This window comes from Cervus elaphus, chromosome 33 (genome assembly GCF_910594005.1).
Source record: "Cervus elaphus chromosome 33, mCerEla1.1, whole genome shotgun sequence".
Lineage (NCBI taxonomy): Eukaryota > Metazoa > Chordata > Mammalia > Artiodactyla > Cervidae > Cervus > Cervus elaphus.
Window position 1 is genome coordinate 70053187 of NC_057847.1, and position 72089 is coordinate 70125275.

The following is a 72089-nucleotide window of genomic DNA, read 5'->3' on the forward strand; positions in this document are numbered from 1 at the left end:
AAGAAAGAAAGAAAGAAAGCTGAGCACCGAAGAATTGATGCTTTTGAACTGTGGTGTTGGAGAAGACTCTTGAGAGTCCCTTGGACTGCAAGGAGATCCAACCAGTCCATCCTAAAGGAGATCAGTCCTGGGTGTTCATTGGAAGCACTGGTGTTGAAGCTGAAACTCCAATATTTTGGCCACCTGATGCGAAGAGTTGACTCATTTGAAAAGACCCTGATGTTGGGAAAGATTGAAGGCAGGAGAAAGGGATGACAGAGGATGAGATGGTTGGATGGCATCGCCGACTCAATGGACATGAGTTTGGGTAAACTCCAGGAGTTGGTGATGGACAGGGAGGCTTGGCATGCTGTGGTTCATGGGGTCACACACATGAGTCAGACATGACTGAGAGACTGAACTGAACTGAACATCTGAATCCCCCTCCAGTCCTGTTCCAAATCCAGCTCCATTGAGTAAAACTCAGATACCCGCTCCCCACTCCCCCACCCCCCACCCCACCCCCCCGCCACACACACACACAGGACCCTGTCCGACTCTTTCATCACTTCTCTGAGACCAGCTTCCTCTTCTCTCCTAGGTCTTTCCATGCAAGCAGATATGTGAGATGAAAAATCTGGAAGAAAAGTCCTAGAAACAAATGTAGGGTTCATAACACAAGTTTGGCCAGCATCCCATGGACTCATCTACTTTGTCATCTAGTCATCAATTTTGCCACCAGGCAAGAAAGGGCTTTTCTCCAGTTACTCAAGTACAAAAAATTCCAGGAAAGTTCTCCGATTTGTCCACCTGGGTTTCATGTCCAACCCCTAGAAAAATTAGTATAGTCAGAAGGATAGTTTAATTTGGGAAACATCTCCTTCCCTGTAGGTGGGAAATAGGTGATGCTTTGATTGGCAGCTTGCTTGAGAAACAGAGGCATAAAAGGAGACAAAACCAGAAGAAGGGAAAGAGGCACTGGGCCAACAACCACGGTAGATACACATTATGAAGTCCTTGCAAATCACCTTTGCCAATACATGCCTCATTCTGGAGATTTGAAAGGATGATGACTCAATCTGCACTCAGATAATACTTGACCCCTTGAAAGTTTTAATCCCCTATTTCTTCTGAAAACTATGTGAGATGAACTGTCTGGTACTAGCAACCGGGATACAAGGAGGAATGATTAGGCCATTAGCATTTTTAGTTCTTGACAGCTCAGTGGGTTAGTCCCCTAAGGTGACACATGGCCAAGCAGACCAAGGTGTTATCAGTCTAGGCACAGGAGAGCATGGAAAGAATGAAGATCTAGTGTCTCAGGTAGCCCCTAGAAATCCAGCCCAGAAGGAAACTAGGAAGCATAGTGAGAAAATAATGCTAACGAGAGTAGTAGATAAGAATTGGCTCTCACAATGTACCAGAAACGATTCCAAAGTGTTGCTCAGTCGTGTCCGACTCTTTACAACCCCATGGACCGTAGCCCGCCAGACTCCTCTGCTCATGGGATTTTCCAAGCAAGAATACTGGAGTGGGTAGCCATTTCCTTCTCCATGGGATCTTCTCAACCCAGGGATCAATCCAAGGTCGCCTGCATTGCAACCAGATTCTTTACAATCTAAGCCACTTGTACTAATTTAATTTCCACAACAACCCTAAAAGGTAGACACTATAGTATCATTCTCAGAGTGAGTTTCAGTAACATTTCCAAAGTAAGTGATCCAAACACAAGCATCCTCACTCTAGAACTGATACCTTGAAACACTGCACTATACCCTAGAATATAATCTGAAATCACTAGAGCAAACCTGAGCTTGCCTAACCATTGGGTTACTGTTTTAATTAAGAATTTAGGAAGCAAGGGAAAAGCTCCTTCTCACCTCTCATTAGTACGTGCATGCTCAGTCACTTCAGCCCATCTGACTCTTTGTAACCCCATGGACTGTAGCCCTCCAGGCTCCTCTGTCCATGCGGTTTTCCCATAGCCAGAATACTGGAGTGGGTTGCCATGCCCTCCTCCAGGGGATCTTCCCAACCTAGGGACTGAACCTGCATTCCCTGTTTATCCTGCATTGCAGGTGGATTCTTTACCACCGAGCCACCAGGGAAGCCCCTTACCGCTCATGAGGGCTGTGCTTAGTCACTCAGTCAAGTCTGACCCTTTGCAACCCCATGAACTGTAGCCTGCCAGGCTCCTCTGTTCGTGGGGATTCTCCAGGCAAGAATACTGGAGTGGGTTGCCCTGTCCTCCTCCTAACCTCTCATGTATGCTCACAAATGTCATATTACCAATGAAACAACATCAATAGTGAAAGGTAGGTGAAGGATTTCTTCAACAAGACATGCAAAATATATATCATCAGGATGACAGCTGGTAAATTTGACATTAAAATTTAATATTTTTATATGATAAAAGACATAATGAAATTCAAAGTCACAAACCAGAAAAAGGGTTGTTAATATTCAAAGCTAACAGAAGATTACAATCCCACATACATATATTTTAAAAATCCTACAAATTAACAACCCAAGAGAAAAAATAGACAAATTATCAAAAAAGCATTTCACACAGATGTATGAAAAGACTGACAAGGTCATGTGCAGTCAGGAAGACATGAATACAGCACTGCTGCTGCTGCTACATCGCTTCAGCCGTGTCCGACTCTGTGCGACCCCATAGACGGCAGCCCACCAGGCTCCCCCGTCCCTGGGATTCTACAGCACTACAGGGGAGCAAAACTTGCCACCCCAAAATGTCTCTTTAGTATGCAAATTATTTCTAACTGAAAACCATCCAGGCCCAAAAGACTCAGGGAGAAACTTCATCTTCCCCTGATTGCCTAAAAAGTTTAGATAGAGGGCCTGTTCCCCCAATACAGATATCAGAAAAATCTGCAAGAAATAAGGGTGAGATGTGATGGGGTAACAGGGCCTAGAGATCACAGTCCATCCTGTGTCCCATTGTATCTGCAGGGCCAGCAAACCTTTGTTTACCAAACATTTGCTTTTCCAACTCCATGTGACTTGCCTTCCTCCCTTTGAAGCCCCAGTCACCTACCCTCAACTTTCTCTTTAGTCTTTAACTAAAGATGGTGTGTAAGTTCAGAGCTTCATCCATTTTGGCAAGTTATTCAGCTCCAATTTCCTTGGTCTCTCCCATGTTAACATATTTATTAAACTTTGTTTGATTTTTTTCCTGTTAATCTATCTCATGTTGATTTAATTCTTAGACTATCCAAAAGAACCTAAAAGGGTAGTGAAAATTTTTTTCCTCTCTGATAGCACCGGTGAGAAACCAGTGCACACCCACCCAATTGGCAATGAAGCGCAAGGCTCACAAGGTCTGCTGTTGGCAAAGATATGGAAGGTAGGAGCTTCGTATCCTTCTGGTGTAGTGTGAGGGGATGGGACAAACACATCTCTTTGGAGAATAATCTGACAATACCCATCAATCCTGCATCCAGGGATCCCTCCTAAGACCATTCACATGTGTGCACAGAGACATCCCCAAGAATGTGGGTGGAAGCAATGTTTGCAATTTTGAGAAATTCAAACAGTTGTACTTTGCAAACCACAGGACAATCATAAATTAATTAAAGCATATTTCTTTAATGGAATATTCCACAGCAGTTCAAAAGAATGAAGGGACACATATGCATCAAAATAGATAGAAATGAAAATACAGTGTTAAATGAAAAAGTAAGTTATGCCATGATATGAAGAGTTTTGCCAATTTTATAAATTTTAATTTATATAAACTATATACAGTATAAAATTTAATGTACATACAGTATTTACATATAGTAATAAATGCTAGTTTGTTTATATAGATATACAATTTAATATTTATTTAGAGTAATTATCATAATATTAAAACAAGTTTATACAGTATATAAATATAATTTTATATAATTATATGCAATATATGAAATTTATATAGAATATAAAACTTCATTCATATACATATGAGTTTATGTCTTTTAAGTTGGTAGTGTTTTATATAAATATGAATATATCATAAAAATATGAAATACTTGTAGAATATTTTTAATTATTGCCATAATGCTTGCCTCTGGGAGAATATGGAAGCCAGAAGAGATACAGAGGAGCTTTAATTATGCTTACAATGATTTATTTCTTAAAAAATAATACATCTGGGTGGAAGGTACATGGGTGTTTGTTCTATTTCTAATATTTTTTATTTTTAAAAATTTATGTAACAAAAATATATATAGATGCCTCCAAGTTTCATCCTTATGAGAGAAGTAAGGACTAGGTTGATGTACTAAGGGCAGTAAGGGGGTCATGTCTGGACCTTAGGGCCTGGCACAGGCCTGGTGAAAGGACAGGTCAGTCCATGGACCTGCCTGGTCAGGGATGGAAAGACTGCTAATGGAACAATCTCAAACACACTCCCAGAGGAGACTCAGGGCTCTGGGAAGTCAGGGAACTTCAATGGAACCAGTGCAAAGAGAATCTTTCTGAACAATAGGAGATAACCCAAAAATCCATTTCAGTTTGGCTTAGGAAAGAATATCCATGCCTTCATCTTAAGGCAGGGATATCTGATGCTCTGAAAAGTCATGAAGCAGTCAGATTCTGAAGTTGAGAAGTGACCTCTCATTGGGCAGCCTCCCAGTTCTAGGCTAAACTAGAAATTGACAACTCTATCTCTCCATCTCTCTGGCAGAAATACAGCAGGGTCCCTCTAGACTTGGTATGTGAACCCTTGCACAAGTCTCTTTCTTCTCTGAGTTTCTATTTCCGCATGCATGAAACACAACATGTTAACCTGTATGTGTGTGTACATATGCATGTATGCATGTACATATACACACACATGTATGTGTGTACATATGCATGTATGCAGGCCTCCCAGGTGGCTCAGTGGTAAAGAATACGCCTGGCAATGCAGGAGAAGCAGGAGATGCAGGTTCCGTCCCTGAGTCGGGAAGATCCCCTGGAGTAGGAAATGGTGACCCACTCCAGTATTCTTGCCTGGAAAATCCCACAGACAGACGTCTGGCGGGCTACAGTTCATGGGGTCACAAAGAGTTGAACACAGCTGAGCAACTGAGCATGCACACAGGCCTGCACGTATGTACACACGCATAAACACGTGTGTGCAAAATTTCTCCAGAGCTACTATCTCTCTGTTTCATTACTGTGTTAGGATCATTCCCATATGATTTGTGCCAATAACATTGATAAAGGGAGTAAAATGAGCTGAATAATGAAGGTTAAGGAGATGATTAAGGGGAAGTTAAGGGGATGATTATTCAAATAAATCCATCTCCCATGACTACTAAAGAGCAGTTGGTATTGATTATGCACAATCATATAGAAAGATCCTATTTCTTTGTAGCTTTGAAACCCTGGACAAATTATTTCATCAATCTCTGCTTCAATTTCCTCTGTGTAAAAATACATTAATATCATCCATGTTTTGTTGTTGAGGGGAGGAAAAAAATGAGGTGATATATGTGAAATCATATATAGGACCCCCCCAAACTGTAAGTATTCAGTAACTGATAATGTCTGCATATTTACATCTGCATTAGAGTGTTCATTTGTATGCATTCAAGTCTGAATATGGGTGTTTATCTCTGTGTATGGATATCCCTTTCTCCAAGCAGTCTTGAGTCTGCCCAAGAATATCCAGGGGAAAAAAAAATTATTAGATTTATCAGGTGAGGTTTTCCAGGCTGCCTTTCTGACTCGAGGCAAGTGAGTATCTGGCAGAGTTTTCAGTTTGCACAGCCACAGCAGTTTCAACCTCGCCACCACAACAATGCCTGGGGATACCTCTTTGTCAGAGATCCTCTGGTTGATGTTTTTAAAAGTCTAGGCCTCCCTGCTATGTGTATAAGATGTTCATGGGTGGTGTGCTTGGAACTGAAAAAGCCCAGGACACAAGATCACGTAACATTTTCCTCCTGTCCTCATTGGCAACCAGTATATTACAACCCTTCTCCACTGGGTCCTTGAAATTCCAGGAGCCATGCCCCAGGCCCTAGGTGTTCCTTATCCTGCATCTCCATGACTCCTTCATCCATTGTGGATCAATGGTATTGATTCATTTGCCCAGAGTTTTCACTTTTACTCCATAGCTTAAAGTAAATAAAAGCGTTAGTCCAGAGTTGAGCTGTTCACTAAATGTCGTCTCTAAAACATTTCCCATAACTGAACTTTTTTTCTTTTCTCTGAGTCCCTAACACACAAGAATAGCAGGACAACTTCTCTGGGCTGGGAGTTGTCCCTCTTCCATATGGTTAGCCCCTGTCTGTACGATCAGGGTGATGCTGAGGTATATCTTACTCAGCCAGTGAGCCCCTCATTTCCAGCCATTCCTAGGCCTGTTGGGTGTGAAACAAAGGTCTGTGGCCTCTAGATTGGCCTAACTGTGTGTGTGTGTGTGCTCAGTCACTCGGTCGTGTCCAACTCTTTGCAACCCCATGAATTGTAGCCCACCAGGCTCCTCTGTGCATGGAATTTTCCAGGTAAGAATACTGGAGTGGGTTGCCATTTCCTTCTCCAGGCAATCTTCCTGACCCAGGGATCGAACCCGAGTTTCTTGTGCCTCCTACATTGGCAGTTGGATTCTTTTGTCACTGCACCAGCTAGTTTCCAGGAAACACTGACTTCCTATGTAAGGCCTCTCTACTTAGACTTACCACATGCCCTCTTCTTCCCAGGGTCTTCCCTCCTAATAGAGGACCCACTAGGGAAAGACAGCATGGGCCTTCTTAGCTCTTGGATCTCATAAGTCGATCTTGAGTTCCGCCCTGACCATCACCTTCCTCAAATCCATTTCAGAGACCCACCAGCTTCCTATATCTCATCACCTCTCTCTATTCTTTTGTCTCAGCCTGGGGTATCATTTTTGCAGTCTCAAAATCTGAAAAATGCCAGGAAGAAAAACAATTGATTAATATTCTAAACATTTTATCCCACCCAAAACGTCATTTGGGCCCAGGTCCCAATATACATGAAAATCGAGGAGGAGGTGGACTTCTATAGCTCACGTGCATTATTGAGTTCACACACAGTTCCAGGAGCTCTGCTGAGCACTGAGGATATAGGGATGAACAGGACAAAGCCGCTGCTCTCCAATCATTCCCACTATGTTAAGGGAAGGAACCAGGAAAACAAATAGCTGCCATGCAATATGACGAGTGCAATTAAGAAAGAGAGTTCGGTTCTCTGGTGGACAGAGATGGTGTCTTGGTCAGTTAGGACTGCTACAACAAGGTACCACATAGACTAGGTGGCTTGTAAACAACAGAAACTAATTCCTCATAGTTATGGAGGCTGGAAGTCCAAGATCAGGGTGCCAGCATAGCCGGGTTCTGCTGAAGACTCTCTTCCGAGTTGCAGACTGCTGACTTCATATAACCTCAGTTGATGGAGAGTAGAGAGACTTCTCCAAGATCCTTTTTATAAGGTTACTAATACCATTAGTGAGGGCTCCACCTTCACGACTTCACTATCTCCCAAAATTCCCACGTCCAAATACCATCACACTGGGGATTAAGATTTTAGCATTTGAATCTGGATGGACACATACACTCAGTCCTTTGTAGATGATGAAGGTGATTCAGACAGTCTTTCTGGAATGGATGTTGAAGAACCCCTCTGACCAGAAGTATCCTTCCTTCTCCTCCCTGCAGGCATAGTCATTCATACTCCAACAATTCCATGGGCGTTGGCCCACCGGGATGCTACTTAAAGTCCTAGAAATAAATTCTCAGTGGTAAGGTATCATGTTATCATGAAAGTGTAACACATTAGCCTACAAATACACTAAGCAGATTTATTGATGATTGATTATTAACATGACCCATCGTCATCTAGTAGAGACTGGAAGTTTGAAGGAGAGCCAGGTCCTAATTGAAGAGAAAACAGCAGTGGGGCTTGAGCAGGGGCACTTTCTTGGCTTCCCCAGAAGCATAGCCTGAGATGAGAATTCTTACTCAAGTGGTTTATGACAGAATGCTTCCAGAAGAAAGAAGCAGTCTAAGACAGGGGAACAAAAGCAAGCATGTGGTCTCAACTGGAGATGAGCTTCAGTATAATTCAGGATTGGTTCCAGCTAGAGGGAAGACGGGAGCAGAGGATGGGACAGCAGGCGGCCACCTTCTATCAGGAAAGCTCCCATTGGCTGAGAGGGAGACAGGAAAGGTAGTCAACAGCCACTCCTCACAGCAGGGAATGAATGTCCATCAGGCATCTGGGAAGGCACCAACAGCATCCAGCACAGGCCAGGGACCAGTAGGGAGCCTGGGGTCAATAGCATCCCCAGGGCAATTGGTAGAAGTCTTGGAAGACAAGAAGAGAATGATGCCAGAAGAGGAAAGACCCATCAAACCAAGAGATTCTTAAGGACAGTTCCTGGTAAATTGTATGCCTTCTCTGGTAGCCCCCTGAAAGAAGGGAGTACAACCCTGTGAGGCTGTCACGGCTAACGCCATGGCAGGCAGCCTAGATTAGGAGTAGGCCTGGTTTCCCAGGGTAACATAATTATCAGGCCTCCTGGAGCCAGCCAATCAACATATGCCTAGCCAGAAAAAAGGGAACCTATCAGGGGAAAGCTGAAAGCCCCATGTTGGGCCAACAAAAATTACCTTGCAACTGTGTAACCAATCAGCTTGCGCCAACTACCCACTGTGTAACCAATCCGATTGCGCCAACTACCTGCTGCTTATTTTGACCTAATAAATACCGGAGAGAACTGGGGCTCAGGGCCTTTCGTCCTCACACACCTGGTGAGGGCGGGAGGCCCTGGCTCAAGTCAGTAATAAATTCCCCTATTGTGAGTTGCATTGTTTCCAGGAGTCTTCTTTCCCGACCGGGGACTCAGACTACAGGCAAAACAAACCCCCACCTTGTTCTGTACTTTCCCAACATTTGACTTAGGAAAGCCTTAGAACCCAGCAGTGGGAGGCACCCCCAAAGCCCTGATCTGCCTTCCCTCAACTGTGACTGCAAGATCCCATCTCCTCACTCTCCAGGTGACAAAGGGCTGTGAACAATCACTGCATCCATTACTGGTCCCCAAGATTACACTTTCCCCGGTAATCTCTAGCAGCACTAGCACTTTCTGGAGCATAACACAAACTACACTGCAAGTGTGGGCGGGAGGTGAGATACTGCCCACCTTCACCTCCAAGTGATTCTGTGTGGTTTCTCCTCAGCAGGGCCAGCCTTGGGGAGCTGCTGAGAAACAGATCAGGCAGCCCAATTCTCAGCTGGAAAGTCACTACCATGCTGGGGAATTGGCTTTGGCTTTGGCCAAGCTTCTGGGGAGAAAAAAGCAGAAGCAAATGTGATGATTGGCTCTTCAGGAATCTGAGGGACTAATGGATGTGCCAAAGAACCAAAAAAAAAAAAAAAAAAAACACCTTTGTATATGTTGTTAGGAATTATGGCTCATAAAATATGCCCCACCCAGTCATGGGGTTCCTTGAGCTAAACCAAGGTCTTTCCTCCTAAAATCAAATATTAGCCATTTTCCCAATTCAAATAAATTAACAAATAGAATTTTCTCTATTTACATCTTCTTTCTATTATTTTCTCCTACAACTCAGTCATCTGTTTGCTGGTATAAAACAAGTATCTACTAGCTATGAATTTTTTAAAAACCTGTGGGAAAACCAGTTATGTTTGGTTTATGCTTATTGAATGTGCAATCATGGTTCTGATCCTATATTCCATATAGAAAATGTTAAAACAGTAACTGCCATTTTCAGTATTCTCACATGTAATTTAGACAGCATTACCCCTGTTTTACAAATAAAAACATGAATGGATAAACCGAGGCACTAAGAGTCTCTAAGTTAATAAAACATTTACACAAAAGTTAATGAATTATTTACACACCAAAAATTTGATTGTGATAGTCATATAATAGAGACTTAAGTTAGTCTTCAAGGTGAGCTAAGGTGTCCTGAGAAAGTTATATTTTTTAAAAATTTTATGTTTTACTATTTATTTTTAAGAAGCATTCACTTTATTTTTTGGCTGCACTGGGTCTTTGATCGGGCATTCAGGCTCTTCATTATGGCACAGGCTTCTCTTGTTGCAGAGCACAGACTCTAGAGTGCCCACACTTAGAAGTTTTGTTGTTTAGTTGCCCCGAGGCCTGTGGAATCCTAGGTCTCAGACCAGGAATTGAACCCACATCCGCTACATCGCAAGGCAGATTCCCAACCACTGGACCACCAGTGAAGACCACCTAGAGGAGGAGATAATTAAGACAAGTTCTAAAAGAAGAGGCAATAGGAGAAGGGAGTCACAAGAAACTGCATTTGCAAAGCCTACATTAAACAATGCAGGTGCTTTGGGAAACATTCTGGCAGGTCCTCAAAAGGTTAAACATAGAAAGAGTCACCATAGGCAACTCTTTCCCAGAGAAAGAGCAAAAAAATCAGCTTCTGAATAAACATCTGGGAAACCACCAATTCTAAGGAAGGCTTGGCAAGTCATGGGGGGAAAATCCACAGGGACTAGACTTTGTCTTTCCTCCTCAATTTCCATCGTCCATTGGTGAGCTTAACACAGTGAATGGAAAAGACGGGCTATACCAGTGGTTCTCAAACAAGGGCAGTGTTCCCGCTGGGGGATATTTGACAACATCTGGAACCATTTCTCATTCTCACGACTGGGAGATGGGGTGGGACCTGCCCAATGGGTAGGTGGCAGAAACACACTTTCCCAAGTGGAGAATGGTGTCAACTGGGCCCCAGATTGAACCACAGGCTTTGAAGTAGGCCTCCTTCTGAAAGACAATTTTATCATTTCTAGTAAGAAATAATAGAAAGGCATGGACAGACAGAGAGTGAGGGAGAAAGACCTGAGCAAAAGTACTGGGCAGAGACAATCCCAGCCAACACCATAAAAACTTTCTACAAAATTTTCCTTTCCCCACATACATTCCACCCAGGGCTACTTTGATTCTGGGTCTTTCTCTTTTCTACATCAGAAGAAATTCACCTTTTTGATACTTTCCTCAGAATGTTAACATTTGGTGGTGTTTGGTAAACCATGAAGACTGGATTGAGGTACATCCCCAAGTAGCTTCAAGATGTTTGCATAAAAGTCATCCCATGATAGAGATGAGTACTATTACTACACACAAAAGATAAAATGGTAGCCATGGGCTCTGAGCAAGCTTGAAGAAAGGTCCAAGTGCTGACCAGCTCTATGTTTTTAATCCAAAAATTTATCACCTTCCTGAAATTTCTATCATTAGAGCCAATTTGGGGGTGACAGTTCCTTTAAACTTGATGAAGAAGAATCCATGCATTGCATTTTACTCCTCATCCTGTATGCAGAGTAGTCACTATGACTTATAGTCAAATTCCTTTCCACATTACTTTCCTTAATATTATCTGCTGCCACTTTAGCCATCACTGCTGCAGCTCCATTAGCTACATAGAGCAGTCTAAATGCAACACCTCACCCAACTCCCCCCCCATAAAATTACCATTTGCTCTGTTCACATTAAGTAATGATTTGCAATGTCCTTCTCCCTTTTCCTGTTCACAACTCTGCCAACAACATTTCTTAATGCAAATAGTAAAAACTAAATTACAAGCGTGATCCAATTTTGCTCTGCATAATTAGTGGATTAAACATCAGAGAAAATCCACTTATTTTCACAGATCATCCAACTTCCTACCTCCAACTCCCCACCACCGCCAACTCTCCACACACAGAAATAAAGTCTCCATGAGCACAAGGCGAGAAAGGTCTTCATTTCTAAAGGACAATCACAGCCTTCAGGTTGGTTCTCAGATGACTCCAAGTATAATCCTTCTGTAGTTGGATTTTTTTTCCTAAGAAAACAAAGCTGGGGATCTGAATGACAACACCCCTGTCACAAGTATTCACTGAAGCTGCACATTTTTTCAGAGATTTTGGAATGCGCTCTTGGTAACTGAAAAACACCAAGCCACTCAGCTTGTCTCATCTTGGCTTCTGAAACTGGATGGTTCAGGTTTAATTCTTGGTTTTGCCAGCTGTATAATATTTGGCAGGTTACTTAACTTTTCTCCATCCATTTCCTTAACTCTAAAATGGGCAGGGTTGTGAGACTTAATACCTACAAAGTGCTTAGAACAATGTCTGGCACATAGTAAATATTCAAATTGGTCTGCATTATTCCACTATGCCTAGAGACCAGCTGAGGAGAACAGGAACCCTCAAACCAACCCCTCACCACCCCCCATGCGGGGTGGGAATCAGGATTCACAAGTGGGACAGAGGCCTGGGCTGCATGTTATGCTCATAAACATGTGGTCCATCCACCCAGCACTGCCACAGGCTGATGCAGATGGATGCTGGAAACAACTATCCCCAATGCAACAAAGGATTTGTTAAAGAAACAAATGAAAGATACTCATGATGTAAGGGGAGAATGTGGTCAGGGAAGGCAGAGAGAGCAAAAAAAAAGAAAAAAGACTCCTCAAATTTTCTCCTGTATCTCTTCCCTCCCAAATGTCTACACTAGACACTTAAAGAGTAAATTAAAACATCAATAGCTGAGTGGACAAGCACTCCTGTCACCAAAAAGCAATCATGACTGGGTAGCTCTCCTATTACCTTAGCAGCATAAGTAAGATTGCTGTCATATTAGTGCTTTAGGTACATTTTCTCATCTAATACTCAAGACGAGTGCTAGTAAATTGGAGAAGTGCTGGTATTACTTCAATTTTACAAGTAAGGAAACTGAGAACTTAAGTACATGCCCAAGATTGCACAGCTTGTAACTGACAGAATTGGAACTGGAAACACAAATCTATTAACTCCAGAGCTCATATTCTTCACCACCATGCTGTGACTCCTTGAAGATTCCTGGAGCTTGGATGAGTGATAAGTCCAGTACTTGGAAAGTTGGCACTGACTGAGCAATGTGTAGTACCTCTATCAATTCTGGTCAAAAGGGAGAAAGCATAGTAAGAAGACCCCCCAAGATAACAGAGAGGCTTTCTTCTCAGTGAACTGAAGAATCTCTTTTTAAAATGCCATTTTGGGGAAGGAAATCAGTCTAGACAGTGGAGTAGAAGGATATGTGCTCACCCCTTCTTAGGAGAACACCAAAATCACAACTAACTGCTAAACAATCATTAAAAACAACAACAAATAAAACACTGGAACCTACCGACAAAGATACCCTACATCCAAAGACAAAGAAGAAGCCACCATAAGATGGGAGGAGCGATGCAATCACAATGACATCAAATCCCACACCCACTGGGAGGGCAACCCACAAACTGAAAAATAATTGTACTTCAAAAGTTTCCCCATTGGAGTGAAAGTCCTGAGCCTCACATCAGGCTTCCCAGCCTAAGGGAGGCAGGAGGAGCTGCTGTGAAGGATAGTGGAGTTTGGTCACAGGAGTTACACAGGACTGGGGGGGAAAACAAGCGTTACCTTTTGAGGGTGAACACAAAGTCTCAGGCCCACCCATATCCAGAGGAACAAAGCAGGGACCCATGAGAGTCTGGGACAGACTTACCTGCTGGTGTTGGAGGGTCTCATGCAGAGGGAGGGGGTGGCTGTGGATCACTGTGGGGACAAAGATGCTGGAAGCAGAAGCTCTGGGAAGTACTCACTGGCAGGAGCCCTCCTGGAGGCCACTATGAGCACCACCAAACAGCCTGTAGTCTTCTGAGCTGTGTCTCCTCAGGACAAACCACTGATGGAAGGGAACACAGCCCCACCCATCAGCAGCCATGCAGCTTAAAATCTTACAGAGCATTGCCTTGCCCACCAGAGGGAAAAGAACCAACTCTACCTACCACCAGTCCCTTTCATCAGGAAGCCTGAACAAGCCTCTTAGATAGCCTCATGCACCATAAGATAGCAGAACAGAAACTGCAATCACAGAAAATTAGACAAAATGAAATGGCAGAGTAATATGTCTCAGATGAAGGAACAAGATAAAACCCCAGAAGAACAACTAAGTGAAATGGAGATAGGCAACCTTCTGGGAAAATAATTCGGAATAATGGTAGTGATGGTGATCCAGGATCTTGGAAAAAGAATAGAGGCAAGGATTGAGAAGATGCAATAAATGTTTAACAAAGACCTAGAAGAACTGAAGAACAAGCAGAGATGAACAATATAATATCTGAAGTGAAAAATACACTAGAAAGACTCAACAGTAGAATAACTGAGGCAGAAGAACAGATAAGTGACCTGGAAGACAGAATGGTGGAAATCACTGCTAAGAAAGAGAATAAAGAAAAGAAAAGAAATGAAGACAGTCTAAAAGACTTCTGGGACAACATTAATCAGTGTTTGCATTATAGGGGTCCCATGAGGAGAAGAGAGAGAGAGAAAGACCTGAGAAAATATTTGAAGAGATAATAGCTGAAAACTTCCCTAACATGGAAAAGAAAACAGTCACCCAATCCAGGAGGTGCAAAGAGTCATAGACAGGATAAACCCAAGGAGGAATGTGCCAAGATACATAGTAATAGAACTGACAAAAATTAAAGACAAGAAAAAATATTAAAAACAACAAGGGAAATGAAACAAACAACATACAAGGGAACTCCCATAAGGTGATTAGCTGATTTCTCAGCGGAAACTCTGCAGGCCAGAAGGGAGTAGAATGAATGATATATTTAAAGTGATGAAAAGGAAGAACCTACAATCAAGAACACTCTACTCAGTAAGGCTCTCATTCAGGCTTGATGGGGAAAACAAAGATTTTCAAACAATCAGATAGAATTCAGCACCACCAGATCAGTTTTGCAACACATACTAAAGGAAATTCTCTAAGTAGAAGAGAAAAGGCCATTACCAGAAACAAGAAAAATTAAGAATGGAAAAGTTCATCAGTAAAGGCAAACACAGTAAAGATACAAAATCATCCACACAAAATTTGATATCAAAACCAGCAATTTTGAGAAGGGAAGAACACAAGCATAGAATATTGGAAATGCATTTGAAATTAAAAGACCGGCAACTTAAACCAATCTTGTTTGTATATAGACTGCTATATCAAAGCCTCATGACAATCACAAACTGAAAATCTACAATAGACAGACACACAGGAAAAAAAAAAAAAGAAATTGAAACACAATTCTAAACATAGTCATCAAATCACAAAAGAAGAGAACAAAAGAGGAAGGGAAGAAGAAAAGACCTACAGAAACAAATCCAAAAGAGTAACAAAATGGCAATTAAAAACATATGTATCAATAATTACCTTATATACAAGTGGATTAAATGCTCCAACCAAAAGACATAGAATGGCTGAATGGATATAAAAACAAAACCCATATATATGCTGTCTGCAACAGACTCAGCCATACCTAGGGACACATACAGACTGAAATTGAGGGAATGGAAAAAGGTATTCCATGCAAATAGAAATCAAAGGAAAGTTGCAGCAGCATACTCATATCAGACAAAATAGACTTTAAAATAAAGACTTATAAGAGACAAAGAAGGACACTACATAATGATCAAGGGATCAATCCAAGAAGATATAACAATTGAAAATATTTATGCATCCAATGTAGGAGCACTTCAATATATAAGGCAAATACTAATGTCCATACAGGGAAAATCAATAGTAACCCAATAATAGTGGGAGATTTTAACACCCCACTTTTATCAATGGATAGGTTCATCTAGACAGAAAATCAATATGGAAACATAAGCCTTAGCTGACAGTTAGACCAGGTGGACTTAAGTGACATTTATAAAACATTCTATCCAAAGGCAGAAGGATACATTCTTCTCAAGTGCACATAGAACATTCTCCAGACTTGAATACATGCTGGGCCACAAAGCAAGCCTTGGTAAATTTATGAAAATTGAAGTCATATCAAGCGTTTATTAAACCACAATACTATGAGATTAAAAATAAACTACAAGAAAAAACTATATAAAAATCACAAAAATGTAGATGCCAAACAATGTGCTACCAAGTAACCAATGGATCACTGAAGAAATCAAAGAGGAAATAAAAAATACCTGGAGACAAATGAAAATAGGGGTAACAATGATCTAAAACCTATGGAATGCAGCAAAAGCAGTTCTAAGAGGGAAGTTTATAGCAATACAATCTTTCCTCAAGAAAAATCACAAATAAACAACATAACCTTACACCAAAAGCAACCAGAGAAAGAAGAGCAAATAAAACCCAAACTTAGAAGAAGGAAAGAAATCATAAACATCAGAGCAGAAATAAATTAAATAGAAATGAGGAAACAATAGAAAAGAAACTAAAAGCTGGTTCTTTGAGAAGATAAACAAAATTGATAAACCTTTAGCTAGACTCATCAAGGATGAAAAGGAATGGGCTCAAATCAATAAAATTAGAAGTGAAAAAGAAGTTATAACCAACACCATAGAAATACAAAGAATCATAAGAAGCAACTACATGCCAATAAAATGGACAACCTGGAAGAAATGGACAAATTCTTATAGAGGTATAGACTCCCAAGACCAAACAAGGGAGAAATCGAAAATGTGAATAAACACAAAGAGTCTGACATGACTGAGTGGCTGAATTGAACTGAACTGAATAAACAAATCACAAGAATTTAAATCGAATGTGTTGTTTTAAAATTCCCAACAAACAAAAGTCCAAGACCAGATGGCTTCACAGGTGAATTCTATCAAACATTTAGAGAAGAGTTAACTTCTAAATAGTTCCTTTTAAAACTATTCCAAAAAAAATTGCAGAGGAATGAATACTTCCAAACTCATTTTATGAAGCCACCATCACCCTGATACCAAAACTAGATAAAGATACTACAAAAAAAAAAGAAAGGAAGAAATCCAATATCACTGATAAACATAGATGCAAAAATCCTCAACAAATACTAGCAATCTGAATCCAACAGTACATTAAAAGGATTATACACCATGATCAAGTGGGATTTATCCCAGGGATGCAGTGATTTTTCAACATACACAAGTCAATCAATGTGATACACCATATTTGCAAATAGAAAAATAAAAACCATATGGTCACCTCAATAGATGCAGAAAAGGCTTTTGAAAAAATTCAGCATCCATTTATGATTAAAAAAAAAAAAAAACTCCAGAAAATGGGCAAGGAAGGAACCTACTCCAACAGAATAAAGGCCATGTACAACAAACCCACAGCAAATGTTAATCTCAACAATGAAAAACTGTAAGAATTTCCTCTAAAATCAGGAACAAGACAAGGATCCTCACTCTCACCACTATTATTCAACATAGTTTTGGAAATCCAAGCCATGGCAATAAGAGGGGAATAAAAAGAAATAAAATGAAATAAAATGAATCTAGATTGGAAAAGAAGTAAAACTGTCACTGTTTTCAAACAACATGATCCTATACATAGAAAACCCTAAAGGAAATTGTTAGAGCTAATCAATGAATTTAGTAAAGTAGCATGATACAAAATTAATGCACAAAAGACCCTTGCACTCCTATATTCTAACAATGAAAACTCAGAGAAATTTAAAAAATAGTCCCATTCACCATTGCAACAAAAAGAATAAAATACCTAGGGATAAACCTATCTAAGGAGCCAAAAGATCTGTATGCAGAAAGCTATAAGATGCTGATGAAAGAAACCAAAGATGACACTAACAAATGGAGAGATATATCATGTTCTTGGATTGGAGGAATCAATATTGTGAAAATGACTATACTACCCAAAGCAACCTACAGATTCAATGCAATCCTTAGCAAGTTACCAGTGGAATTTTTCACATAACTGGAACAAAAAATATGTACAATTAGTATGGAAACACAAAAGATCCCCCTGCCAAAGCAATTTTTATAAAGGAAAACAGAATAGGCGGAATCAGTCTCCCTGACTTCTCAGACTATATTACAAAGCTACAGTTATCAAACTAGTATGGTACTAGCCCAAAAACAGAAATATAGATCAATGGAAAATGTTTCTAGAAAGCCCAGAAATGAATCCACTCACCTGTAGTCAATTAATCTACCACAGAGGAGGCAAGACTATACAATGGAGAAAAGACAGTTTCTCCAATAAGTGGTTCTGAAACAACTGGGCAGCTGAATGTTAAAAGAAAAAGAAAGAAAGAAATTGGAACACTCTTTAACACCACACACAAAAATAAACTCAAACTTGATTAAAGACCTAAACTTGAGACCAGATACTATAAAACTTTTAGAGGAAAACATAGGCAGAATGCTCTCTGACATAAATCACAGCAATGTTATTTTTAATCCATTCCCCCAGAGTAATAGAAATGAAAAACTAAAATAAACAAATGAGACCTAATTAAACTCAAGAACTTTTGCACAGCAAAGGAAACCATAAAGAAAATGAAAAGACAACCCAAAGAATCGGAGAAAATATTTGCAAATGATGCAATCAAAAAAGGATTAGTATCCAAAATTTACAAACAACTCATATGGCTCAATACCATAAAAACAAACAACCCAATCAAAAAATTGGCAGAAGACCTTAATAGGCATGTCTCCGAAGAAGATATACAGATGGCAAAGAGGCACATGAGAAGATTAATTAATAGAGAAATGCAAATCAAAACTACAATGAGATATCACCTCACACCAGTCAGAATGACCATCATCAAAATAAAAAAAAAAATCTACAAACAATGAAGGTTATAGAGGGTGGAGAGAAAGAGCAACTCTCCTACACTGTTAATGGGAATGTAAATTGGTACAACCACTGTGAAAGGACGGAGTTTCCTTAAAAAACTAAAATAGAGCTATCATATGAACCTGCAATCCCACTCCTGGACATATATCTGGAGAAATACTTGATTTGAAAGTATAGATACACCCCAATATTCATTGCAGCACTGTTTACAATAGCCAAGAACAGAAGCAACTTAAATGTCCATGAACAATTATTTGGATAAAGAAATGGTACATATATACAAATGGACTATTAGTTGGCCATTAAAAAGGATAGAATTATGCCATTTCCAGCAACATGGATGGACCTGGAGATTATGATACTAAATAAATTAAGTCAAACAGAGAAAGACAAAAATTTTGTGAAGTCTCTTATATGTGGAATCTATTTTAAAATGATACAAATGTACTTATTTACAAAACAGAAACAGACTCACAGACTTAGAGAATAGACTTCTTGGTTACCTGGGCAGAAGGCCAAGGGGATAGACTGGGAGATTAGGATTGACATGTACACACTGCTAGATTTAGAATTGATAACCAAGAAGGACCAACTATATAGCACAAGGAACTCTGCTCAATATTCTGTAATAATCTAAATGGGGAATAAATTTGAAAAGTGACAGATACACATATGTGTACAACTGAATCTCTTTGCTGTACACCTGCGAAAAATTTTAAGAAAATAATAATAAAAAGAGGAAGAAAAATCGCCATCCTAGGGAAAGGGAAGAAGGAAGGGGCAGTACAGGGGCAGGGAATTAAGAAGCACAACCTATTAGATATAAAATAAGCTACAATGATATATTGTACAACAGGAGGAATATAGTCAATGTTTTGCATTAGCTATCAATGGAGTATAACCTTTAAAACTTGTAAATCACAGTATTATATACCCATAACTTATATGATATTATACATCAACTAAACTTGTGGGGTCTCCTGCATTGCAGGTGGATTCTGTACCAACTGAGCTATCAGGGAAGCCCATTTTTTAAAATGTCAACCCTAAATGTCTTATCTCATCTCAAACCTACCCTTTCCTGCTAAAATAAGCATGAACAGCCTTGCATTCGTTCAGTATGTTCTTGTTGGCTTCAGCATATGGTAGGTGCTCAGAATATAGGCAACGAGGTAAACTGCCAGAATGGAAATTTTTTCCCGTGTAATTCTTTTTTTTTTTTTTTTGGTCTAATTCTTGCCACCAACGTTCATTGCCCTCACGAGGCACCACACTCAGTGCTGCAGGGACACAAAAAACCCTAGGACATCATCTCTGACCTTAAGAAGTTAAAGACCCAGCAGGGTCCATAGCAGAACGTTGAGTCTAAGAAAAGGACAGGCTAGGGTCTCAGAGGAAGATGTAATCAGGCAGTGCAGGAACATTCCTAACAAACTGGTTGCAGGAGGTAGCACTTGCTAATGGCCAGCAAGGTGTCAGGGCCCCTGACTTGCTCTGCGCCCTGGGAGTCAGCTCTTAAAGGCAGGTAGTCAACTCCTCCACTGATTCCTCAGGCTCAGCCTCTGTGGCCAGTGACGTCTCCATAGAATCCACAGCAGAGGCCACAGTCTGCCCGGTGACCCTGGAAAAGACCTCTGCAGGACTGGGCTTCAGCCTGGAAGGAGGGAAGGGCTCCCTACATGGGGACAAGCCTCTGACGGTTAACAGGATCTTCAAAGGGGTGGCCTCAGAACAGAGTAACACAGTCCAGCCGGGAGATGAAATCTTATACCTGGCCGGCACCAACATGCAGGGTCTCACGCAGTTTGAAGCCTGGAACATCATCAAGGCGTTGCCTGATGGACCTGTGACGATCGTCCTCAGGAGGAAGAGCCTGCAATCCAAGGGGACCCCAGCTGCTGGAGACCCCTAGGCCCAGCACCAGTGCGGACGCCAGAGCCTACCACACGCAGGTCCCGGAACTGCTAATTCTCAGGGTCACAGCTGACCCCACCCAAGGGGGAATGCAATGTGCTTCCCAGTGGCTGCTTGCCCAGGTCTGGACCTTCTGGGACCCCTCCCAGTAAAAGGGTGGTCCCAGAAGTTAGGATGCAGTCACAGTGGGGTGGCTGATACAAACGACAGACTGCATCTAGAGAGCTTAGTGATAATACTGTGGTGCTGTAAGTAAAATGGATCTATGATTGGATATGGGGGGAAAAAAAAAGGTAGGAGGTCAACAACAGAAGTGAGTAAGAGAAACAAACAATGTCTCATAAAGGAGATCTCTGACACTTGAAAACAGAGATTGAAAGATATGTAGAGTTTTGATATATCCATAGAGACTGACAGAGGTTCCTGGACTTGTCTATGATGTAAACACAGGTCTTGTGGATTCACTTTTGATTTCTTTGGGTAATTTCCTTACTGAGAAGAGAGATTTTGTAAATATTAAATTGACTTTGTGAGAAGATAAGCATTGAAGTCAGACAGACCCAGGCTGAAATCTTCCCTCTTCTACTAAACAGCTGTCTAAACGCTCCATGACCCAGGCCCTCTCCCCTGGGAGATGAGGTCATCAAAAAGAATAAATAAAGCTATGCATGCAAATATCTAACACTGAGGCTGGCACAAAGTAGGGGATCAATAAAGGTTACCTCCTCAGGTCTGCTAAGGGTTGGTTTCATTTGCACTTCAGCCAGTCAAGAGTTTTTCCCAGAACTCAGGTCTCTAGCAGTGTGTGGCAGCGTGTGCATGCTCAGTCGTGTCTGATTCTTTCCGACACCATGGACTGTACCTAGCAGTCTCCTTCTGTCCCTGGAATTTTCCAGACGAGAATACTGGGTTGCCATTTCCCACTCCAGGGGATCTTCCCAACTCAAGAGTTGAAACCACGTCCCCTGTATCTCCTGCATTGGCAGGGGCCACCGGTGACTTTACCACTGAGCCACTTGGGCAGCCAGAACTCAGGTTTGAGATTTTGTAACCAAGGGAGTCCTTGAAGGAGTGGACTGTTTAAAGTTCAGGTCCATACATTACATTCCCCTACCACCCCTACTCCTCTAGGAATGCAGTAAACCGCGCCCGCCCCCCCCCCCCCCCCCGGCCCCCACGTGAGGTTAAGAGAGGAAAAACTACCTAGACAAATTGGTTCATGTCAAAAAAGTTATCAGCTATGTTTGAGGAAACCTACATTTTTCCCCTTTAATAATAGAGTAAAAAATTAATAAAAACTTTATCCAAACACTATCTGTTCTATTAAGATTACTGATCAAAAAAAAAAGAGATGATCTGATTAATTCTTTTCAATGATTGAGAATCAGATAGGAGATGGAAAGCTTTTTCTGCAAAGATCAGAGAGTGAACACGTTAGACTTTGAGGACCATAGGGTCTCTGTCATGGCACTCAGCTGTGCCACTGTGGTGTGAAAACAGCCACGAACAAAGCTTCATAAATGAATGAGCTTGGCTGTGTTGCAATAAAAGTTTATAAACACTGAAATTTGAATTTTATGTAATTTCCATGTATCACAAAGCATTAATCTTGTACTGATTCCCCCCCGCCAACCATTTAAAAATGTCATTCTTACTTTGTTTTGTTTTTGTTTAGTCACTAAGCCATGTCCAGCTCATTTGCAATCCCATGGATTGTAGCCCACCATGCCCCTCTGTTCTCGGGATTTCCAGGCAAGAATACTGGAGTAGGTTACCATTCCCTTCTCCAGGGGATCTTCCTGACTCAGGGATTGAACTCGGGTCTCCTGCGTTGGCAGGCGGATTCTTTACCACTGTGTCACCAGGGAAGCCACAAAACAGTAAGGAGACAGGATTTGGTTCATGATCCTTTGCTTGCTAACCCTGACTTAAATATTTAGACTCTCAAAAAAAAAAAAAAAATCAGGAAATATTTTATCCAAGCCCCATATGTTATAGTTGAGTATCAGACCACAGCAGGTAAGTGACTTGTTCAAGACCAGATGGGTCTTTCAGATCAGTATCAGAATCTCAATACAAATATATTCAATGTCAGGTAATTGCTGGCTTAAAAACTGAAAAAGAGAACCACTCTTTCCCCAGTGCTGTTTGATTACGTTCAATGTCAGCCAATTTAACAGCTCCCTCTACCCACACCCCCAGAATATTTCAGTTTATTCTCTCATTTTACAACTTGGTTATGAGACAATTGTATTAAAGATTCTTAGAAGTGAAATAGGATGAGTGATTTGTGTCACAACAAGGACCCCAAGTGTATTTTCACCAGCTGAATCTTAATAGGAAACATTCTGAAACACTGAAACATGTCTTCAACCTCAGGAAACTATAAAAGACAACAACTGTAACTTCACCTTCACACAAACGACACAAGGAAATAAAAGCTACGAAATGTAAAATGCGATTTTCCCTTTTAAAAATTGCTTTACATATTTTAATTCTTGTATTTCCCTTAGGGGTTAGATATTTCGGTCACATAGTTATCCAATTAAAATGAAAACTTTCTGCTTTATCCTTTAGGCGAGGACAGCTGCCAGCTGTTACGTTTTATAAAGTCTTTAATCTTGTCCATAAATATTTAACAAGAATTGGTTGGTACACAAGCTGAAGTAAAGTAAGAAATCAAAGAGAGACTCTTGAAAATAACCTCTGTGTTATGTGAAAGCTGTATAAAACAAAAGCCCAGTGACCAATGTCTGTTTTTGTTGTTGTTAAAATAACCACTAAAACATTTCCCAGTATTTTGATCACTCCTTTAGCCCATTTCCCCTCACAAATGCATAGATTACAAAAAGATGAAATGTGAGTATCCATGCCCTTTTCTCAAGGATCCTGCCATTTGTTTCTGAAAGAGAATCGTGAGTTTCCATGGAAACCCACAATGAGGATCTCTAAGCACTTTGGCAGCATTTGAAAATACAGACTTCTCGTTTTCATTCTCATACACACACACACATCCATGCAGACCCACACACACACACCTCATACTCACACCTAAGCACAGACCACCACCACCACCACAATCGTATGCATCTATCACAACGTCCCAAACAGGCTAAAAACCCAGAATAAGCAGCTAATCATGAAGACACCAAGGATTCCTACCCTCTCTGATCTGCTGGAAAGAGAAGGCTGCTATTTGCCTTGACCTAGTCTTCGGACATCATCCCTTTCCCTCCCATCCTGATTCCATTTTGCGTGCCTGCAAATCTTCGAGTCATCTTGAAGTTCATCTTCTCTTCCACATCCTCCTGGGCAGAGATCCTTAATGAGTTTTCCTTGTTAATTCTCTTTCATGTAGGGTCACCAACTTTCTAAAGAATGGAGAATTTGTGCTACTGACAGAGATCTCTTAAACCAGAAGACATTCCCCACTTGACTCTGTAACTAACAGATTTCAGAATTGAGCACTCCTTGCTGGTAAGAAATTCTTCTTTCGACCTAACTGAAATCTTTCAACTGTTTATTAAACTCACTTGATTTTTTTTCCTTGCTCCATCCACAGAAAAGGGAAACGTTAGATGTTAACCACTTCCTTTAGATCAAAGTAGACTGTCAGAGGAAAGACAGAGATCCAAAAGGAGGGAAGAAAGGCAAGAGGGAGAGAGAAAGAGAAAGACATTAATTGATGCTCCTCAGCCTTCCTTACTCAAATTCAGGATTTTCTAATTCTGGATACTCCAGAGAACCAGACTCCTTGCTGTGGGAATTATCATGGCCTTTGATGTTTTCATCCTGTAACTCCTGTCCATCCTGATTCTGTTCCTTTATACCAGACCTGCATGTCCACTGTTCACTCAACACTTAAAGCATTTACTCAACAAATGCTTAGGGAGGGCCAGCTATTTGTCAGGTATTGTTCTCAGCACTGGGCTTGTAGCAATAAACAAGGTAACCCAAATCCCTGTTTACAGACCACCCCCATCTTGACCCAGACTGGCTCTGATTCCATGCCTTCTCCAGCCCACCCTTGACTCGTGGTTTGCCCACCCATTTATGATCCTGATCTTTCCCATCCCCCACTGGATGCTAATATTGATTTCCCTTGATTCTAGACTCTTCTTCAAGTTGGTTCAGAGCTTCCCAGAGACAATTTTGTTTTTATACTATCTCAAACTGAGTCCCCAGACACCCCAATAACTTGAGCAGTTAATCTTCATCACAATAGTTTTTAATTTGTTTACATGTTGCACTCCCTGTGTGCCAGGTATTATTTAAATGCCTTGTGTATGTGTTAGTCACTCAGTCATGTCCGACTCTTTGAGACCCCACGGACTGTAGCTCACCAGACTCCTCTGTGCATGGAATTTTCCAGGCAAGAATACTGGAGTGGGTTGCCATTCCCTTCTCCAGGGGTTCTTTCTGACCCAGGGATAGAATCCAGGTCTCCTGCAGGGCAGGTAGATTCTTTATCATCTGAGCTACCATCAGTTCAGTTCAGTTCAGTCGCTCAGTCGTGTCCGACTCTCTGTGACCCCATGAATCGCAGCACGCCAGGCCTCCCTGTTCATCACCAACTCCTGGAGTTCACCCAAACTCATGTCCATAGAAGCCCCATTTAAGTGCCTTACACACATTAATTTACTTAATCCTTTTAATGATACCTAAAATGAGGTACATGCCCGTTACCACCATTCTCTGACTGACAGATGAATAGTGAAGTTGTGACTTGCCCTAAGTCATCCATCCCCAAATTGGCAAACCTGAGGTTGCCATCCTGCATTTGAGAACTTGAATTTTCAATTGCTCCAGGCATTCCCATTGCTTTTTGTTGTGTTTTTACTCATATTACCTTTCCCCAAGTTCATCTGAAATGTGATCCTTACCATACAAATTATCCATCACTCAGTTTCCTCTTTCATGTCTCCAATAAAACTTGGTGTCCCTAGGCCAAGTGCAGGTACCACTTTTTTCATCCCTCAAGTTGATAAAGAGGGAACCATCACAGATCCATTTTGTCAAACTACCAAGAACCAGTGCTCAAGCATGGACCCTGCATCTTAGTTCTGCTATTATAAAAGGTGCTTGAATTTTACTATCTCCTCCCATATGGTGCTTCATTATAGTGTCCACATGACATCCGCTACCCTTGACATATCTCATCCCTCATGTAATGATCATTACCAACCTCACTCTCCTTTAACTTCTCTAGGGCAGTTTCCTACAGATCTTGGTTTTGTTTTATTTATCACGTCTCTCTGCCCTTTCTAGCCTTAATTAAACTCAGCCTCAGGACATAGGAAGCCAGAGAACTTAGTTTTTCTTTCTTTTGTTGAAAGTAATATTGTTTTCTGGAGACAGAAAGTCTCACCCCCACCACCCACTCTCCCCAAACTCATGAGCTATGTCTCAAACAGCCTTTGTCCTGTGTTTTCCTGTTTCTGCTGGAGCATTTCAAGGTTTGATTTACATTTTTGTAGTTTCTGATCCAAAGGAAGAAAATGAGTGGGAAATGGCCTTCATTTTCTGCTCTTTCACCAACAGTTTTTATCATTTTCCCAAAGCACTGCAAAGCAGCTATTTTCTCATTCAGGACAATCTTCACAACTCAAAAGAAAGGCCCTTCCTGTTATTTACATAAGCAAATGGATGGTAAAGAGTTCATCTGTGATAATAGCTCTCAGTTACCTATAGTTTGTAAGAAAGAAAGGCCAACAGGTCTCAAACTTCAGCTAATATATGCTCACCCATATGGTATGGCTAGAGTGTTCACCACAAAATATGAGCCATCTTCCATTCTCCCAATCCTCAGTGACAACAATAACAACAAAAATACTATTCTTATGGTCATATAAAGTCACTCTTATCTTGATTCAAATAAAGATACCGAATTCCTCCAAGACCCAAGTGGCCAGGGATTACATACAAGCAAATGCTCATCCTTCACCAGTCCATTCTTCTTCTGCAAGATAGTCAGATGAACATTCTGGAATATTGTGCTACTATTCCACAAAAAAACTCTTCATGGTCACATGTCGTCCTTAGGCTGAAATTTAGGCTCGGTAGCCTGACAGTAAAGCCACGCAGCACCAAACCTCTTCACCCTCTCAGGATTACCTCCTACCTGCCTAGTATTTCCCACTCTGTGGTCCTACCATCCTTGAGCCACATCCCTCTGCTGCAGTGGTCAGCCTTGCATGCCTGCTCGCTCTTGGCTTGGCTAATTCCTTTTCTCAGCAAGATTCAGTCCACGAGTCACCTCCTTTGAGAAGCCCTTTCTGACTGTCCACTGCTAGTCTACTCTGTGCTCTGGGATGATCCCGTACTTCCATCATGGCTTTAAGTTTAATGGTCATTGTCTCCCCTACTCATAATCATCCTACCAGGATAAAGGATGTTTTTTATTTGTTTCCCTGATGCCTCCTGAAAATAATGTAGTTCTCCAGTAGTTCAGTTCAGTTCAGTCACTCAGCCGTGTCCAACTCTTTGCGACCCCATGAACCACAGCACATCAGTCCATCACCAACTCCTGGAGTTTACCCAAATTCATGTCCATTGAGTCGGTAATGCCATCCAACCATCTCATCCTCTGTTGTCCCCTTCTCCTCCTGCCTTCAACCTTTCCCAGCATCAGGGTCTTTTCAAGTGAGTCAGCTTTTGGGCTTCCCTGGTAGCTCAGATGGTAAAGTGTCTGCCTGCAATGCAGGAGACCTGGGTTTGATCCCTGGGTTGGGAAGATCTCCTGGAGAAGGAAATGGCAACCCACTCCAGTACTCTTGCCTGGAAAATCCCATGGATGGAGGAGACTGGTAAGCTACAGTCCATGGGGTCGCAAAGAGTCGAACACAACTGAGCGACTTCACTTTGTTTCTTTCTTTCTTTGTTTCTTTCTTTCTTTCTTTCGCATCAGGTGGACAAAGTATTGGAGTTTCAGCTTCAACATCAGTCCTACAAATGAACACTCAGGACTGATCTCCTTTAGGATGGACTGGTTGGATCTCCTTGCAGTCCAAGGGACTCTCAAGAGTCTTCACCAACACCACAGTTCAAAAACATCAATTCTTCAGTACTCAGCTTTCTTCACAGTCCAACTCTCATATCCATACATGACTACTGGAAAAACCATAGCCTTGACGAGACGGACCTTTGTTGGCAAAGTAATGTCTCTGCTTTTTAATATGTGGTCTAGGTTGGTCATAATTTTCCTTCCAAGAAATAAGCATCTTTTAATTTCATGGCTGCAGTCACCATCTGCAGTGATTTTGGAGCCCAAAGTAAAAAAGTCTGCCACTGGTTCCATTGTTTCCCCATCTATTTGCCATGAAGTGATGAGACTGGATGCCATGATCTTAGTTTTCTGAATGTTGAGCTTTAAGCCAACTTTTTCACTCTCCTCTTTCACTTTCATCAAGAGGCTCTTTAGTTCTTCTTCACTTTCTGCCATAAGGGTAGTTCTCCAATAAGTGGATGAAAAAATGGAATAGGTTATTCAATTAATGAATAAATGAATGAAGGGCAAAAAAGATGTAGAATCACCCAAAACCATCATCCCAATGGTCACAATTTTCCTGGAAGTCTTTCCTGATTGGAGGGAACAGAAAGCCCAGCAGGTATGTGAGAGTGTTATATAAATAATGTCCCCAAAGTCGCTGAGACTCAGGAAATTCTCATTTTTGCAGCTGTTATAAAGGGAAGATCTCCAGCATTTTGCCAAGGGTACAGGCTTTTCACTGAAACTCTAATTATCCAAGACTCTAAGGCATCATCAAGGTCCTTTGGCAGAGCCAGCGTGGATCACTGATAGGAACTTCTTCAGCCCAGCTGGAGACCAAGGTGCTCCTGTTACCAGCAGCCTCCTGTTCAGCCCCTAAAAGTCTCAAATCCTCGTGGAGGACAAGGACGTGCCAAACCTTGAATCTGCTATGAAGGCTTCACTCCCCTGGAGCTAATTCAAAATTATCTATGGCAACAGTAGACAGCCCTGAGAACTCAATTTGCCTAAATAGCTGAGCACTTGATTTTAGCTAATACTTTCTGGTACACCATCATCAACATCATCACTATCATCAATATGATTTTTTAAAGTGAATATAGCACAAGTCTTAAAGAAGCATACAGATAACCACGTATGGGAAAGGATTCTTACATTCAGGAGGTTGATATCCTTAACATTTGACCTGTGAAAAGTTTATAAGGAAAGCAATAAAACTTTATTTTTGAAAAGAAGGCAGAGAGAAACTTCTACTTCTGGGGAACATGTTTCCCTGATCCCAATAAGTACAACCAAAGCCCCTGAATTTACGGATAAAACAAACAAGAAGACTGAAAGGTTGAGGGTAAGAGGCAGACCAGCTGGGACCTTGTACCTGAGGAATGATGACGGAGTGAGGAGCTTCTTGGGTTTTCCCCGTATATCTACCCCAGACTTGGAGCTGAAGAAGCTGGCGTCTTCAGCTGGAAAGGCCAATAGATGCAGACAGAAAAAAAGGCCCCCCAGAAGCCTACTCTCCCTAATGAAGTGTTAGTTACTCAGTAGTGTTCGACTCTTTGCAACCCCGTAGACTGTAACCCACCAGGATCCCTTTTCCATGGAAATCTCCAGGAAAGAATACTTGAGGGGTAGCCATTCCCTGCTCCAGGGGATCTTCTCAATGCAGGTATCGAAGCCAGGTCTCCTCCACTGCAGACAGATTCTTTACCATCTGAACCACCAGGGAAGCACCTTCCTAATGAAAGGACCATGTAAAGAGCAGCCTAGCGAAGCAGATAAATTTTAGATCCTAATGTTCTCCTCTAGTCAAACATGACAGATAAAACTCTGGCCCACTCCCCCCATGCCAGCAAAGGCCAAGTGGGGAGCTTAGATGTCCATCCTCTTTGGTCTGTGAGAAGGTGTCCGAAGTCTTCCACAGGGGTCATGGCAGAAAAGGCAGAGTAGGGAGCAGTTGTGAATCATAGTTGCCAGTAGACCCTGCATATTCACTGGAAGCTGATGCTGAAGCTAAAGCTCCAATAATTTGGCCACCTGATGTGAAGAGCTGACTCACTGGAAAAGACCCTGGTGCTGGAAAGGCTGAGGGAAGGAGGAGAAGGGGATGACAGAGGATAAGAGGGTTGGATGGCATCACCGACTCAATGGATGTGTTTGAGCAAATTCCAGGAGATAGTTAAGGACAGGAAGCCTGGTGAGCTGCAGTCCATGGGGTCACAAAAAGTCAGACACAACTCAGCAATTGAACAACAACAACAAGAGGCACGTAATGGGCAGCAGTGAGGCCCCCCACCCCCACTTTATGGAGACCGTGTGGGAAGGCTGCAATATCACAGCACCAAATAAGTAACCTACCAGCAGTAACAAGGCGCCACGCTGGGGGTCACAGGAGACCCAGCACTGAGTCAGGACTTCACCAGCATCCACTGTAATGAGGCTACCCTGCCCCCCACTCAGAGGCCATGAGAGAGCTGTGATAAGGCTCCCCTCCCAGGCAAATGTGTCGTAAAGACTTCATGGTGAGTCAATCTTTTAGCCCCGCCCAGCAGTAAGAAGGCGCCCCACCACCCTTGAGGGTCAACAGAGGGGATGAAGGACCTGGGATTGCCACCCTGCTGGGCAGTAACAAGGGTAAGCTCCCTTCCTCTGACAGAGTGATGCTACAAATGCCAGCTAAAACAGGAGGTCTAACTAAGACCCAGAGTCTGTAACATAATACCTTAAATGTTCAGGTTTCAATCAGTAATTTCTCATCTTGCAAAAAAACAAGAAGACCTCAGTGGGAATGTGGGAAAAATAGACACCTACACAGAGATGTTAAAATTATCTGACAAGAGTTTTAAATCAGCCATCATGTAATGTTTCAGGGAACAATTTAGAACATGTTTGAAACTAATGAAAACATAGAAAGACTTAGCAAGAATTAGAAAATCTCAGCAAAGAAACAGAAGATGTAAAGAAGAACCAAATAGAAATTTTAGAATGGGAAAATAGAAAACCTAAATAAAAACTCAGTGCATGGACTCAGCATCAGAATGTAGAGAACAGAAGAAAGAATTAGTGAGCATGAAGATGGGGGCAATAGAAATGATATAACCTGAAAAACAGAGGAACTGTTTGGAAAAATAAGTAAACACATACACACACACATACACAGAGCTGCTCAGGAAGCTGAGATAAGGGCTACATGGAATCTCTCTGTCTTACTTCTTATTACTACATATGAATAGACAGCTATCTCTAAATATAAAGTTTAACTAAAGAATCAAAAGAAAGCAGAAAACACAAAATGGCTTACCCGCAATTTGCAAAGAGCAAATAAATATCGCAGAGCCAGAGGTGGGAGTAGGAGTGTTTAACTTTACTAATCAATGAATTTAAAACAGAATTTTTTAAACGAGAAGTAAGTTTCAGGCAGTTTCTCCACATAATGAAGGAGAAGTCCCCTGGTAGCAAAACTTTCATTCAGATATAATAGGACGTTTTGGGGCTTCTCAGGTGGTGCTAGTGGAAAGAACCTGCCTGCCAATGCAGGAGACACAAGAGACATGGGTTTGATCCCTGGGTCAGGAAGATCCCTCGGAGAAGGGCATGGCAGCCCACTTCAGTATTCATGAGCCTGGAGTATCCCATGGACAGAGGAGCCTGGCGGGCTACAGTCCATGGGGTCACAAAGAATCAGACACAACTAAAGTGACTTAGCATAGTAATTTTGTGGCCAACTTATGTTGCATATCTTTGTGCCAGGGACTACATTATACACTTCGCATGGATTATCTCATTTAATCCTCACAGGGATCCTAAGAGGAAGGTACTTAAATAAGCCCTCTTTCACAGATGAGGAAATTGAGTCTTAAAGAGATTAAGCAAACTGCACAAGATTATGCAGCTCAGAAATGGTAAGGCCGGGATTCAAAGTCAGGCAGTCAGACCCCCAGAGGATACTGTCACACCCAGGCTTTAGGAAAAGCTCCCTGCCCTTGGTAGGCAAATCCCTCAGAAGGAATAGATCCACTTCATTAACAGCCTAAAACCCTCTGAGATCACAGGTCTTGCCCCCCAGCTCCCAGATTCTAAACTAGCACCTTGGCTAGACCAGGTGTTTCCTTAAGGTCTGCTGAGAGAAAGGATGCTCGGGTCACCAAAAGGACCTCCCCAGAAAGACTGGAGGTATCTAACAGCTCAGGCACTATAGTGTCCTTGAAACTCACAGGCTAGATTCAGGGTAGCAAGGAACAGTGTCAACAAGCATGACCCTCACCCCCAATCCAGCCAACATGACACCGTGGCTGAGCTTGAACACAGTGAGTGAACATGTGAGGGACACATAGATGAGGACCTGAACTTCACAGGACCAGCCTTCAATCAGCACCCCCTCAGCAGCCTCTGGCAGAAGGTACCAGTTAGATTCTCCAGTTACCTTATTCCTAGACACTTTGATATCAGACAGATTCCACCCTGGGGGTTCTCAGATGAGGCAGGGATGCAGGTGTTGCTGGGAGGCCTCAAGAGGGCATTATTGGACTTCCTGCTCATATTGACTATAAATGCAGAAGTCATCCTTTGGGGGCAAGTAGAGCCCCAAAAAGTAAGGCTATACAGATGACATTAATTATCAGAGACATGTATGTTGAAATAACAGTAGAATGTCGTTTCTTTTTTTAAAATAGGCAGTAAAATATGATACTTTATGGCAATGGAGGGAGTTTGGTGGAAGTGGAACTCTGAGACAAGACTGAAGGGACTACCAATGGATACATGTTCTCTGGAAAGCATTTAGCACTGTGTTTCACAACGTCTGAGAGGCCAGCAAAGATTTACCGAGAATGATCCTTGCTGCAGCACTGTCTATGACAGTGAAAAATCAGATACTGCAACAAGGGAAAGGTTAAATAAATCAGAAATACCTGTACAATGGAATAGTCTTAGCCATTAAAGTTATGAGAAATATGTTTATTGGCATAAGAAAATGCTCATAATATAATGCTATATGAAATAAGACATAACATGCAATATGTGGTATGATTTCAACTGTATACATACACAAGGTCAAACCAAGATAGAAGAACAACATAAATACCTAGTATCTCTCAGTGGTGGGGTTTCAGAATCCTGTTTTATTTTATTTATTTTCAAATTTTTTTAATAGAGAAAAATTGACATGCTCCTTTTATAATGGGAAGAAAACAGAAGAAAAAGAGATGAGCCCTGTTTGTGACCTCTTGGAGGTTACTAATGATGAAGGTAAATGTGGGGCATTAGGATAAGAGCTGAAGCAGACAAATGAGAGGAAGTGGGCTACCACCACGTACGTACATCCACACATATGCCTTTCTGGGTATTAGAGAGCTGCTGGCAGGAGAAAACGGATGGTTTGCGTTCATTATCTGTCACTGTCACTGTCTGAGAAATAATCCCCGTGGGGAGGGCCAGATGGCACCCCATCCAAGGAAGGCAGAGAACAGGAAGGGTCAGAATAATCTGTGAGCCAGAGCACACCTGGGGAGACAGTGCCCGGGCACAGATGGAGCTGAGCAGGTGGTGTGACTTGGTGTTTGTGTCCCCACTCATTCCTTCCACCTCGAATCTCCTCAAGCCATCTCTGCAATGTCTGGGCAGTCTTTATAGAAAAACCAATCCGCCCAGTCCCTTCCATACATACCACTGCCTCTGGGGATGCTCTGGACTCGCTCTGAGCCTGGGACTGAATGGCCGCAAGTTCAAAGCTGCAGACAAGAACTTCCCTGGAGGTCCAGTGGTTGAGATTTCACCTTCCAATGCAGGTGCTGCAGGTTCAAGCCCTGCCTGGGGAGTTAAAATCCCATATGCTTTCCGGCCAAGAAAACAAAACATAAAGCAGAAGCAGTATTGTAACAAAGTCAATGAAGACTTTAACAATGGTCTACAACAACAACAAAAAAATCTTTTTTCAAAAAAAGCTGCAGACAGTGTCCAATTCTGCCAAAGATGCAAACCCAAGATCTTTAGGTTCAGGAAGGAAACACAGCGGGGTGACTATTCCCAGGAATTCACAGTCTTTCCACTAGATTAGGGCTTCCCTCATAGCTCAGATGGTAAAGAATCCATCTGCAATGCAGGAGACCCGGCCAATTCCCGGGTCAGGAAGATCCGCTGGAGAAGGGCTAGGCTACCCACTCCAGTATTCTTGGGCTTCCCTTGTGGCTCAGCTGGTAAAGAATCAACCCACAATGCAGGATACCTGGGTGTGACCTCTGGGTTGGGAAGATCCCCTGGAGAAGGGAAAGGCTACCCCACTCAAGTATACTAGCCTGGAAAATTCCATGGAGAGTCCGTGGGCGGAGTAGCAAAGAGCCTGACACAACTTTCACTTTCACTTTTACCACTAGGTTAAAAAAACCCAGCCCCTCAGCAAGAAGCAATCCCCTGGCACTTTTGTATGCAAGCAAGAGAGATTTTAAAGTACACCCATATTTCTAGAACCAGAGGTCTCTACAGAGCAATCAGCTCACATTCAGGGAAGCACAGCCCAGCCCCACCTTTTTAAGGTAATTCAGATAAGGCTCCAACACCAATAACACAGTTGGAAGGAACTATTGGCAAAGCCTTTGAGAATCCTCTAATGAGAGTGAGTCAAGCAGACTACTACCGTGAAACGAGACAGAAGCAAACTGCATTGATTCTTCTAGGATGCTTGCCGTACATCAGTTTAGAAGGCATAGTCCTAAATGGGTCAAATAATTAATTCTTTCCTCAATTTTAAAAGAGAATGTCAGGTCTCTCACAGTTATAAAATAATTTGAAAGTAGAAAACTGTATATCTTTGGCCTGTGACATGCACATATTTTGTTATTAATTTTACATTGTTTTTATCACTGACTCCTTTTACAGTTATCCAATTCTCATTTCATTATTACTGTTTTATCCTTTTAGCATCATCCATTCGTCTATCATTCTAGTGAATGTCATTGTATCATCAGCCTGAAATAATTCCCTTCATTAGTCTTTAGCATGCTATTTACCTGGCATTGTATTAGTGTTTTATGTGTATTAGCACATTCAACCTTCAAAGTAAACCTCAGTAGGTCATAACCACATTATTGTAAAGAAGAAACTCGAGCCTTAAGTGAATTAAATGACCTGCCCAAAATTGCACAGTTGTCAGGTAGAGAAGAGGGGGGACTGGTTGGGGGTTGTCATCTCCAAAGCCATCTTCAAAGCCCTTCATTTACCCATTATCCAGCCCTACCCACCATGAGGCTCTACTGATGACTCAGAAGACATAACTGAGATCCTCTGAGGATTCATCCTGAAGGACACTTAACCCAGTGTGATGGCCTCAGATAATAATGCTGCCCATTGACTCCAGCCACGAAAATCTTCCAGAACCTGCAGTGTCCATAATTACCGAGCTTATCACCGCACTATTTGCTGCTTTTGCAGGGTAACAGTAGATAAGGGAAAACATTTTAGAGGAGAATAAAACGCACACTTTTAAAAAGGCAAGAAGTGCATTTGATAAAAATGTAATTACCTGTTTCTTTGTGGAACATGTTTGTAGAGTATAATCTCTAGTTTTGCTGTTTTTATTGTTGCCAAAAATAAAAGGTATTTAGGAAAACTATTGTTAAATTTTCCTCTGGGTTTTGTCAAGCAATTTTGCATTACAATTAATTGATTTTTTTTTTTAAAGACACTGAAGTGTTTTAAGACATGTACAGAAGACTCATGAAACTTTGGCTTTTGGTATCCCGTTCCATACTAGGAGATCATGTTCTATAATTAGAAGAGTGATACATTATTCACTGTCATACTCTGTGAGATCCCTCAAGAAAAGATCTCGCTCCTATCACATATTTCAGGTTACTGTTCTGTTTTGTGGCTTGGCTTCTCCAGAGGCTCAGCGGTAAAGAACCCGCCTGCCAGTGCAGGAGACGCCGAAAACGTGGGTTTGATCCCCAGGTCAGGAAGATCCCCTAGAGAAGGAAATGGCAACCCACTCCAGTATTCTTGCTGGGAAAATCCCATGAACACAGAAGCCTGGAGGGTTACAGTCTGTGGGGTCACAAAGAGACATCACTGAGCACAAACATACATTCGTTTCAGCTATTTTGCTGTTATTACAATCAGTATCATATGTGATGTTTGTGAAACCATACCTTTGAAAGAGAAAGTGGAGCAAAGCAAAAATAAAACAACATACACGTATTTTTCTCCACTCTTTCAGATCTGGTCTGTGGGACTTCCTTCTTCATACTATTTTTCTCTATTTTTTCTGTCATTCTTGTATAAGTTTGAAAAATTCTCTACTTCTAGACTCCCAGTTTTTGTTCATAATATAACTATTCAGTCTCAATCAAGAGTCAAAACTGTCAACTATACTTAATAGCAAAGTTGCTTCCTCATTCAGGAGGGGGGTCAAGGCCACATCCTCCATTTCCCCACCTAAAGGATCTGGCCCTTTCCTCAGTTGAAAAGTCACCTCTGCTTCCTCCAGTGGGGCAAGAAGGAGAATTCAAGAGCAGGAAAGGATGGCCTCCAGCTGTGGCAGAGGGTGAAGGCTGATTCTTTCTTTTGGGGGTTCTTTCGCACAGGTTTAGCAGAACCCGGTGGTCGGCGTCCCCTCCTCCAACCGGCTGCTTTGAATTCACTCCAGCCCAGCCCCTGCAGCACCCCAGACACAGCCTGGCTCTGTCAGGTCCTAACACCCCTAAAAGTAGCTAACTTGCACAAAGTCCCTCTAGGTCAACTTTTGGCTCTGACTTTATCTCATCCATCCTTGTCCTGCAAACTCCAGAAGCATAGCCTACTCTCAAAGCAGCCAGCTCTCCTGCTGGCCATAGTGTCTCACCTTCAGACTTCCTGCTCTCGATCCAGCAGTCTCTGGGCCCCCTTGTGGTCCCCAGATGAAGATGTCTAGCTCTCTGCATGGCCCCTCTGAGGCCCCTCTAACTAGGTAGAAGTGAAAGGGTGGTCCCCACCTCCCCTTCCCCATCAGGGCAAGGAAAAAAACATGCTACAACATTTTGACAACTTCCTCAAAGAAGTCCTCTCTCTTGACTTTCCAGCTTCTCCTTCACATAAACAGATTAGGCTGCAATAACCAATTAACCCCCAAATGTAAGTAGCTTAGCAAAACTATTCTTCTCTCAGGGGAAGCCTATGGGAAATCCAAAAGTCCTGTGAGAGCTGCTACTCATCAGATGATCCCAAATCCCAGGGAACTTCAGTTTTGTGGATTAGCCACAACACCAAGTCTAGGGAAGAGAATGCATGTGGAAGCCATACCCATTAGACCTGAGGGGACGGTTACTGACCATGAAGGGTCCCACGTGGCTCAGTACACACTCACACACATCCACATAGCACCATTTATGCTAGACCCAGCTGGTTCACACTATTCCCAGCTCCTCCTCCCTTCCCAGACAGAAGCTGCCTTTAGGTGCAAAGGAGATTACTTTGCAAATCAACAGCAAGGTAGGTGCTAATATCTGAGTTTCTACCTATCAGGCATTTTGGTTAATCACTCTTCTACCTTATACTCATAGGTCCTTTGTTGAACTAGAGCCTCATTCCTACTCTAATCTGCATGAATTTCTCATTAAATTTCAGGTCTCAGACACACTTATTTCATTTAACAAACCTACTTTAAACAGAAACCATCAAGCAGGATCTGTGCTAGGTACTAGAAACAAAAATGAGCATGAGACAATCTTTATTCTTCAAGGCTTTATGCTGTATTGGGGGAGACAGAATATGCAAATAAAACAAAAAAAATGTTGGATGGGGTTCCTACTTAACCCTTTAGAACTTCCAGTGTATTGGGGATCATGACCTCTAGAAGAAAACAAAGTTCAGAGGCACTGGCTACAGATAAAGCATGTGAGAAGAAGGTAGGCAGGGAGGGAAGCATGTGTAGGAGGTATGGCAGATGTCGCTTAAAGTTAACCCAGCAGACAGTCCTCTCCATCCTCCTGCTTGGAAGCAGAGATGCCTTGATCACAGAAAAGAAGCATGGTCCTTCCTCCTCCTCAAGTATGGTCTTGAGGTGGGCACAGTTCTGGCCAAAGATTCGTAAGGTGAAGTCCATCACAGGAGGCTTTCATTTGTAGGATAAAAAGATCCCTAAGAGGGCTTCCGTGATGGTCCAGTGGTTAAAAATCTGCCTTGCAATGCAAAGGATGCCGGTTCAATCCCTGGTCCAGGAAGATCCCACATGCCGAGGGGCCACATGCGCCACAACTGCTGAGCCTGCACTCTGGAGCCCTTGAGCTGCAACACCCGGAGCCCACCTGCCCTGAAGCCAGTGCTCCAAAGCCAGAGGAACCACTGCAGTGAGAAGCCTGTATACCTCAGACAGAGAGCGGCCCCTGCTAGCCACAACCAGAGAAATCCCGTGTACAACAAGACCCGGTACAGCCACAAATACATACATAAATAAATATTTGTAAAAAAAAGTTGGATCGATCATTTAAAAAGATATGGGACATTCCCATCTCCCCAAGGACCTCCCCTGCCCCTTTAAAAAAAAAAAAAATCCCTAAGAGAAAAGCTTTTGGTAACATTCTTCTTGGGGGCAATGCTATCACATGGTACCCTGGAGTTGGAGCACCCATTTTGTAGCCATCAGGTATAAATTGAAAAAGAATCAATGCAACGTGGCACATCATGAAGCTATAGAGTCTGGGTCCCAGCTGAAACTGTTGTAATTGAAGACCTTGGCACTGCCAGCCAATAGTTTCTTTGTAAGTTAATAGTGAACATCTTCATAAATCAGGCCAATCTTGAGTGTCTGCTCAGTTCAGTTTAGTTCAGTCACTCAGTCATGTCCAACTCTTTGCGACCCCATGAACCACAGCATTCCAGGCCTCCCTCTCCATGACCAACTGCCAGAGTTCACCCAAATTCATGTCCATTGAGTCAGTGATGCCATTCAACCATCTCATACTCTGTTGTCCCCTTCTCCTCCTGCCCTCAATTTTTCCCAGCATCAGGGTCTTTTCAAATGAGTTGCTCTTCATAAGAGGTGGTCAAAGTATTGGAGTTTCAGCTTCAACATTAGTCCTTCCAATGAACACCCAGGACTGATCTCCTTCAGGATGGACTGGTTGGATCTCCTTGCAGTCCAAGGGACTCCCAAGAGTCTTCTCCAACACCACAGTTCAAAAGCATCAATTCTTCAGTGCTCAGCTTTCTTCACAGTCCAACTCTCACATCCATACATGACCAGTGGAAAAACCATAGCCTTGACTAGACGGACATTTCTTGGCAAAGTAATGTCTCTGCTTTTTAATATGCTGTCTAGGTTGGTCATAACTTTCCTTCCAAGGAGTAAGCATCTTTTAATTTCATGGCTGCAGTCACCATCTGCGGTGATTTTGGAACCCAGAAAAATTAAGTCAGCCACTGTTTCCACTGTTTCCCCATCTATTTGCCATGAAGTGATGGGACTGGATTCCATGATCTTAGTTTTTTGAATGTTGAGCTTTAAGCCAACTTTTTCACTCTCCTCTTGCCCTTTCATCAAGAGGCTCTTTAGTTCTTCACTTTCTGCCATAAGGGTGGTGTCATCTGCATATCTGAGGTTATTGATATTTCTCCCGACAATCTTCATTGCAGCTTGTGCTTCTTCCAGCCCAGCGTTTCTCATGATGTACTCTGCATATAAGTTAAAAGAGCAGGGTGACAATATACAGCCTTGACGTACTCCTTTTCCTATTTGGAACCAGTCTGTTGTTCCATGTCGAGTTCTAACTGTTGCTTCCTGACCTGCATACAGGTTTCTCAAGAGGCAGGTCAGGTGGTCTGGTATTCCCATCTCTTTCAGAATTTTCCACAGTTTATGGTGATCCACACAGTCAAAGACTTTGACATAGTCAATAAAGCAGAAATAGATGTTGTTTTTCTGGAACTCTCTTGCTTTTTCAATGATCCAGCAGATGTTGGCAATTCGATCTCTGGTTCCTCTGCCTTTTCTAAAACCATCTTGAACATCTGGAAGTTCACGGTTCATGTCCTGCTGAAGCCTGGCTTGGAGAATTTTGAGCATTACTTTACTAGCATGTGAGATGAGTGCAATTGTGCGGTAGTTTGAGCATTCTTTGGCACTGCCTTTCTTTGGGATTGGAAGGATAACTGACCTTTCCCAGTCCTGTGACCCCTGCTGTGTTTTCCAAATTTGCTGACATATTGAGTGCAGCACATTTACAGCATCATCTTCTAGGATTTGAAATAACTCAACTGGAATTCCATCACCTCCACTAGCTTTGTTCATAGCGATGTAGTGATACTTCCTAAGGCCCACTTGACTTCACATCCCAGGACGTCTGGCTCTAGGTGAGTGATCACACCATCATGATTATCTGGGTCATGAAGATCTTTTTTGTACACTTCTTCTGTGTGTTCTTGCCAGCTCTTCTTAATATCTTCTGCTTCTGTTAGGTCCATACCATTTCTGTCCTTTATTGAGCCCATCTTTGCATAAAATGGTCCCTTGGTATGTCTAATTTTCTTGAAGAGATCTCTAGTCTTTCCCATTCTATTGTTTTCCTCTATTTCTTTGCATTTATCACTGAGGAAGGCCTTCTTATCTCTCCTTGCTATCCTTTGGAACTCTGCATTCAAATGGGTATATCTTTCCTTCTCTCCCCTGCTTTTTGCTTCTCTTCTTTCACAGCTATATGTAAGGCCTCCTCAGACAGCCACTTTGATTTTTTGCATTTCTCTTTCTTGGGGATGGTCTTGATCCCTGTCTCCTGTACAATGTCACAAACCTCTGTCCATAGTTCATCAGTCACTCTGTCTATCAGATCTAGTCCCTAAGTCTATTTCTCACTTCCACTGTATAATCATAAGGGATTTGATTTAGGTCATACCTGAAAGGTCTAGTGGTTTTCCCCACTTTCTTCAATTTAAGTCTGAATTTGGCAATAAGGAACTCATGATCTGAGCCACAGTCAGCTCCTGGTCTTGATTTTGCTGATTGTATAGTGCTTCTGCATGGTTGGCTGCAAAGAATATAATCAATCTGATTTCGGTGTTGGCCATCTGGTGATGTCCATGTGTAGAGTCTTCTCTTGTGTTGTTGGAAGAGGATGTTTGCTATGACCAGTGCATTCTCTTGGCAAAACTCTATTAGCCTTTGCCCTGCTTCATTCAGTACTCCAAGATCAAATTTGCCTGTTACTCCAGGTGTGTCTTGACTTCCTTCTTTTGCATTCCAGTCCCCTATAATGAAAAGGGCATCTTTTTTGGGTGTTAGTTCTAGAAGGTCTTGTAGGTATTCATAGAACTGTTCAACTTCAGCTTCTTCAGCATTACTGGTCGGGGCATAGACTTGGATTATTGGGATATTGTATGGTTTGCCTTGGAAATGAACAGAGATCATTCTGTCGCTTTTGAGATTTCATCCAAGTACTGCATTTCAGACTGTTTTGTTGACTATGATGGCTACTCCATTTTTTCTAAGGGATTCCTGCCCACAATAGTAGATATAATGGTCATCTGAGTTAAATTCACCCATTCCAGTCCATTTTAGTTCTCTGATTCCTAGAATGTCAATTCTGAAACTGAAGTTTCTGCTTTTGAAACTGAGTGCCTGTTACCTGCTGCCAAAAGCATCCTGACTCCGAGGGGGCAGAAAAAGTCTTAAGTACTTCTCACAATAATTCTGTAGGGTTGTTCTTGTTCAATCGCTCAGCCATGTCTGAGTCTCTGTGAACCCATGGACTGCAGCATGCCAGGCTTCCCCGTCCTTCACTGTCTCCCGGAGTTTGCTCAAACTCATGTCCATTGAGTCAGTGACACCATCCAACCATCTCATTCTCTGTTGTCCCCTTCTCCTCCTGTCTTCTATCTTTCCCAGCATCAGGGTCTTTTCTAATGAGTCGACTCTTCGCATCAGGTGGCCAAAGTATTGGAGCTTCAGTTTCAGCATCAATCCTTCTAATGAATATTCAGGATTGATTTCCTTTAGGAATGACTGATTTGATCTCCTTGCAGTCCCAGGGACTCTCAAGAGTCTTCTCCAACACCACAACTCAAAAGCATCAATTCTTTGGTTCTCAGCCTTCTTTGTGGTCCAGTTCTCACATCCATACATGACTACTGGAAAAACCATAGTTTTGACTAGATGAAACTTTGTTGACAAAGTAATGTCTCTCTGCTTTTTAATACATCATCTAGGTTTGTCATAGTTTTTCTTCCAAGGAGCAAGTGTCTTTTAATTTTGTGGCTGCAGTCACTATCTGCAGTGATTTTGGAGCCCAAGAAAATAAAGTCTGTCACTGTTTCCACTGTTTCCCCATCTATTTGCCATGAAGTGTTGGGACCAGATGCTATGATCTTAGTTTTTTGAATGTTGAGTTTGAAGCCAGCTTTTTCACTCTCCTCTTTCACCTTAATTCTATAGGATATGAAATACTATTATCCCCACTTTACAGATAAGTAAGCTAAGACAGATCATTTAAATCATTGTCTCAAAATCTCAAAAATTATAAGTAAATGCCCAAATGGAGATTTGACCATGGACCTAGTTCTAAGCTTATTCTCTTCTTGTTAACTATGAAATCTTATTACCACACATACACACAAAAAGGGCAGGGTTCATTACCACAAAATTATTTGCACAATAACCAGTAGTCAAGAAAATGGGTACACAAGTCTACTGAGAAGCAATTTGAATCTATTCTCTCAAGTTCAGCAAAAATTTAATGAAGGTCTTTTCTGGATTAGGCACTGGGCTACAGAAATGTCCTCACCCAGGACCTTGCTAATGGTTTGAGAAAAACATCAACCTTATATTCCGTAATAACTTTAGCCTGAATCAATATGATGTCAGAGTTCAGCGGGCAACCAGGTGATTCGATCATGTGTCTAGAGGCAAAATATCTAGAAAACAGAAAACTGGGACTCTTCATGAGTGTGGAAAGACAATAGAGTATGAAAAAGTCAATTCATCATTGGACTGTCCTCAAAGTCCACATGTTTGATGCCATGTAGGCCAAACACTAGAACCAGTGGTAATAGGAACTTCCCTGGTGGTCCAGTGGTTGGAATTTCACCTTCCAATGCAGGGAGTGCATGTTCAGTCCCTAGTTGGTGAGCTAAGATCCCACATGCCTCGTGGCCAAAAAACCAAAACATGAAACAGAAGCAATGTTGCAACAAATTCAATAGCAACTTCAAAAATGGTCCACATCATTTAAAAAAAAAAAAAAAAAAAAAAACCAGTGATGATATCCTTCATCTCCTCTTAGTTGACTGCTGTGGTGCTTTATTTCCTTTTATCACCACATACTTCCCCCATGGCTCAGAGAAGGCGAAGCTACCATAAACTCACCTTTAGGATCCCTAATTCTGAACCTTATGTCACTCTTCTTGGTGCTGCTAAATTTGTGTCCTGAGCTCCCAGAATCCTTTGCACTGGTGTTGACCCTACTTTCAAATCTTGTGGAGTCAAGGTCCAGAGAATTAGGCACTGTCTTTCCCAGGTGGAGCTAGTGGTAAGGAACCCACCTGCCAATGCAGAGGACGTAAGAAATGCAGGTTTGATCCCGGTTGAGAACATGGCAACCCACTCCAGTATTCTTGCCTGGAGAATCCCATGGACAAAGGAGCCTGGTGGGCTACAGTCCCTGAGATCACAAAGAGTCAGACATGAGTGAAGCGACTTAGTATGCATGATTGACTGCAGGCTTGCAAGCTGGCTAAGTATCCAGGGATTTATAGCTCTTTAATCTCATCTGCAGGGGAGGCAACAGTGAGAGTCTTGTGCATAGCTCCAGGTGTAATTTATGAGAAATGCTGCAAATAGGTAGAATAATAATAATAGCAAACATTTATTGGAAGGTGGCCTTATTATAACTCCACTTTTTATCCAAGACACCAGGAAAAAAAAAATCTACTTTGTGTCATATTCTCAGAAGTTCAGCTTGCTCTTAATTTCTGTTCTCTGTCTCTCTTTACCTTCTCCTTCTCTCTCTCAGTTCAAATGGGGGAAGCACTGATGACTATCAGTTTCCGAGTTGAGGAAAGCCTCTACGAGAACTCCACAAGACCTAGCCTGCTCGACATTTTCATCGTTGATTTGAACACTGACAACAAAGCGTGCTCACCAAGTACTCAACTGAAGCAAAACATTTTAAGAAGACTCTGATGCTAATGCCTGATTTCAAAACTATAAGATAGTCAAATGCCACGTCCTGTACTTAGCATCAAATGTCAGTTTCCCAATGTTTAAATGAGTATCTGGTTGAAAGTTGAATCTATATTTAAAGATTGGAATTTTTTGTTTTGTGTTGCATTGATTTATATTATATGTTTTTCTTTAATTTCACAGACAGAGTTAATGGGGAACTTCAATGTACCAGCTCTTCATTGGACACACATGAAGTTCTACTCACTGTGATGCCAAAAGTTCAGCCTATCTGTATGCAGGTGCTGAGTGAAATCTCAGAGAGTTTTAATGAAGTAGAAAAGGGCAGGTTTAATGCTTAGCTGGGCTTCCCAAGTGGTGCTAGTGCTAAAGAACCCTCCTACCAATGCAGGAGACATAAAAGGTGCAAGTTCGATCCCTGGATTGGGAAGATCCCCTGGAAAAGGGCATGGCACTCCGGTATTCTTACCTGGAGAACCCCATGGACAGAGGAGCCTGGTGGGCTACAGTCCATAGGGTGGCAAAGAGTCAGACATGACTGAAGTGACTTAGCACATGTGCAATGCTTAACCAGTCAAAGGAGGACACAGCAGGTTAGTGACCTCAAAACCGTGTGTCCCAACTTGGAGAAGATAGAAGTTTTATAGCAATTTTTCAAAGAGCGAGTGATCAATTCACGGACATTCTTCTGTTGGGTTGGTGGTGAGGTATATAAGAGTCAACATCAACTTTCAGGTCTAATTGGTCTGTGGTCTACATGCTTGTGTGCAGCATACCATTCCTAATCATGATTAAATTCTCCCACCTGGAGGGGATTTCAGTATCTGCAAAATAGCTCAAAGATGTTGTTGCATGTATCCATTGATGGGGATACAGGACCTTGTCCAAAGGTGGCTCTTGACTTTTTGTGTCTCCTTGGTCTCCCATTCCTTCCCTTCCTTAACTAACATCAGATTGAATCTGCCCGTTGGAATTCAGGGAAGGTCATGGAGGGCTGAACAAAGGCTGTTTCCTATAATCAAAGAAATGAGGGACATGGAAAGGTCTTGGGTCTCGAAGCCCAACAGGGCCTGCATGGTATCAACTGTATTTATTGCAGTAGGCAGAATATGAAAGTGAATGTGAAAATGAAGTCGCTCAGTCATGTCCGACTCTTTGAGACCCCATGGAGTATAACCTATCAGGCTCCTCCATCCATGGGTTTTTCCAGGCAAGAGTGCTGGAGTGGATTGCCATTTCCTTCTCCAAGGCAGAATACAGTGGCCCCTAAAGATGCCCACATCCTAATCCCCAGAATTTATGAATATATTATGTTCAATGGCAGGAGAGAATTAAGGTTGCTATTCCGCTAACCTTAAAATGAAGAGATTACTCCAGATTATCTGGGTGAGCCCTCTGTACAGTACACAGCGTCCTTTAAATGTGAAAGAAGGAGGCAAAGGTTAGAGTCTGGGAGGGATTTGAAAATGCTGTGCTGCCATCAGTGAAGATGGAGGAAGAGGCCACAAGCCCAGGAATGCAGGCAGGTGAGGGAGCTCATCTCACAGAGCCTCAGAAGGAACACAGACCTCCTGTACCTTGATTTTAGCCCAGTAAGACCCATTTTGAACATCCGTCCTCCATAACTGTAAGATTTAAAGATCTATCTTGTTTGCAGATAATTTGCTACAGCAGCAAGACAAGCTATACAGCTAAATTCCCTTTTACATGTTTTTCTTATTTGCTCTTCACTACAGCCGAAGCTTTTGTCTCCATTTTACAAGTGAGAAATTGAGATTCAAAGAAGTTAAATGACTTGCCTAGGGGCATAAAGCTATTCGGTGACAGAGTTCAGACCTGAGTCTGCCTGACTACAGATTCCAGAATCTTTACTACACTCTGCTCCACGTCAGTGGTTAACACATGTTTGGCGGCAGACTCCTCATCCCAAAGTGAGTATAGGAAGGAGTGAATATAGCAAGGAGTAACTTTTTAAAATAAAATTAGAATAGAAAATGAAGAGATATGGAGAAATAAGAAGAGACGAAAGGAGAGATGAGAGGCGAGGAAACTAGAAAGAAAAGTACACTGCAGATGCTATGGGTAAGTGTTTTCTAAGACAATTTTAGGTATATTTTAGATGGGTGTTTGTGCAATAAGTAAAATGTATTTCTTACTGTGTTTCAAGTGGAAAAAAAATTGAATTTTGAAAGACACCACCCTACAACGTGTGCCTGGAGAGAAAGGGAAAATACAGCCCAGCTCCTACCCTGGGAATATACATAATCTAAACAGAGACTCATAATAAATCACTGGAACGAAACAGCTGGGTCTGTCACAACCTGCCAGGGAATCACAGCCAACGTGATGGGATTACATCATCCTGACTTCCCGCTGGGGTCCACAGAGGCCCTTCAGGAGCCCACACACAACATGTAAAAAAATGGAATTTACTATTTGACCACAACACTGCTATTCGTCCCTAGTCTGCAGTTGCAGTTAACAGCATCACCATCACAGGCTTCTTCAAAATGGAAATAATATCATCTGTCCTTTCATCTCATCTCTCACCAAGACCACAAGACTCTGCTTCCTATATCCCCAAGTCACCCCTTTCTGTCCATTCCTAGTCCCATGGCCTTGAGAAACTCCACCTCCCTGCTGGACCCCTGAGACTCCCCCGAGCCTGTCCCCCTGGCCCCAGCCCCTCCGTCCCCAGCCCACACTGCAGTTCACAGCTGTGGATCTTTCCCCCCATGTCTCCTCCCTCCTTGCAGCCCTGCCTGGCTCCTCCCTTGCAAGGCATTTTGCACTTTCAACATTTGGACCCATTTCCAGCCACTTCCCCTAGTTTGCAGTCTCTACAGCCTGCCTATAACCCAGCTCCCTGAAGGTCCCCATGTAGACCATCAATTTTCACACCTTGCAAACTTTGTACTTAACTGCTTTCTGTCCCAGGAATGACGTTCTTTCCACTTTTTGTCTAGGAAAACCCTCCATCTAGCAAAGCTGGAAACAACTTATCTGACTCCCTTAGGCAAAAGAAATCGTGTCCTCTGCTGAGCCCCCATGGCTGCATGAGCACATTTCTTTTACAGCATTAATCCAAATGTATTCCGTTTCCCTCTCCGGGGCAGGGCTCACAACATAGCAGTATTTTCATCCCAACTCTTAGCTCAGGGACCAGGGAATGGTGGGTCTTTCCAAAGAATAAATAAATAATTGTTGGAATGGAGCTCCAGACCTTGATATCTGTCTACCTCGTCTGGATTTCCTTCTAGCTGTCTCCCATGCCCCACCTTCAGAAGTAGACTCTGTATCCCCGAGCCCCCCCCCCACACACACACCCCCCGAGCTAAATATCTGGTCAACCTGCTCATCATCACTCTCTCCTTATCTCAGCAACAAGCCAGCATTAAATTGCCTCTGACATTTAATGAATTACCTCATCTTTATTTTCAACATCACCCCTCCGTGTGTCAACCATCATCTCCCGTCTGTCGCTGCTGAAACAGTTTTTTCATTACTCCATCTACACTCACATTTACCCATCCCACACTCCAATCTGACCTACTAACTGAAACCATTGTAAATGAGAGAGATCTGATCATGTCACTGTCCTAATTATCACCCTTCATTCTAAATCTTGAGAATGAAGTTCAGGTTTTTCAGTATTCTTTCTTTCTTCCTTCCTTTCTTTCTTTCTGGCACACAACGCCCTGCTCAGCCTAACCCCTGACAACTTCTCCAGGGACTCTCTGCCTGTCTGGCCACATCAGCTTTCTCATAGTCACACCTTTCCTTCAGGGTTCCCATGGAGCTTACTCTGCTCAGCATGTGAATGATGAGCAGGACTGGCTCCATCAGAGAGGACATCATTTTTGCCTCGGCTTCACTGACGCTTCCTCCCAAAGCACCGTGAGATTTCCTTCTTAACATTTAACAAATCTTCAGTTTTGTTTGAATGTGTGTTTGGCTGACGTCTGTCTACTAGGCTCTAAGCTTGTTAAAGGCTAGAACCATACCTATCTGATTCTTCCTTCTCTCCATCCCAGTTCCCAGTCTGGCTCACTGTAAGGGCCAAATCTAACATTTGATTGAGAAAAGAATTTTATCAGTGATGTTGGCTGTTCTACAGAGCACCAGTTTAAAAAAAAAAAATCCCCAGGGCCCTGGCAGGGGTCAGAAGGAGTCAGAGCAGGTGAACTCAGGACTCTATGCCCCACTTTGACCAGAGAAAATGTGAGTGGGTCTGATTTAGATGCTGGGTCTCCACAGAGGAGTCTATTGTGAAAATTAGCATTCTACTGGTAAGGTGTATCTATCTATTTATCTATTTATGTATCTATGTATGTATCTATCTATCTATGTATCTATCTATTTTAAAAGATAGAACATGGAGGAAAGGGGCTGATAACACAGAGCAAGCATGAGAAAATTTGAAAGATGATAGACTGGCTGCATCTTGATTGTGGCCGTAGTTACACAACTGTGTGCATCTGTCAAAATTCATAGAATGTGCTGAATTTTACAGTGTGTGATTTTTTAAAGCAAATAAAAGGAAAGATTTGATTACATTTAGACGTTATTTCCAGACTCACAAGACAGAAGGAATTTCATATTATGACCCAAAAAATGTATGTTACACACATACACAGAACTTAAGACCCTGGAATTAGATTTTCTGTCCATTTCCAAATATGAGGCTCACTTGAATACAAGGCATACAGGCATTTTTTCCCAGTGAGGAGATCAAAAAATTGTTTCAGGCTTACTTCAATAAGTCAACTCTTAGAGCAAATTACAGTGCCAAATGATTACAACATTTAGTTTGTTAAATTAGTTACAAGCAAATATTTAAAATCACATGTTATATACAATAACACTGATTTAGAGATATTGCTTTCTTCACTTACACATTTTATGAAACAGCTTTCTTGGAGCTCTTCACATACATTGCTGACAACAGAACGTCTGCTGTCAACAAAGCCCGGTTTTGAGCCGCATAACACTAAACACGGTTCTTCAAAACACATCATCTCTACTCCCATAATATTGTTTAAAAAATAGCATTTTGTAAATAAACATGATGTCACTGATTTGATTTTTGTTAGCTTTGTAGTTAAATTCCTGACTTCCTTAAAGCAAGGCTTCTCAGCTGTGGCATGACTGACATTCGGGCTGGATAATTCTTAATTGTGGGGGCCTGGCCTGCTCATGGCAGGATGTTTAGCAGCATCCTTGGCCCCTCTCCCTAGGGGGCAATAGCACACACAGCTCCCATCAGTCATGACAATCAAAAGCGGCTCCAGAAGTCTGCTCAAAATTATGTGGCAGCCTGGATGGGAGGGGAGTTTGCGTGAGAATGGACACTGTACATGTATGGCTGAATCCTTTCACTATTCACCTGAAACTGGTCACAGCATCGTTAATTGTCTATACCCCAATACAAAATAAAAAGTTTTTTTTAAAAAAAAAGTCTCCAAAAATTTCCAAATATTTCCTGGGAGGCAAAATCACCCCCAGATAAGAACCACTGCCAGAGTAACCTCTTCCTGTAGTGCTATATTACATTATTTTATTTTTTTTTAATTTTTTTTTCATTTATTTTTATTAGTTGGAGGCTAATTACTTTACAATATTGTAGTGGGTTTTGTCATACATTGACATGAATCAGCCATGGATTTACCTGTATTCCCCATCCCGATCCCCCTCCCACCTCCCTCTCTACCCAATCCCTCTAAGTCTTCCCAGTGCACCAGGCCCGAGCACTTGTCTCATGCATCCAACCTTGTCTGGTGATCTGTTTCACTATAGATAGTATACATGTTTCAATGCTGTTCTCACGAAACATCCCACTCTCGCCTTCTCCCACAGAGTCCAAAAGTCTGTTCTGTACATCTGTGTCTCTTTTTCTGTTTTAAAAATATGGAACGCTTCACGAATTTGCGTGTCATCCTTGTGCAGGGGCCATGCCAATCTTCTCTGTATCGTTCCAATTTTAGTATATGTGCTGCCGAAGCGAGCACTACATTATTTTAAAATTATTTTTTATAACAACCTCAGTGTTTTGAATTGCAAGGTCAAATACCCAGAAACCATTACTAAATTTTTCAGAAATTCCTTTCCTTCCTCTTTTACCGATTCTATTATTTAAATCATAAATCTTTGATGCTATTCAAAGTAGCATCAACTAAAGTATTTAAATTATCTCCAAGCTTATTTGTCTTCAAATATAAAATAATTTTTGCTTCTTTGAGGATTATACTGGGGAAAACCTCATCTGAGATGCAGGCACATAGGATAACCCAGCCTAATCTCATCTACAATATTCTCACAAGTGATCATCTAGTCTTTGCTGGAATACTCTAAGTGAAAGAAGTCTCAGTATATTACCAATTCTAATGGAACAGTTCCTCCTTATAGTGAGCTCAGATCTCCCTGCTCTGAACTCCTGGACATCAGACCAAATTCTGGACCAAGGCTGCCCCTTTGCAATATGGCATCATTTCCGATACGTCAAGACAACAAATGCAGTCTCACTTTAGTCATTTCAGGGTATAGAGTACCAGGCTCTTTTGGCTCATGAGATATGTTTTCTCAGTATGATATTATCCTAGGCTTTGTCAATGGCTTAGAATGAGCCTGGTGTGAGTCTGATCAAGACAGAGAGAAGGGGGCTTTGGTCATCTATGCTCTGGACACTTTACAGGCCAGAACTGTCAGCTTTCAGATAAAAGTGTCATGCCATTTTATAATGTTTAGCTTAGGAACTATAAAAAGTCACATAAACTGCACACAAATAACTATTTCATCTTCCATTAAGTAAACCAAAGAACAATAGTAAATGCTCTTTTGAACTCAATTTTTCCCAATAAAGAGAGATGTTTTAGTAAAATTAAAGGGTCACAGGAGAAAATGACCAGGTACTGTCTAGAGAGCCCCATCCTTCTATAAACAGAAGGAGAAAGAAAAAGAGAGCAAGAGACTAAAAAACACAAAAATAACAGTCTCTTGTTAATAATAGTCTTATTTAGGCTTTATTGAGTGGTTCACTGTGACCCTCAGATTCTTTACTTGTGTGACTGCACAAAACCAATCCTGTTCCACTGGTTTCAGAAGAAAAATTGCACTGCTGTGAGAATCAGATGCAATAATCCTCTGTATCCTTTAACTACGGAGCTTGAAAAATAAATAAATAAAGCTTGATTTCTGCTAAACCTTAGAGGAATAACTATCCAGACCTGTTTCTCCTAATGCTTTATCCCAGACAGTGCAGAGTTATATGATTGAGATTCAAAGCCACCCACTAAGAGGATCAGTAACACAGAAGAGTAGGTACAGAAAAAGTATATCTTATAATGATGTGCCACTAAACTGAAAGAAGTCTGATGACTCAACTTTTCTCTCTGGCCTTCCAGTTCTCATTCCTCCAAGAGTCAAGACACCCAATAAATGCAGACTGACTCACAGCCCTTGATAAGGATGCTTCAAAAACATCATTGCTAGCCTTAGCCATATGCATGCATATTCAGTTGCTTCAGTCACGTCCGACACTGTATGATTCCATGGACTGTAGTCTGCCAGGCTCCTCTGTCCTTGGGATTCTCCAAGTTAGAATACTGGAATAGGTTGCCGTGCCCTTCTTCGAGGGATCTTCCCAACCCAGAGATCGAACCGGCATCTCCTATGTCTCCTGCATTGACAGACGTGTTCTTTACCACTAGCGCCACCTGGGAAGCCAGTCTTAGCCACACCAAGATGTAAGCTGAAAGGGTTTTTGAGGACCTCTCCTTCCAATCCCTGGTATCTTTTCGGGAAAGTAGCCAATGCCCTCCAGTTACTTCCCCTGTGGGATGTGATGAAAATGGGCCTTTGGAAACAAACCCTGGCTTTGGATTACTGCCAACCCCTTTTCCTCTTGAAGACTTACCTGGTACATGGTTCAGTTCCCCACAAGCCCAGCTAAACACTTGGATGGAAGTCATGTTAATACTGGTCAACAGCAGATGTTCCCTGGTTAACAGGCAGCTCCATTTTAGATGGGTGCTTTAACTCAAAGGAATGACTAATAGGGGCAGTTCAAATCAGAAGGCAGTCCCAGGAAGCAGACGATCTGGACCATGCCTTCTGCTTTTCTCTGAGTAGGTGACCCTTTGCTCTTCACTGGGAAGCTGAGGGTGAGGACTGTTTGTTTGCTTTGGGTTGTGGATTCCTTTTAACAACCCATGAGCCCTTTAGTTTAGGATCTTATTACCTCAGTTATTTCTTCAAGTGTTCAAATTATCGACCACTTCATCTGAACTGGTAGATAAGCCTAATTCTCACATGTGCAGCAGCAGGAAAAGGGCAGAGGCTAAGAACCACCTAATCTGACCATCGGAGTTTTAATTTCCTCCACTGGGGAGCAGAGGAGGCGATGAAGCTATGAGCAAGACACATGCAGCCTGTAAACAGCCATCCTGCCTGCTCCTGAGCAGAGATCCAATACCAATTTAGTCTTATCTGTCTAGAAAATCATTATTTGAAGACCTGAAAAGGTTAAGAGAGTTCCAGTTTTCACTCCTTGTACTTTCATCTGCAGCACAAAGAGAGGAGGGAATCTGACAAGCATGGAGCTAATTTGCTTTCCTCAAGCACCCAAAGGGAAAAAATATTCAGATTGTCTTTACCAGGGTCAAACAGAAATCAGAATTCATGGCAGATTCTGTCCCTCTCTGTTCCAGGAAATCAGCAGCCTTCAAGATAAAATAAATGTGATAAGTCCTGGGTGGAGAATAATACAATATGTGAAAAAGCCAGCTGGGCTTGTTCCTTAATTATTCTAAGAGCAATTCTTAAAGCACCTACTGTGTGCCAAGCATTACAAGTCATGGCCCTCAAGGAGCTCACAGCCTAAGGAGATTCGATAAGTAATCAAAGCTGAGTTTTAAAGTAGGCATAATGAGGCCAATAAAACTGTAGTGGGGATGGAGAGGGTGTGCAAAGGGGGTTGTATGGGTAAACGCGCTGAATTCTCAAGCAGCAGGGCATTCAGCTGGTGCAGGACGAAGAGCAGCCTGCAGTTGGGAGATCCAAGGAGAAAACATACTATGTAAACTGTGACTAAAGACCTCCAACATTGGCAGGGCATTCAGAAGTGGCCTCTGACCACCTAAAGCTCAGGGTCCAATTTAAAAGGCTAACACATTTGTAACAATTAGAATTAGTTAAGGGATCCTTGCATGATGCAGACCCTAACTCCTATAGTAGTAGAGCTCAAGGCAGGCCAGAAAAACCAGAGAAGAAAATCAGGAGTAAAAACCCTATTCCTTGAAAATTAAACATGGAAAAAAAGGGAAAGGGCATGCAAGACAGAGGAGCCAGGATGAAACAAGACACATTGGTGGAAATAACAAAGACAGTTGACAAAGACCTGTCTCATGTTCACACTGCTCTATTTTAAATGGATAACAAACAAGGACCTACTGTATAGCCCACAGAACTCTTAAACATTATGTGGCAGCCTGGATAAGAAGTGAGCCTGGGGGAGAATGGATAATGTGTGTGTATAGTTGAGTTCCTTCGCTGTTCACTTGAAATTCTCCCAACATTGTTAACTGGCTATACCCCAATACAAAATAAAAAGTTTAAAAAAAGAAAGAAAGAAAGAAAAGAAAAAGCAAAGACCCATCAGGATGCAGACAATGGCTTGTGTTAGGAAATATCAGGCATTCATATTATGGGGCCTAAAATTAATAAGCACAAGCAGAATTAGAGTGCTGCATATCCAACTGGATGGCAGAGAGTTGTGAAATCTGTTTCTACTACTTTTTCTGTCTGACCCAGAGATATTCCATCTTCCCTCCTCTGTTCTCCCAGGTAAACAAGCACTTTGGTGATGGAGAATATCCTCCATGTCTTATCTCAGAAAGAGGCCCCCTTTCAGGTGCTGGTTATGACCTTTAAGATAAAAGGTACAGATGGGAGGAAAAATGAAGCCCTCCACCCCAGGTGGCTCTGTGGTGAAGAATTTGCCTACCGATGCAGGAGATGCAGGCATGGTGGTTCATTCCCTGGGTTGGGAATATCCACTGGAGAAGGAAATGGCAACCTGCTCCAGTATCCTTGCCTGGAAAAGCCCATGGACAGAAGAGACTGTTGGGCTACAGTCCATGGAGTCGCAAAGGGTTTGACACGACTAAGCACAACTACTTATGACCCCTGGCTGCTGCTGCCGCTGCTAAGTCGCTTCAGTGGTGTCCGACTCTGGGCGACCCCATAGACGGCAGCCCACCAGGCTCCCCCGTCCCTGGCATTCTCCAGGCAAGAACACTGGAGTGGGTTGCCATTTCCTTCTCCAATGCAGGAAAGTGAAAAGTGAAAGTGAAGTTGCTCAGTCGTGTCCGACTCTTAGCGACCCCATGGGCTGCAGCCCACCAGGCTCCTCCGTCCATGGGATTTTTCCAGGCAAGAGTACTGGGGTGGGGTGCCATTGCCTTCTCTGTATGACCCCTTACTGCCTTCTATTTTAAGACAAAGAAGGAGAGGCCCAAACAGAAACACTAACTAGAGCTTACTCCATCCTTGATAGACAGAGGTACTGATTAAGGCCCCAAAAGGGTGTGTGGGCACAACAGATTGAAAAGGAGGAGAACTGGAGGGTTTAGGTCTAAATTTTAGGGGGAAACATAATCTGACAGCAAGAGGAGACAGAGATGGGGTGGTGATAATAAAACGAGAACCCACCATCACATGTGAAATAGACAGATACTGGGGGGAAGTTGCTATATAACACGGGGATCCCAGCCTGGTGCTCTGTGATGACCTAGAGGAGTGCAGTGGGAGGAGGGGAGGGAGGGGATATATGTATAATTATGGCTGATTCGCATTGTTGTACAACAGAAAACAATACAACATTGTAAAGCGACTTTCTTCAAGTTAAAAAAATAAATCTTTAATAATTTATTTAATAAATTTTAAAAATAAAACTAAATTTAAGAAAAGATGAGAGCTAGAAAAATGATGTGGACTGGGTTAATCTTTTATTTTTTTCTGTTTCTTACAATGCTTTAGCATCTTAAACGGAATACGTCGCTGGACAGGAAGAGACTGCCCCCATCAGGACGAGCCAATTCCTAGAGATGACTAAGGTTTCTGACAGGAACATGTCTTTCATGTGCGATCTACCCAGTCCAGAGCCCACGTTCTCAGCCACCTCTTCTACCTGCTTGGTGCACCTAGGGCTGATCCCCCAGGGCTGTGTACAGGCAGTGGGGACAGCCCCTACGCCCCAAGGCCAGCCAGAATGATTCTTGCCTATCCTAAAATCCTCCCCCATCCTGCCCGTCCTTTCCCCAGGAGCTAGGCCTTCCCCTCGCTCCTGCTCCCGCCTCCGGACCAAACCTGGGGCTGCCCTATGTGGACCCGCATGGCACACGTGCCACCTTTTCTCAGGAAACATGAATAATGAAAATTGTCCTTCCAACAGCATTGGCTTTTCCGGGTCTCCACTCAGTCACCTTTACAAATTAAGACTGGAGCACAGATCCTGGGATCAGGAACATTTTATCTTGAAATAGAAATTTACTTCCAGATAGCCTCTCTGGTACAAGATTACAGAAGTGTCTTTGATCTGCATAGTCCAGCCAAAATGACAGGGCAGGCTAGCTATTTTCTGAGATCAACAATGTTTTCATAACCAGTACACTGATTTTTTAGATGAAACATTAATAAGACATCTAAAAATGGAATGGAAATGAGCAGCATGCTCACATCATACATACGTCTATATACGGGCATGCTCAATTGATTCAGTCGTGTCTGCCTCTTTTGGACCCTGTGGACTGTAGCCCGCCAGGCTCCTCTGTCCATCTGGTTCTCCAGGTAAGAATACTGGAGCGGTGGAGAAGGAAATGGCAACCCACTCCAGTATTCTTGCCTGGAAAATCCCACGGACGGAGGAAACTGGTAGGCTACAGTCCATGGGGTGGCAAAGAGTCAGACTCGACTGAGGGACTTCACTTTCACTTTCACTAGTATATTCCTGGGAGCCAGAATTCACAATATCCCAGTGTAGTTTTGGGATTCCCCAAATCTGGAATATTTTCTGAGACAAATAGCCTAGTGGTGGGAGGGACCCAAATTTGAGGGTGTCACAAAACTGTCCCAAAAGATTCCCAGATCTAGACATACATCAGTAAATACAGAAAGAGAGGGTCTCAAAAAAAAAAAAAAAGAATACTGGAGCGGGATGCCATGCACTCTTCCTGGAGATCGTCCTGACCCAGGGATCGAACCCGTGTCTCCTACATTGCAGGCGGATTCTTTACCACTGAGCCACAGGGGAAGCCCACATATATATACATATTTATCCATACATACGTATATATCGTGTTCATACACACATGCACACACACATACACACACACACACATATGTATAGTTGCAGTCACATTTTTCATTACTTAAAGCAAGTTCAAAAGATCCAAAAGGGTAGCAGGCAGGCAGAAAAGTAATTTTACGCCATTTGTTAACACGATAAAAAAAAAAACTTTTGTGGGAAAACTTCAGTTTCAAAAAAATCAAATGTAATAAAGTGTAGAGGCAGGAAAAACATCCACTGTCAGAAATATAAAGAGACATAAGCACAATTAACATAATTCTGAAAACAAGTACACACTTTCAAACAGTTGTGAAACGGGTAGGATTACCAGCACATATGGAAGCTGTTGCCTTAGAAAGGATAGAGGACTCAATTTCCTTTGATGGAAGAATAAAGACAGAGATGAAGTGGCATTGTTTTTCCTTCCTTCCTTAGAAAAGACGCCCTGACATTTTAGCTGGACAACCTAGAGAAGATCGCATTCTTCAGACTCAGTAAAACCAGGGGACTAGCTCTTAAGTAAACCGTAAGGTAATGCATTGCATGAGACTTCCAGGTGTGTTCCTGAAGAGAAGGCTATGCCTGTTTTCTTCCTTTCCCTCATTCTCTTTCCTGGACTGTGAACATGATCATTGGTTCTCAAGCAGCCACTGTGGACCATGGGGATGGAAACCACACCTAAGGTACAAGAGAGCACTAAGCTAGGATGTATCTGGATTCCTGTGGCTGATGAATGCAGGGCCCTGATCTCCCACTTCCTAACTATAAGAGAAAACAGATATTACACTTTTTGGGCCATTGCCATTTTAGAGGGTGTTTCCTAACAAACATGAGAGGAAGGAAGTTAATTATTTGAGAGGGCTCACCTTGAAATACTCGTCTTCTCAGCAAAGTAGAAGGTAAGATTATAAAGCTGAGAGTAAAAACTGAGTAACAGATGACCACGGAGTAGGATAAAGGGGGATATAACCTAGAACATACAGAATAGACCCTCTAAAAGGAGTCTCCTGCTGAATCAAAGCCCCAGCTAAGAAAGGCGCGTGTAAGTACTTAGTCATATCCCAGTTTCCCACCATAATACTCTGCTGTTGTTGTTTTGTCCCTAAGTTGTATCCGACTCTTTGTGACCCCATGAACTGCAGCATGCCAGGCTCCTCTGTCCTTCACTGTCTCCCAGGCTTTGCTCAAATTCATGTCTATTGAGTCAGTGATGCTATCTAAGCCATCTAATCCTCTGATTCTCCCTTCTCCTTTTGCCTTCAGTCTTTCCCAGCATCAGGGTCTTTTCCAATGAGTTGGCTCCTCACTTCAGGTGACCAAAGTATAGGAGATTCAGCTTCAGCAACAGTTCTTTCAATGAATATTCAGGGTTGACTTCCTTTAAGATTAACTGATGTGATCTCCTTGCAGTCTGATGGACTCTCAGGAGTCTTCACCTGTAATAATACTGGAAACAGAATACGGACCTTGGGGAGCTGTGTGTGGTTAGGGATGTTCAAAGCAGGCAAGATGAAATAGGGAATCAGAAACTCTTGGGTGCCTATAAAAGCATAGACAAAAGGCTAAGAAAATGCAAAGAAAAATAGGCAGGGGGGGACAGGGAAAAGTTAAGGTTCAGAGTCATGATGAGAGTAAAATCTGATTTAGAAGAAAGCGGAAAATTGGGTACCAGTAGAATTTGACAGAATTTGTGGACACAGTTTTTAAAGATTTTTATGCTTTTAAAGCACCGTATCCACATCTACCTATACCGTGAGCTTTAATATTTTACTTCTTGCTAATCCTTCCTGCCATGGATCATGCTATAAATGCACCTTCCACACTGAGAGGCAAGAGGCAGAATTCCACTGTAGCAGGTGACCTAGAGTCACCAGCTAAGACTCCACAAAGAGACAGGAAATCCAAGAGATGCAAGAAGGGGAAAAAAAAAGTCAATTACACAGCCATGTTCTCTTACTGCTTAAAATAAATTATAATGAAAGGTGTATTTCATTTCTGCCCCTCCTCTTTTTCAAAAAAAAGAAAATGATAAGTGTTATAGTAAAAACTTATATAGTAAGTACTTTATATAGTAAACACTTTATATAGTAAAAAGCTATAGTAAAACCAAACATGTTGAAATAATTCTGCTAAGAATTTCAGACGACTTTTGAGTTGGAGCCAGCATAGCACAATGAACTCTAAAGGTCCAAGGTGATTTTTGTTTGTTTGTGTGATTGTTTGTTATGGAAGGGGTAAGGGAACAAAAGAGTTGTATGCCAGAGGAAAAACACAGCATTTTGAAAATAAAATGTCAGAGCTGTGAGTGGAATGAAGAGATTTAGATTTATTGATAAAGACCAAAGTTTAAAACATTTCCAAACAGGAACATATTTGGTATTTGTTTTTAAATCTCACATTATTTGCAGTTACAGCTGAAATGTTGATAACGTTCCCAAGCACGAAGAAATTGATTCTCACACATTTACTTACAGATTCTCGTAGTTTATGAGTTTCTGGTAAATACAATGTCTGTCTTTTCTCCAACTTTTACAATTTCATTTGCCAGTCTAAGAGAAAGATAATCACAGGCCTCATTCTTTCCTTGTGACAGATGTATAAAACAGAAGCCACACAAACATAATGATGCAATCTATACATACATTCCAGAGTCTGTGTCCCTGCCATATGTTCATGTAGCGCCTGGTGTCGTACATAAATAGTTTGATCACAGTTACTTGGAATCCCAATTTTCTTGCAGTATTATCACAACATGAGTGACCTTGAAAAGTCATTCCCTCCCCATTCTTCTGCCTGTGTGCTAAGTCGCTTCAGTCGGGTTTGATTCTGTGCGACGCTTTGGACTGTAGCCCACCAGGTCCTCTGTACATGGGAGTCTCCAGGCGAGCATACTGGAACGGGTTGCCATGGCTTCCTCTGGGGAATCTTTCCAACCCAGAGATCGAACCCAAGTGTCTCATGTCTCCCGCACTGGCAGGCAAGGTCTTTACTACTAGCGCCATCTGGGAAGCCCCATCCTCCTATGTCCCCACATAAGACTTTATTAAAATCCTCAAAAGAAAGAAAGCCTCCAACCTCTTCTAGTGAACCACTTATAAACAATTTACACAGCACGATAATTTTTTGCTCAGAGTTTTATACTCTTATTCCTTTGTTCTTTTCTTGTCCAACCTCATTCCTAATTATTGCACTTTATTAAATTTTTATTTTGTATTGGAGTATACTTGACTAACAGTGTTGTGTTAGTTTCAGGTATAAGGCAAATGACAAATGTCTCTGTTACACATGTCTATGTATCCATTCCCTTTCAAATTCTTTTCCCATTCAGATGACTACAGAATATTGAGCAAAGTTCCCTGTACCATACAGTAGGTCCTCTTTGGTTATCTGTTTTAAACACAGCAGTACGTACACATCGATGTCAAACTTCCAAACTCACTTTTTGTACCTTGGAAACTGTTACCAGGAATGCTGGCATTTAACCTTTCAGCTTCAGTAAATGATTTTGTAATATAGATAGACATACCCTAATTTGTCTTTGTGGGCCATTTAGACGTCTGCACATCAGATTGTATTAAAGTAGAGCCCACTTAGAGTTTGATATGATCAGTTCTCGTGCTGAAAGTGCCCCAGAGCTGGTGCACGATTCTCTGGAACCAGACTCAGAAGTCACAAGTGCCAACAGCATCTGTCATCGCAACTGCCTCCCTGATGATGGGAAGGTCATCTTACACCCCCATGGCCCCTGTCTGTAATTGTCATACAGAAATGAGGGAGGCCAGCTTTTGATTTCTTACTGACCAAGCAATGTGTTTAAAATATGTCAAAACTAAACAATGTCCCCAAATTAACTTTCTGTGTCTAGCCTTCCTCCCTCCTCCCCCCGCTTCACTATGCTTTCAACAGCCAGCATCAGCCCATCTTCTTTGGGAATGTCCTTGGCCGATGAGGAGGCCAGTTCCTGGGGTTTGCATCCCACCTGCTACAGGGTGACCACTAATCAAAGGTGTTCAGCTAAGGAGCAGGGAAGCCTAACTAACTCTTTGCGCCGGGCAAGACGACACTAAGATGTTACTTTCCTTTCCCTTGGAATCTCGCTGAAGACTCAGCCGGAGGCTATGTGCTGCCTTGGTCTCCTCCCCCTCCCTGTCCTGCTCCCTACCCCTCCCTGGTCCCCCTGGGGACCCCTTCTTGAGTTAAGCACTTATAACAAGGAGATCAAACCAGGCAATCCTAAGGGAAATCAACCCTGAATACTGGGAAGGACTGATGCTAAAGCTGAAGCTCCAATACTTTGGCCACCTGATGAGAAAAGCTAACTCATTGGACAAGACCCTGATGCTGGGGAAGATTGAGAGCATGAGGAGAAGGGGGCGACAGAGGATGAGATGGTTGGATGGCAGCACCGACTCAGTGGACATGAATTTGAGCAAATGCTGGGAGATAGTGGAGGACAGGGAAGCCTGGTATGCTGCAGTCCATGTGGTCATTAAAAGTCAGACACAACTGAGCAACTGAAAAACAACAACAATAAAGGAATTCTCATTTCTGTGTCTGTTCCTGGGGAACCTGACCTAAGACCTAGCCAAATCCAGAAAAGTAATCACAGTAACAAAGCTCTCAAAAGGGACTATATTAGGTAGGCACCACCAAGAATTTCCAAATTTTGAAATCTAAAAGGAGATGGTAGGAAAAATAAGTTAATATTTGTTGAATTACCAGGGATCTTCTGAAAACCTCTTATACTTTGACCATCACTGCCAGTGATGCCAATATGGTTGAAATAAGAGAGAAAAACTCATTTGATATTTGCAGCAGCCAGGACGGGTAAGGTTACACTATAATTACAAGCAAGCCCCCATGTCAGTGACTGACAGCAACAACAACAAAAAGGTGTATTTCTCTCTCAGACTACATGTGACCAACATGAATTGTCAAGAAGCTCTGCTGTTGAGGTCACGCGTGGACCCAGGATGAGAACAGTTCCATCTCGGCCTTTGTGTCCACAGTCACCACTGCAGGGGAAAGAGTACGTTGTGAAACACACCCTGGCCCTCAACACTTCTTCCTGTAAAGTGACACGTATCATTTATCTCCTTCTTGGTGGGCTAAAGCAAGTCACTTGTCCCTGACTAACAGGAAGTAATAGGGAAGTGAATTCTATTGTGGCCTGGAAGGATAAGAAACAAAATATTTGTGAACAACTCTCATGATTGGTCATGAGATCAGTCCCCTAAGTATCAACCAACAGCATTGTGGAAAACAAGGTTTTGACTGCTTCTAAAGAGCAAAAGAGCAAGCCAGGGACTTCCCTGGTGGTCCAGTGGCTAAGACTCCATGCTTCCAATGCAAGGGGTCTGGGTTCAATCCCTCGTCAGGGAACTAGATTTCACATGCCGCAGCTAAATATCTCACATGCCCCATAGAAGACTGAAGACTCTGTCTGCTGCAACTAAGATTCGGCACAGCCAAATAAATAAACATTAAAGAGCAAGCCAGGCACATGACGACTTTGAGCTACCAGAGTTCCTATGAGATTTATTCATTCAACAAACATCTCTTAATATCATGTCTAAAGAAGGGACCATGCTTAGGCCTGAAGGCAGAAGACCATCATAGCACTGGCACATGCTCTGGAATTAGGGGGTATGTGTCAAACCCCAGATCCGTCACTTACTAGCCGTACAAGTCCAGATAAATTACCTTTCTGACTCAGCTTCATTATGTGAAAAATGGAGACAATAATAGAAGGTATCTTATAGAACTGATGAGGCAGTTAGAAACGATAATGCATGCAAATACCAATCAATGTGAGCTATTATCTTATAAATGAGACAGGGTACCCACCCTGGAGAAACTCACGTCTAATTACAGGCTGTGGCTTTTCCACTCCTTTCAGCTCTGTTTGAAAGGTATTTAGTGATGACCTACTAGGTGTGGGGCACTGGACTGGATGGACACTGTGGCAAAAGAATGAATCTGGAGCAGTATCTACACTTGAAAAGTGGAGAGTTTGGTGGGTAAAACAGGAACAGATAATTTCAGTATTCTCTGAGTGACAAGGTGGAAGCTACAGGAATGCAAAAGAAGAGCATTTAGCTAAATCAAGGGTAAACAGGTAGCTTTTTGAAGGAGACCTCCATTTTAAATGTGCAAAATAGGTTGTCCTTTAACTCAAGGTTAGCAAAGAAAGCTATCAAGCCCTACACCCACCCACCAGCATGCCTCCCTGCCCAGTCAGTATTTGGCAGGTGTAGCTGATGGCAGAAGCGACTTCCAGCCACCCTGCTCTCATCCTCTGGTCAGATTCTCAGATGCGCTCTTCCAGGGGACTGCCAGTCAAAACCCGAGAAGGATATGCAAAGGGCAAACATCTGCCCTAATGAAATACTCGAATCTCCTCCTAAGGTGAGTTATGGAAAAGCAGATGAAATGTCTGAAAACAGCCACAGCCCTCATGTCACAGGAGTTCTGTGAGCAATTCCACACACATCTATGACATTACTTTAGCCATGCTGAGAGAGTGGGGTTTTTTTTTATTATTTTCCATGATTCATCTGCTCTCAGGAACCCAAAACCTCTGACTGCAGTAAAATGAATATTGGCATCTTTCAGTTGCATCAATTTCTTATCTGTTAACCCAGAAAGACTAACTTGAGCTTTCCCGATGACTATAGTCAGATACAATGAGAATGAGACCAACAGACCAGACACCTCTGAGAGAAATAGGCATACTGTTCCATATTTAAAAGAAAATATACATATACTATAAATGGGAAGCCAGAGGGCCCTGTTTTTATTTACAATACACTTGAAAAAGTTTCTATGGCAGCAGGAAATGTCAGGGTTTTTTCAAAGGAGCTGTTGAATTTACAAAGCTTCGCTCACCCCATTAGAAGTCTTTCTTCTCCTTTGATTATACGCCAGAGCTGATGAATTTGGGGTGATTTATGCTGCAATGGTTGTTCTACAATGTTCCAGAAGACACGTGGAAGGGGCTTTCACTTTCTTCTCTAGAAATGAGTTTCTTACCAGGGCATCTTCCTGGAGGTTTGTAGACATCCATATAGAAAGGAAGGAACAATGGTTAATTAATTCCTTTAGACAAGAAACGGTGGGTGCTCATGAGTGAGAGGGAGCTACAGTCTGCCACTGATGCTTTGAAAGGTTGCAGTTTGAGAATTTCCAGTCTCCTAACTGATAGACTGATCAAACGAAAACTTGCATAACTGGTAATTCTTCCTGCAGTCTAAAACAGAAAGATAACATTTAATCTGTCTTTTAATTACTTAGGATTGTAACTAGTGGACTTGGTATCTATCAGAGGCTAGAATTGTTAACACTCCTTTCAAATGTGCAGGACAGGCTCCATTTCGGCAAGCAGGAGGTAGACACCAAAGATCCACTAGTTGAGAGGCAGCATCCCAGGAGGGTTACATCTTGAGTGGCATAGTCTCTGTTGTAAGAGAAAGGCAGTTTTGAGGGGATGGGAGAAGATGCAGACAGGAAAGAAAGAAAAGACCATTCCCAGAAAAATAAATGTGGCGAAAACATAGAGGAGACTGCTCCGCACAACTGTCAGTCCTTATCTCTCTCCCAAGCTAGACTCACATGTCAAACTGCCGACTGGACACCTTCATTTAGATGTCTCTCCAGGAACTCAAGCTTGCCGCCATATGGCAGCACTCCACAAACAAACACCGGCTTCTTCTCCTGTGCCTACAGCTCAATAAATGGCGCCACCGTCCACCTGGCCGGCAGAGTTGGAACCTGGGCGGTCACCAGGACTCAGTTCTCTACCGCCTCCTATCCCTCACAGTTCCTGGGCTCTGCACTCCCCAGAGGGTCACAGCCCGCATTCCACCTCCTGCCTTCCTGGGGCGCCCTCACGGCTCTCTGGGCCAGCCGGCCCAGGGTCTTCCCCTTCCATCCACCTCCACACTGGTGCCAGAATGCTTTCTACCTGCAAATACCAGTACATTTGGAGTTACACTCTTACTTAAAATCCCCAACAGAAGCCACACCTTTTGGAATTGTTTAAAAGCTTGAACTTAGCCATCAAGACTTGTCACCATCCAGCCCCTGCCTGGTGCATCCCCATCTCTCAGCAGCGACCTCTGCCTGTCTCTGGAGCAGTCACTGTGAGCAGGAAACAATGCTTGTGCATGGCCCCGAACACGCTCTGCTGTTTCCCAGCAGCTGCCTTTGGACAAGCAACGGAGAGGTCGGTGTCTGACCAGGCTGTTCTCAGCTGCAGGGGGCACGCGAGCCGTCCAGCATCAAGCGTGTTTACGTGACCCTCACTGAGACAGGTAAGCAGCGGAGGACGGGGGCCCCTGAGACCACGACTGTGAGCCATGGCCTTACACGCCTGGTTCTGTTCCACTCCTGCTCCTCTGGCGCCTGTCCTGTTTCACTTTGTAACGGTGCATTGAACGGAGCCAAGGGACCATCAGACACCCTGCTGACAGGCCAGCCGTGGGTCTAACACCGCAGAGCGGGCCTGTGCTGGGAATGCGGTCCTTTGGGGGGCGTCCTTCACAGGTGGGGGTGAGGGGAGAGCAGAAGGGTATGCGCTGATGTGCTCGGCCGTGGTCGACTCTTTGCAACCCCATGGACTGTAGCCTGCCAGATTCCTCTGTCCATGGAATTTTCCAGGCAAGAACACTGGAGTGGGTTGCCATTTCCTTCTCCAGGAGAATGGTATACTCCCTCACAAAATGAAACACAGTGAGTTTCGCTGTTTGAGCTGCATCCTTGCCGGATACTGTCAGATAGAGGGCCTGGTGGGAAGGTCCACCATCACAGCCAGCTGTGAAACTGTGACTCAGAGTCCAATCTCATTCCTTGGATGAGAAAAGTGCCCTAAAACACAGCAAGGAAGTGATGTTAGTCCCCTTTCTCTAGGAGCAGCTCATCGTGTCTGGAGGAGAGAAATCCAACTCTAGACCAAGCCTTTCCTGCTTCCCTTCTCTTTCCTCAAATTTAAAAGCTACAAAGAATTGGCCTCTGGCAGGATCAAGTCTTGTCCAGGGGAAAAAAAATCAGAACTTGGTGAGAGTTACAGAAAGAGAGAGTTTCAAGATTTCCTGCACCAACAAAGAAAGAAAAATTCTTCCCTCTTTGACAAAGAAATTTCAATATGTAAACACACATGTGTATAACCACAATTGCACACATACACACAAGGCTTCTTTGCAGACTTATCTAAATAGAAAAGTACTGGAAACAGCCTAGATGTATATCAACAGAGGACTCACTAAATCAGCTATTACGGAAAAAAAAGAATAAAGCATATATTGATATAGAAACAAATTCAAAATATATTTTTAAATAAATGGGGCAAAAAGCAAGTTGCAGAGGAATAATTGTACCTTTGAGTAAAATGCAGGAGAAAAATAAGAATGTATGTTCAGTTTTGCTTGAATATGCATAAAGAAACTACAAACAGTGGAGATCTGGAAGAGACTGAGAGAACAGCTGGGGGTTTGAGGGACAGGAGTCAGAGGGAACTTTCTTCTAATGTCTTTTGAAATATTTTAAACCACATATGCTAAAAATACCTTATCTATTCAAAAATTAAATTAAGAAAAATCTTTCCCATTTGTACACTCTTTTACAGTTTAAAAAACTATTTCACATGCGTTGCCTCACTGAATTCTCACAATTCTACAAGTCGTTATTATTCTCACATTGTAAATAAGGAAGCTGGTCCTGGAGTCATTAAGTGACCTGGAATTGAGGTCATGATTCAAGCCACAAAGACAGGTCCACAGCTGGCTGTGATGGTGGACCTTCCTCCAAGCCCTCTGTCTGACAGTATCCAGCGAGGATGCAGCCCAAACACAGGGAAACTCACTCTGTTTCATTTTGTGAGGGAGTATACCGTTCTCCTCCCTCACTCCCACCTGTGAAGGATGCCAGAAAAATCTAACCTTGAATTTAAAAAGTTATCCTGCACTGCAACACAAATACCTCTGAGGGCATGCCACACTTAAGTTGTGTACAGCGCTTTGGTTTCAAGGAGGGAAACTAATTCTGGCAATTCACTAAAGGTAACTGAAGGGATACCAGTTTAATCATCAGTTTGATAATCAACAAAAAGCTGACTTTCTCTCACTGCTGCCTACAAACACCCTTGTTTAGGGCTTCTGTCCTCATCCCTGGCAACAACTTAGGCAGATCAGATCCGATAGCTTTTCTGCTTTTTGCAGTATTGATGAAGTGTCATCTTCAGGCATAAACAGTGCAATCCAATTTGCTACCATCAAGGAGGAGCATGCTTCATGCCTTTTGGGCTTCTGTGTTGGTAGGGCAGACACACAGGGCAGACCCACAAACCTGTAGGCAGTATGGGGTTGGGAGGGTGCACTCTGCAAGACTCTAGGCTTATTGAAATTATTCCTCGGATATGCACCGTAGCTATCTAAGGCCGGTATCCTGATTTTCTCCATCTTAAATTCCCCTCAGGGTGCATCATTAATGTGGCTGCAATGGCTGAGGGCTTGACGATGGGCATCACTCATTTGCTGAAATGGCAGACAAGATTCTTTTTCCACAACACCTCCTCTTGGTCATCAATTTGACCACAATTTAGGAGGCATTTCAAAACCAATTTGTCCCACATCTTTGGGAAGTCGCATTCCTAAATAGGCAAGGGTTCGGTTAAAAGGTTATTCATTGTGCTGATTCTCTGTCCATGGAAGGGCAGCACCAGAAAGCTCAGAGAGTCATGGACCACAGTAAAACTTGAGTTGGTTACAGAGAGAACCAAGAAAGCTGCATTGCTCCAAAGATAGGAACATTCTGCTCAACATGAGGACATTGAAGGAATTTATCTTACATACAAAGTCTCCTCAATTGAAGGGGAACAATTCACATCTTCCATCACCCATGGTGGGAACCAGGACCTGGATTTACAATCGTGTTCAGATGTGAGAGTTGGACCATAAAGAAGGCTGACCACCGAAGAGATGATGCTTTCAAAAGTGTGGTGCTGGAGAAGACTCCTGAGAGTCCCTTGGACCACAAGGAGATCAAACCAGTCAATCCAAAAGGAAATCAACCCTGAATACTCACTGGAAGGACTGATGCTAAAGCTGAAGCTCCAATACTTTGGCCACCTAATGCAAAGGGCCAGATCATCAGAAAAGACCCTGATGCTGGGAAAGATTGAGGGCAGGTGGAGAAGAGGATGACAGAGACGAGATGGTTGGATGGCATCACCAAATCAATGGACATGAGTTTGAGCAAACTCCAGGAGACAGTGAAGAACAGGGAAGCCTGGCATGCTGCAGTCCTTAATGTCGCAGAGTCAGACACAATTAGCATCTGAACCAACAGCAGCCAAAGATGTGATAGAATGAGAAGGCAACAGGAGGATGCTGAATGGCCAAAACTGGCAAATGTTTACTACCTCTTCCTTATTAATATCATTGATAAATTTGTTAATGTTTCCTTCTAAAGCAACAGTGGTGGAGACTCCCTCTGCTGGAAATGAGGTGCAGGGCAGGCAGAGGTGGTAGAGCCATCCAGCCAAAGCATTTCCCAGGAAAGACCAGAATGGACCACGGAAGTAAGCAGGATGTAAGGCTCAGAAGGAAGACAGCAAAGGGAAGGCAAGTCTCCCAACCTCTCCTGCTCACTCCCAGCTAGTCTAGATAGAATTCATCCCCTGAAGTTCATCTTTGCACCAATTCAATCCAAGGATATCAATTTCTGACCAGTGAAGAAAAAAAAAAGGAGCAACCTTCTCAATTTACTAATCATATTAATGCAATAAAACTAAATGTGTGGCTGCTTCTGCCTCCAAGGTAGGGTCATTAGGTTTTCACTGTCTCCTGCAAGTTGAGTCTCTCAGTCCTTTGCATTACCATCGAGACCTGAATGATATATTTCATATTGCCATAGGGGCAGTTTGACCTTTAAATCACATTATTTAAATATTAATAACATAGCAAGAAAGCAGCTTACTGACAGGTGTTATACAAGTCAGACCAAATAGGGTACTAAATCTGTGAGTGCCTTGGAAACTGTCATTAGAGATAATGAGGTACAGGCATGGATTTCCATATAGTGTCCAGCGCTGGGTCACTCCTCGTCCAGCCAGAGTGAATTCATCAAAGATTCTTCATTCAGAATGCCATGTAATGACTGTGAAGCTCCACAGGAGGATAACAGGAAAGGACCTATTTGTTTCTCAGCCTTGGCGTGAATGCCACATTCTTGCAAGAGCTGGGTTCCACACTGCTGGATGAGAGCCGCAGCCTTGCCTCCCCAAAGGCCGAGAACAAACGCTCCCCTCTATCATCCTCCTGACTGGCTTGACAGGACGAGGTGTTCCTGAGTCACAGTCCAGGATTCTTGGATCCTTTAATAAGAAACTGAGGCATCACAGGCTGCAATGACTTACCCTCTTAATGCACCCCATGAACTGAGGGCATCTCAGCTTCCCAAACCAGGGTTTCCTCAACCTCAGCACAATTGTCATTTGCAGCTGGATGATTCTTTCTTGCGAGGGGCTGTCCTGCACACTGTACAATATTTATCAGCAACCATGGCCTCTATGCACTAGATACCAATAGCAATTTCCCAGCTGTACTACCCAAAAATGTTTCCAGACATTGCCAAATATCCCCACATGTGTGTGCATGCTCAGTCGCTTCATTGTGTCTGACTCTTTGTGACCCTGTGGACCGTAGCCTGCCAGGCTCCTCCATCCATGGAATTTTCTAAGCAAGAATACTGGAGTGGGTTGCCATGCCCTCCTCCATGGGATCTTCCTGACCCAGGGATCAAACCCACGTCTCCTGTGTCTCCTGTATGTCCTACATTGCAGACAGATTCTTAACCATGCTGAGTCACCAGGGAAACACTAAATACCCCAACTAGAGGGTCAAAATTGGCCCTGGTTGAGAGCCACTGACAAATATATTAATTAGATACTTCAGTGTCTTCATGTTGCTCCACAGCTATTCAAAGCCATCACTTCAGAATCCACCACTCTGGACGATTCACCTGCTGATTAAAGCTGACATATTTCATGGTGCTCTAGACCAGAAAAGGGAATTAGAGTTCCAATGGAATCTAAGAGACCAGGAGGATGACTCTGACTTAATCACCTTAGATTGAAATAAAAGAAGTCCATGAATTCTAGGTGAATTCTTTCTCAAGCCAAGCTGGATCTGACATACTGTGGTTTTAACACCCAATTAAAATTGAGCCCAACTCTACTTTCGGGTTTCCCTGGTGGCTCAGCCAGTAAAGAATCTGCCTGGAATGTAAGAGACCTAGTTTTGATCCCTGGATCAGGAAGATCCCCTGACCCGGAATGGCTACCAACTCCAGTAGTCTTGTCTAGAGAATTCCATGGACAAAGGAACTTGGCAGGCTACAGTCCATGGCATCACAAAGAGTCAGATATAACTGACTGACTAACACACACACTACTTATTCCAGAAATAGTATCTGTTGATAATGGGACATCATGCAATGAGTCATGGTACAGACAATCTGGTTGTTGTATTCTCATATTTGATTTGGTTTGAGTTAGATAGTTTCTAATATTTGTAACTGTGCTAGGGTATTAATAATATCACGCAACATAATCCAAAAAGCCATGCAATGGTCCCATCTTTCTGAAATGTACATCCTGAGAATTTAAGCCTACAAGAAACTGAGGAGTTGCTGAGAAAAGCCCTGAGAAGACCCGGTAACATCACCAATGAACCAACCAGTGGCTGAGCATTCAAGCACCCACTTGAGCACTATGATGCCTGCAGACAGGCATCTTTTCATTGGTGCTGTTTTTGTGTACATTCTTGAATATCTGCTGATGGCTACAGCAAGAAAAATAGCTTGCAGGTTTATAATTAGGGTCCAGGTTACAATTTTGGCTAACCCAAGCAGATTTTATGCCAAACACCATTGCATCAGACCACCAGTACCTTTGATAAACAAAAATGTATGTGAATCTCTTGGAGCATACAGGAATAGACATTTCTCGAATATCACAGTGGGACCCTCAGTCAATCAATATGTTCCCGTGCTGCTTCAATCTAACCTCAACCAGGGGTCTCAAAATGTGGCCCCCAGTCCAGCAGCACCAGCAGCATCTGGGAGCTTGTTAGGAATGAAAATTCTCAGGCCCTACCCCTGACCCACTAATGCTGAAGCTGAAGATGCAATACTTTGGCCACCTGATGCAAAGAACTGACTTATTGGAAAAGACCCTGATGCTGGGAAAGATTGAGGGCAGGAGGAAAAGGGGATGGCAGAGGATGAGATGGTTGGATGGCATCACCGACTCGATGAACATGAGTTTGAGCAAACTCAAGGAAATAGTGAAGGACGGGGGACCCTGGCATGCTGTGGTACATGAAGTCACAAAGAGTCAGACACAACTTAGCAACTGAACAACAACATCCCGGACCCACTGAATCAGAGACTCTGGATGGAATCCAGCAATCTGAGGAACAAGGCCACTAGGCAATGCTACTTCAGCTAACATTTGAGACCCACTGACCTAGAAAATGAGTCTCGTGGAGAAATTAACCCAATCCTAATTCATAAAATTGCTCGTTTCCTCACTTGCCAAACTTAATCCAGTGCTCCTTCCATGTATTGTTACTCACATTATTAACATGCACAATATTGTTTGTAGGTGGATTAGAAAAAGAACATGCATAGTCAACAGAATGCTTAGTCTCCCTTTATCCCTTGAAAGTCTTGAACTACGTGAGAATCTGGCTGACGCCCACCAATTTTAAGAAATTCTGAGCATCTTGGCACCTTCCTCTTTATCCCTCATACATACACATTATTAGGGAACATATGTTGTTTAATCAAAAGATAACATTACCCTGGGTAATGTTCATGAGCACTGGCAAATATTTCACTTACAAGCTGCCATAGTTAATTATCTGGAAAAATATAAATACTCTCATTCAGCCAAATTCCTGTTACTTCCTCCCTGTGTCTCTTCAGCAAACAGCAGCACCAGCCGGCTGCCCCATTGCTTTTGCAAACAAAGCTTTTAAAATACAGGCCCACTGGTTTTTAAAAAGTCTGTTTCTAGTTGGCAATACATCACTGTGAACTAACGAGAAATAAGGCCAGAACGCATCAGGGAGGCTGAGAGCTGCTGACAGAGGGAGAGAGACCAGGGGCTGGCATCACGTTCTAACACCCCAGGAAGAAGTGGAAGTTCCATACAGGCAGGCTCTATAGCCAGATTGATGGGGTCAAATCTCAGCCCTGCTTCTCAGGCCCTCTCCTTATAAAAGGGGGATAATGGCTCCTCACGGAGTTATTGAGGATTACACGCGCTAATCCAAGTAAAGCTCTTAGCTTAGAGTCTGGCATATAATGAGTACTCAGTACATTTTAGCTTTTTCATTACAGTTTTGCTATTGCCCCCAAAATCGTTTCTGAAATAGCCAAAGTCATATCATTAGAGAGCTGAGTTGAACTCATGTGACTCCGGGCCTCCCCTGTGCCTGGCACAGAATACTTGTCTGCTGGATCACGGTCTATCAAAGAACATTCAGAGCATTCCCTATGTGCCAGGCACTGCTCGAAGAACATGATGTGATTTAAATTGTTAAATTCTCATTAACAATAATGATGATGTTGAAATAAAGCAGAGCAGCTAAGCAACTTAACCAAGTTACAAAGCTAGTAAAGACTTGAACCCACTTCGTCACCACAGAGCCCACACCAAAAAGCTAGGCTATGTTGCCCCTCTATAAATTCTTTAAATATTAACAGTAAATATTTTTAATTAGGTAAATGAACTCTTAAAAAGCAAATACACCTAAGAAAAGCCAAACCAGTCATTAATACCTTAGCAAGAAAAACTTATCACTGATATCTCAGCAATATGAGCTCAGAAGATTGAAAATAAAGTCCAAGATAATTGGACAGTGACCTAGGCAAATTTTATTGTGTTTAAAGAGGAAAGTGTAAAGTACAAAGATCTTGGGTATATTAGAAGAAATAAAGACTTAGGAATCAGACTGTCCTGAATAAGTCACTTTAAAATTTCTGAGCTTCAGAGACTTCCCTAGTGGTCCAGTGGTTAAGAATCTATGCTTCCAATGTAGCATGGGTTCAA

At 42.5% G+C, this 72089-nt stretch overlaps 1 protein-coding gene and 1 non-coding gene across 2 annotated transcripts; one reads left to right on the forward strand and one right to left on the reverse strand.

Moving 5' to 3' along the window:
* The first annotated feature begins 18590 nt into the window (after positions 1–18590).
* Positions 18591–20507, forward strand: LOC122688523 (pro-interleukin-16-like). The gene is made up of 2 exons (XM_043894535.1): positions 18591–18647; positions 20121–20507. The coding sequence occupies exons 1-2, from the start codon at positions 18591–18593 to the stop codon at positions 20505–20507; spliced, it is 444 nt and encodes a 147-aa protein (XP_043750470.1).
* Positions 20508–49533: 29026 nt separating this feature from the next.
* LOC122688825 lies at positions 49534–49640 on the reverse strand. Its single transcript, XR_006339571.1, has one exon. It is a non-coding gene; the product is annotated as a U6 spliceosomal RNA (small nuclear RNA).
* Between the last annotated feature and the right edge of the window lie 22449 nt (positions 49641–72089).

Coding starts and splice junctions, on each gene's coding strand:
- LOC122688523 (XM_043894535.1), top strand. CDS start 18,591: ATGAAGGTTATAGAGGGTGGAGAGAAAGAGCAACTCTCCTACACTGTT. Junction 18,648..20,120: donor CCTACACTGTTAATGGGAAT/GTAAATTGGTAC, acceptor TCTTAAAGGCAG/GTAGTCAACTCCTCCACTGA.